We start from the raw sequence: 60,948 nt of genomic DNA on the forward strand, positions 1-60,948 counted from the left end.
TTGATCTTTGGGTATTTGTATATTAAATACATCATGGGCTCTTCTAGTGGGACTTCTTCAAGGTCCACTTTGCTTCAGAAATCTGGTTCTGAAGAAGACCTTCAACTTGTAATAGATCAGAGGAAACAGAAGAGAATGTTATCAAACAGAGAATCAGCTAGAAGATCAAGGATGAGAAAACAGAAGCAGTTAGATGATTTGATGGCCCAAGTTGCTCAGCTCAGGAAGGAAAATAATCAGATCCTTACAAGCATGAACATCACTACACAGCACTACTTGAATATTGAGTCTGAAAATTCAATCTTGAGGGCTCAAATGGGAGAGTTGAATCAAAGACTAGAGTCTCTCAATGAGATCATTCAGTATTTAAATGCAAATAATATTGGTGGTATTGAGACTGAAGATACTTATTTCAGTACTGATACCTTCATGAACCCATGGAATTCTCTTTATGTGAATCAACCCATCATGGCTTCTGCAGACGTGTTTCAGTACTCATGAACCCAATGTTTTGATCTGGAAGTTTGTCTTGGTGGTGTGGGTGATGGTGTTTGTTCTGTTTGTCAATTAGTACTTAGTAGTTGATGGGGGAGGAAAAGAAAATAGATGTTCTAGTTCTTGGACTTAAAAGATAAAAATAACTATGAAGGGGTGTATTAGGGGATAATTATGTAGTAGAGGGCTTTGTATCTCTATTTATTTTGATGATTATAAAAATAAGAATAATCTCCATTATTGTATTTTTTTTTTCATTTAAAAATCCTGGATGGATCATCTTGTAGCAATATTCATGGTTTTAAAACTCGTTGTGATGGCGAGATGTCTAATTTATTTGAGTTGTCTCAGATGAAATTTAAAACAATGCTTTAGAATCATAACAAATCATGTCTTTGAAATGATTTCTCAATTCAAGATGAATCAAATGAGACGTCTCGATCCCGGACAAGTTTTAAAACTATGGGAAGGGAGCCGGTAATGGATCTATTACAATAATCAAAATATTTTTAGTGGTTAGCATTTAATTGAATAGTAATTTTGAACTTAGGTTGTGATATTAATACTCGCAAATTGGAACCAACTTCGGTGGCACCTTTAGTAATGCATCCAAAATAATTTACTTATGATACAACATAAATAAAATGATTATATTATCTTTTTAAAGTTTCTTAATAAGTGAAAAAATGTACAATGATAAAAGCCCCCAATTTTGATGAAAGTTTACACTACTAGCCTTTGTATTTTTGAGAGAATTAAAAAAAATACATATTTTATATTATATATTATTATAAATAAATTATTTAAGATGTATTAATGAATCTAAAAGTGCTTTTATAATTTAAAAAATAAATTATTTAATACAAATAAGCATCAATAATACTTACCTTTTTTTTTCTTCTTCGATCTTCTCATTGTCTCTGTATATGAAAATTAATAATACCATATATTTTTGTCCTTAGTAGTAACCTTTCATTATGTGGTTGGACATACGTATTTGGTGGCAACTAAAGTGTTCGTGACTGTCATCTCAAGGTCAAGAGTTTCAAACAATTAGATTCGCTTGGGATTCAAATGGAGTGCATCTCAAGGAGAATCCTATGGCATTCAATTTTGAGATGACTCTTTGTAGTGCTGAAAGGCGACGTTGCTCTTGTATTAAATGCTTTCTTGTGAGTTTTGTTCTTATTTGATATCTTCATCTAACTGAGGTAGGTGAGGAAAGAAATAACCTTTCTGTCTATAAAAACTATTTTTATATTAATTCCATGGAGAATTTTAACATTATGAATTTTCTTTTAATTTTTTTTTTATGAGCCATTTTCCTTACTAACTTAATAAAGATTTTAAGCCTTACCAAAAGTTGTTTTGCTCAAAAGAATTACTGCATTAGCAAAATCCAACACCATAACCCTCGGATTTCCGGGAAAAAAAAAAATCCTTTAGGCTTGATCTTGGATTTTTAAAATAGACGACGACCAAACTTTCACGTAATTTTCAAATTTAAAATTAAAAGTCAATGATGAAAAATAACCCTTTTTCAAAAAAATAATTCAAAATTCCTAGAATTTTGTCTTTTACAACCATGAAGCATCGGATCATAGTTTTGGATGTCACAAGTTGAACCCAACAACCCTTAGATGAGGGTGAAATTCTTACTAAATTAGAAAAGACTAGTAGGACTTTTATTTATTTATTTTTGACTAGGCAAACAATGTGGTAATTTGTTGTCATATAAAGTGGTTCAATGGGATTTGAACGTGAGTGATCATACTCTCCACACGCCTTTACCAACTTAAAAGTTGGCACTATCATTTCTTTAAAGTATGCAAGAATATGTTGTTACTTTTTGGATTAAATCCTTTTGTTCCTTTTTTGATGATAGGGTTTCGGATTCGTAGGCCCAACTAGAAGGGTCTCAAGACAATTGGCCTCTTAGAGCACCATAGCTCACTCAAATCCCTCGGTACAGTATCATTGGCCTTTTGTTCTTAGATGCTCGACAAGATTGCATTATTATATCAAATCAAACAAAAGTCATGTGTGTCTAGTTCAAATGGTTTGATTCAAGTCCAGCTTACCCTTCAAAAAATAAATAAAAAACCTTGTGTGTGTAAATCTATTTTTTTAGGGAATCAATAATGGAATTGACCATGGTATCGTGTGATCTTCCAATTTACCTTAGTAGATTCAAAATATACTTTAAGAATATAAGATTTTGGGAAAGATATCATGATTTCAAAATTGGGGAAGAATCTTAATTATCAAACCTTAATAGAGTATATTATAGTAACTTTTTTTAAAAATAATTAAATGTTCATTTTAACAAGTGTGATCACATGAGATGACCCTATCTATTGAAAAAATTAGAAAATTTTCTTTACTCGAAAATTAAGGAAAAAAAAACCCCCCAAAAAATCATAAGATCAAATGCTAGGTGGTTTTACCAAAGCGTCGTGATTTCTGACTCCCCTCCTCTGACATACTCCTCCATACTCTCATGATGTGGCATGTGCTAGAATCATAGATTTTTTTTCACGATACAGATAAACTAGCTACATAGGCACAATACTGAACCCAAGCCCAATCAATCTCAAGATTCTATTTCGTCCAACCATCAAACCTGAAGAATAGATAAGATGAAAACGGTTGAATTTTTGGCAAGAACTTGAAGATTCATTTATTTTGACAATAAAACATTGAAAGAAAGGTCATTGCAAAAATCAACCAAGCACAGAAAATAATTTTGCATGAGATTTTCCGTCAGTCACCAAGCAACATTAAGTTTTGTAAGAAAAGTATTTGTAGAAAATTATGTAGAAGAAAATGAAATATGACCAGTTCTCACGTGGACTAAGGGGACATACGAAATGGGTTTAGGTGAGTTAGCATGAAATTTAAGCTTGTTTTTCTTGAGGTTTTAAACACGTGTAGTTGTGTATTTCTCAATTAAATAAATTCACAAATTAAAGAACTAAAGATTCTATGTAAATTTCCCTCACACATTAGTCCATTGATGCCCCATTTCTCCTCTTCCATTAAATACAAATGTTTCCTCCAGACAAATCTGTTACGTTTCTGTCACTATCTAATATTTATTAGTTTCCTAAGTATTCATCTTATTTATTTTCTTTCCTTTCTAGATGAGAAAAAAAGCAGTCAATTATCAGAAAAGAAAAGTTTGTATAATATATGAGTTGTGATAATATGATTCAGCCAGGTGGCATACTCAATTGACTCCTGACGTGGACAAGTTTGGGAACCGTAGATCTGTACGCCATAAAAAGTGTATCCCGGACGTACATATCTATGGTTCTCAAACTTGTCCACGTCAGGGAGTCAATTGAGTCTGCCACCTATCCAGTCATATTATTATGACTCATAATATATGCAGTAATATTTTTAAAACTCGTATAGATGCAAATGACTATCGAGTCTGGTTGATATGACCAAGTTTTGAGTCAATTTGACGAGTTTAACAACTATCTCTTAAAAGATAGATCACCTCGAAATCGAGTCAAGTTGAATACATGTTGTGAGATGTCCTAGTATTCTTATTATGCTTGGACTTCAAGAGGTTATGTAGTATTAAAAGGGACTTTTCTTTAAGCGAAGTGGACTTGGCCTGTGTTTTTTAGTTAGAGTTCTTTTTTATGTTTTTTTTTTTTTTTTTCCTGTGAGGTTCCGTGCGACTGTGAGTTGCGAGTTCTGTAATCTTATGTCGATATTGGATTTTTCTCCTTCTTCGCTGTGGACGTAAGTAATTTGCTGAATCACGTAAATTTTCTGTTCCTTTCTTCTTTGATTTTACTTTTGTTATGCTTCCGCACAACAATACTAGATAAGGGTACTAGTTAGAATGGGCATGGTTCAAATGATTCAAAATTTTCAATGTATTTGTGAAGGATTTTTTGACAATTCTAATATTTTATAATCACAATTTATCTCTTCATGAATAAATACGAAACAAGATTTTAATCAGCTCTAGCAAATCACATGATATAAATAAATATTTTTTATTTATCAGTTCATGAATTTTCAACTCACAAAATGGTAATTTACCCTATTTTTTATTTGTTGTTTGGGAATATTTGTTAATGGAAAATGTCAAAATGCAGTGAAGAAAACTATAATGAGCAAAAATTAAGGGAGGCAAATCAAATGGGTCAGTGTGTTAATTAAGGTGTAGTAAATCATCATTTAGAAAAAGGAAACAAAGGATGACGAAATCAGTTGTCATTCCTTTCTTCGTTTGTTGATTACATGTTAGGGAAAGACTTAAGGTAATTAATATTGAATTAGAGATGATGAAAGCATGTGGCCAGCCATTTATGAAAAGGACCATTTGAATTAGAGAGAAGAAAGTCTTTTTCTTGGTTTAGTTTAGTTTAGTTTAGGTGGGGAGTGTGTAATTTAAAATGGGTTTGTCATTAAGGTCTTGATGATGATGTCAGAGAGAGTGATTTGGGTCTTGTTGTCACTTTATGAGTAGATTACTAAACAAAAACAGCCAACGTGAGTGTGTTTTGCACTATAAATTAAATATTAATGGTGGGTGGGAAGAACTCGAAGTTATTTGTAATTGAATATTAAGCATCATTTATAGAAAGATTGAGAGGGATCACGGATGGTTGAGTTCTTGGTCAAGACAAAAATGCATTTGAAATTTAGGGTCTTTGATTAATTTTCTTTTTCAAGGAAGAGTGTATGATATGTTCATCGCTTCTAATATCTAGATGATGTATGCTTTTAATGGCACTAGAAACCTATCACATTTTGTGATTAATGAACTTTTCTAACTCTCCATCAAATAAAAGATTGGGTTCTATTTTGATTGAGAATCTATATGAATATTATGCCATCTCAGCCAACCTCAGCTTTTATAATCCTTGTCAATTGATGCAGCTGTGGTAGCGGTCTCGAGAAGGTGATGTACAAATGGAACTATTAAAACCATTTCCAATGGTTACTTAAAACCATAGTAGTGGTGGGTTTCGACTCATAACTCAGTTGAGATAATGTAATGCAACTTTGAGGTTGTGGGTTCAAATCCAATCTATAAGTAATGAAAATTTAATAACCATCAACACCATGTCTCAATTATAGCAAACGTCAACATGAGTCATGTTTTACCCTTTAATTTTATTATCGGAAATCATATCTTCAACCAATGCATGATACTGAATATTCATGTTTTCTATGTCACGATACCTTGAGACAATAGGGTCCGACAACAATACTTCCCCTAAAATTTTTATAAAATTAAAGCCTGAATTTTTAAGTAGGTTGGCTCTATGTCATGATCACAGTTTTCCAAGTTGGGACTCTATGACTGATTGATTACCTGTGAAACATGTTAAGTGGAAATTATATTTTTTAACTTTCCACTTTCTATTTGTGAGATTGGCCTAATACATTCCTTACATGGCTATGAAGTAAGCCATTATGGGTTTATTGGATTTTAAAAGTATGAATTATTGAAGGTTATGGGTATCAAGTTGTAGGGTGTGGAGTTTACAGGTCTTAGTGTTTTTTCCCATGTTAGTGGTACAACTCTTTAAAGAAACATTTCTAATTAAAAATACAAATTTCTGTTCTAATCTCTCTTTTAAGTTTTAACTTTTTTATAATTTAAGGTTATCACAGTGTTGTGCCCCCTTTTGCTTTAGAATTTAAAGTTTGTGTGACGTAAGAGATGCTCAAGTAGGGCATTAGTTAAGTGGTGAAACATTTTTTTTTATTTATTTAAATTTTTTAATAATGTGCAAGAGAATCTCAAAATATTCTCTTTAAAGTTACTATTAGATATAGAAATGCGCACTATTGTATAAGTGATAAGTAGTTGTGCTTTTTATTGCACTTTTGTAATTTTAGCAAAAATACTTTGTTGAAAATAAATTTTACAGTATTACTTATTAATAATATAAATTTGATTAGTTATTCAATTATATAAATAATTAACTAATCAAAAGTACTTCAAACTGAACAATATACAATTAATAAAATAATTTTATGAGATTAATTATTCATAATTTGCATTTCAATGAGACGAGATATTAGACACCATTGAGGACCCAATCTGATAAAATATCATAATCAATTCTTGATCAACATTTCCTTACCATTGCATCATTAGATCAACTAGAGAATTTAAATTCTACTCTCCCCTCGGCAAAATGGGTCCTTGACCAAAACTCAATGTTAAAATTTTAGCATGGAATTAATGGTGAATTTTTTTTATTCAAAATATCCTCTCATGACTCAATTTACTAAAATGCAATTACACCCATTAATTAAAAAGAAGAAGAAAAAAAAACCAAATAAATTGTGGAAGAATTTACGTCGTTCAATCAGATCAAGCTCATCTTCTTCATCAAAGTTTAGGAATTTTTCCATCATATTGTGTTCAACAAAGTGTAATATTACAATAAAAAATAATTAAACATAAGAATTTAAATGAACGGGATTTTAAAGTAGACCTACTTGTATTAAAAGATTTGTAGGCCCGTTCATTCATTTTCCTAAGGAAAATACATCCTCTCTATACATTGATGAGAAGTTGATGGATGTCTGTCGACGGGATTCAACAGTCTAAATTGAAATAGAGAAACCAATGAATTAAATTCTAATTTTTGAGTCAAATGTACAATGTATTACCACCCTTTAATAATAATTGGAAAAAGAAGAACATAACGTTTTTGTGTTGCTATTGAAATTAAAATCGGAAAGCACTCTTCTATTTATAAATATATTGAGATCATACATTCTGATATGTCTTTTTTTTAAAGATTATCTGGGTTAAGATAGACCCAAACAAGCTACAATCTCACATAACGCATCCCCCTCCTATCTTGAACAAGTATAAGTAACAGAGCACTAGAGAACGAATTACAATCCAAAACAATGCAACCTAAACTATCGTTCATCAAAGCTAATGTATCAACAACCTTGTTAGCTTCTTTGAAAATATGGGTGAAGGAAGCCTTATGTCCATGTTTATTGATGGGTATCCTAATGTGCATAACATGAGTGTTTTTGTAGTTTTAAGATATCCTTCAATATACGTGTACCAATGAAAATATGTGATCTCCGAAATTGCAACTCCTTAAGAAGAGATTGATTACGAAAAGAACCATACCTTTTGGAAAAATGTTGGTTACAAAAAGATATATCCATTCTGAGAAACATAGAGGTTATAGGGTGCCTTTCAATCGATTGAAAAGTAAACTGAAAAAGATAAAAAAAATATTTCATAAAACCAAAGCCAATATGTGGACTCACGCTGACAACACTCGCATCTCGTGTACCCAATCTCGAGCTCGCGAAAGTAGGGTTGTTTAAAAATATTTATCCCATCAATTTTGGGCTGATCTAGGGCCTAACAATGTTTAAACCTTACCCAGCCCAGCCTGCACCGTACTTTATACAGTTGGACATATGATGTGTTGTAATAAATAAAATAAATACCAAGTTTATTATCAAATATTCGTTTTTCAACTAAGATAAAGATTGGACTCGTATTTCCATGAAAATTCGCATCAAAATTGATGCCCCTAAACGATTTCGAAATATGGATAAATTTTTATTTTTATAAAATAAAAAATCAACCAAACCTGACTCGTCACCATTAGGTCCATTTGGTTTAACTGATTTGGGCCCAATGGAGGATTAGGGCTGGTTTAGGGAACCCGCCCATTGACAGCCCAAAGCCCTAGAAAACAAGTAGTTGTTCGTTTCGTTCGTGTTTAATTTTAGCGGGAGAGCTGGAGAGGAGAGAATAAAACCTCTGAAGAAAATGTCTGCCCTCCCAAACCCTAGAAAATGGCGATACACATGGGAAGCCCTAGCTAACATCCCAACTTTTCGATTATTCCTCTTCACTCCTGACATGAAACCTGCAATTCAATGCAAGAAACTCGATGTCTCTTTAAAATCTGAACAATCTCTGCTTCTAGTGAGCTGGATTGAAGAAATCGAACATGGAAGCAATGATTCTGTTGATTTCATACTTAGGGTTCCCGTTCCTAGGGTTTTAATTGATCTTGGCTCTCCCGTAAATTTCAGTGCGATGGAGGATCACATTGAAGTGAAGCTGGTTCTGCTTCTTCCGGTTGATCATCCACTCGTCATGAATTTTGATTCGGTTTTGGATTTGTCTTATCAGGGTTCAGGCCGAGAAAATGAGTCATCGGATCGGTTGAGATCCCTTTCGGTCGATTCTGGTAAGTTGAACCTACATGTCCATTTTTCCAGGATCTTTTAATTTCTAGCTTCAAGGGTTTGTTTAGTCCAGAAATTACATGAATTGGTTGGTTACAATCATTCGGAATTTACTCATTAAGGTGGGTTTTGGCTTTGCTGATGATTTTGTAAATCATGCTTAGTTTAATTGTTTTAATTGTTTATACTGAATTAGCTGACAGTTGTTGTTAAATTGATTATATATGAGTTTCGGACTTCCTGTTAATTTGCAGATTAAAATTTTGGATTATTTCTCAGTAATTTGGTAAATTATGAGTGCTAATACCATGGATATGGGTTCAATAGGGGCATATATAGCGGAAAGGTCTAAATGCTTTTGAACCCTATGAATCTAAATTGTTCAGACCAAGTTTCAACACCTTTTTGCAGACATTTACATTGCTAAATGGGTATAATCTTAAGCTGATTTCGATGTATTGGTGATATTGGAACTTGATGGACTTGATATTTGGAGTGGAAGGGGCTTTTTGATCAGGTGCAGTTTATATGTTGGGCAGAAACTTTAGCCTTCTAGGAGTTAGAATATGTTTAGGTGTAGTGGCATTTTATGGACAAATGTTACGTATACTTATATTATTAATTGGAATGGGAAAGATGCAAACAGAGAGAAGGTACTTATCACTAGCATGATATGCTGAATCAATATTCTGAGTTTCCAGATGATGTTCCACTAACCTCTCTTGATTGCATTTATTCTAATAATCGGAGATCTACCGTTAGCTTTTCTTTATTGAATTGCCATGTTCAAATCGTGTACAGGGAAAAGACCTAAGTCCATATTTAGTGTAAAGTAGTAATCTCTTGGTTTTCATCTTTTGGGGAGAAGGTCTTTTAGGCTGCCACTGCAGATCCCATACCCAGCTAAGATATGCTTCTCTTGCTACATGAAATGCTGACATGGTGAATTTGAACGGTCCATGTGGTTCTGGATTGTACCCATAATACAATGCCCTTATCTACGTCCAACTTTGCACTTTCCCCCTATTAATAGCAACCCTTGTTTTTTTTTTTTTGTTAATTCTAAATATATCATGTTGCATAAAGGAAATGAGCTGCAACTCGCCACATGGTCAGGGGTCCTACTGGTGGGACCCCTATGATACTCCACGTCAGCTGCCACGTGTGAAAAGCATGTCCTTGTGAGCGATGGATTCTGTTTGGTCACCTCAGAGTTCCAGTCTCCTCTTTTTTTCCCAATAAGAAAGATGGAGAAGGCTTTTCTTCTAGACCACCTCCATGCATTGCGAGGAAGGTTCTCCCGATTTTTTTTTCTCCATATTTATGTGAAAATTTTAATATGGTTCAATTTTCTCAAATTTGGTTTGTTGTGCATGGTCCAAGATGGTGTCTTCTGCAAGTGGAAACCCTTGTGAAGTTTGGTCATGTACCATGTTTTTATTGTTTCTATCCTTTCGTGGCTTTATCAGACCCTTAGAAATCTTGCTGATAGATTTGATTAACATATTTAATATAAATTGAACCAACGCCCATGGATAAACACGAAAATTAAAGCTTCTATAAATACGGATACACCCAATACATCGAAACTCATCGCCCATGGATAAAGAAAAACTGTTTCAACACCAAAAACAACAAAAACTAGAGTAAATATAACTAACCAACCAAAATAAAGTTTAATAAAATCTGATTAGAAAGGTAGAACCATAGAAAAAGAAGCCTATTGTGGGGGCTCCCAACTTATTCTAAGTGACAAATGCGACCTAGGGTTTACATGGCAGTGGTCATGTTACAACTGTTATACTCTGCCATTAATTTTTCATAAGACAAGCTACCCATTTCTCGAATTTAGATAACGTAACTGTTGCTGTCCTGAGATGATTTGATTCTTTGAAATGGCTGTCGGAGTCATCCCTTCCATTATCTCATATTTAGGGATATCTTGTTTCATTTATCTTCCTTGAGCAAGCCTTATTAACGATACTAGAGCTCTGAAAGAGGGATACTTTTGTATTGATTTTATCTTCAAGCATTATTGCCTATTTCATCTCTTCGTTCATCTCTTAGTCTTCAACATCTCCGCATGGGATCTCCTGTGCTCTCTACCCTAACAATGTTCTAATATTAAATATTGTTGCCTTCATCAAATATAGACCACTAAACAGATTTTGTTAAATATAGTTCAATTTGTTTCTCCTTATCAATGGATTTTCTGCCGTTTAAGGTCTTTATAGTTTTGAAGAATCAAGACAAAAATGATGTCCATTCATGTGAACTTGTTCGGTTTGTCCTATACTCCTAGTTTATCATTTTTCTATGGTTTTATTACTGATGATGCTGTTACAATTTGCTCCTGCTTTGTTATCTTATCTTGTATGTTATCATGATTAACTGGTACAGATATAAAGTGCTTATCTTCCCAAGATGAGGTGCATTTTTATTGCAAGAGTTGCTCGATTAAGTTGACAAGAAAGCCTCTCAGGTAGCAGTCAATGCTTTATGTTTAATTCAAATATGCTTAGGAGCTATCTCTCTCTCTCTCTCTCTCTCTCTCTCTCTCTTTAAAAACTTCTGGTTACTCAGTTCCATTTATGGATCACTGTGATGACTAATGATATGAAAGGAACGTTCTGAATCGTTTGAGGCGTCCGCCCCCAAGGCAGGATGCAGGATCATAGCCTTAATAGGTCATATCGAGGCTTACGCCTTAGCCTGCTGAGGCAGATGCCTCTTGGCTATAGCTGGAGGCGCCTCAAGACTATAGCTTTATAACAGGGTAATGGGTCACTTGATCTCTCAAACCTCCATTTAGAAAGAAAAAAAAATCCCCTCTTTTCCCTAATGTCTCTATTACAATTATAATAAGGCAAAAGCAACCTCGAGGGTCTATGTTTCACACTTCATTTGTTTTTTAGAGAAATCTCAAACCTAACCATTCAAGTGATTACGATGAGGAACCGGGAGGGGGGGGGGGGGTGGAGATTCTGATTGATATGGAAAATGAACGACATGGTACATAAAATTAGTATTTATAGGATATATACCGTGTAAAATATTTGTACGTTTTATGCTTGTGCAAAATTTTCTGCTACTACTTTGGGGTTTGTTCAGTGTTTTAGGGGTTTTGTGCTTCTTGTGTTAGTCTCATAGTGGAGCAGTCTAGACAGCTTGGTCTCAGTCTAGGCCAATCCTGGGACTTTGAGCCATGGGTTCAAATATGTGCTTCTTCTAGTGAGCTTCTTACTCTTTCTGCTAAACACTATTAAGATAGTATTATTCAACTTTGATGTGGTTTAGTGAGCTGCCACTACTGTTAATGCATGCTAATGTAGGAATGTTTTCATGAGAATTTAATCTCACTTACAATTTTCAATGTGTTTATTTAGAAAGCATTGAAAACTTTTTCATGAGAATTTTGAGGCTCTTTTCTGCACAGATCTTTTGTGGAAATGCCATCAGCCAACTGGCGAGAAGTAGCTGATAATTGGTTTGGAGCCTGCTGTTGTTCGTTCGGAGGTATAAGCGAGAAATTGGTATCTAAGTATGCGAGTTCCTATATTTGTGAAGAGGGCACATGTTTAGTAGATGCCACATCAGTTATTGTTAGCAAGGATGACCTTGCAGCAGATGCATTTCCAGATTGCTTTAATGGTAGCCAAAAAATTGACAGATGCGATCTAGTTGGTGAAGATAATTTAATTGAATCTGTGATAGGTTCTGGATGTAATGGTAGACAAAGCTTATGTTGTGGGAATCACAGCGATAGTACATCTTATGCTTATGAGAAATGTAGCGGTATGCCTCTTAAGAAGGAAAGATTTGCTGCAGACCTGGAAAACAAAATTCTCGAAACACAAAATAATGTTGGTTCTTCATTTTGTATTTCTGATGAGACAAATCATCATGTTCCAACTCATGACCATGAAGGTTGCTCACATGATGGCTCTGTCACATTTATGAAGGACCAAGAGCCTAGAAAAAGTATCAGGAACCTAAAAAATCAGGAGTCAATTCTTAATGGCTCTCTTGGAAATGGTTTCATGGTTAGAACCTCCAACCTTTCAAAAGATGTGGAGTGGATTGAATATCGATGCACTCAGTGTTCATCTGTTCTTGGAGATTATCCTTCTGCTAGTGATGAGCATGCACCACTAGATGGTGGTGTTCGATTTTTCAAGTGCTACACTTCCACTGGTTTACCCATTGGCGGGTCTGGTGACATATTCAGGTGAGAAAATAGTACTTAATACTTGCATGTTTTGTTCTAAATTATCATTTTGAGCCACCCTACTAGAAGAATTTGTACTATCTGGCTGTTATTTTAGTGTGGCATCATTTATTCAAGTGAATTGTTGTGTTTAATTATGTTACAGTCAGTTGTTTTGAGTTTAGAGAGTGGTGCTTGTGCGTGAAGACCTACATGGTTCTTCAATTTTGCAAATTATGTCACCTTTTCTTTCCGAATCAATTAATCAAACCATCTCAGGATTCTTACACTTCGACTTGCATTAGGTGAGAGCATTTCAAATACATTTCCATGATATGTGTATATTTTGCTTTGGCGGGCCGCACGTACCAACCACCCTAGTACGTGTTTAGCAGTTAAATATAGCCACTTTTAAGTGGAGGGGCATATAGGATTCGAAGGTGTGACCTGGGGAGCACACCCAGTCATGCTTACCATCCCAGCTAGCCCCTGATGGTCATTTCCATGATAGATATTATTGCTGCAAAATATGTAGAAGTTGAACTAATGTGCCCTCATGTTCTTAGAGTTTAACTTTTATCATTGCTGCAAGAAAGGCCTCAAACTGTTCAGTTGCATTCTCAGAAGTTGGTTCTTATGCAGATCCTTTGTTGCATTAATGAAATATCTGAAGACTCCCTAGTTTTTACCGTAATGATATCATTAATGTCGTGAGTTTTCTCGTGGGGATTTAAAAGCTTGCCACCAGTTTCTCAGAATTGATGCCATCTCATGTGGGAGGTTTGAGACTTGATCAAACCTACAAGGTTGAACTTTGGTCTCCATGTTTAGGATGTATTCTCCAGGCTTAACCCCTAGATGACTTGGCCTCTTGATTTTGACTTTTTAACCATTTTCTACTTCAGGAATAGAACAAGTTTACATTTTTATGATCTTCTAAATCAATTTATAAATGTAAAAGAAAAGAACTTACATGCCTCTTTCGTTTGATCAAAGAACGAGTCCTTTTCTCATCATCGCTACTTATTCAAACCAATTTATAAATGTTTGCTTAGTTTCAAAAAGAAAGTTCTTTTTGTTTCTTCATTGACTTGTAGTTTCATGTGTGGTTCTTTTGTTGAGTTTCTTGATTATTTATAGGCTAGGGTTTATTCGTATGATGTCTCCCTGTTTTAAAATATTATGTTCAATGAAAAAGCAAGAAGTTTCTTTTCTAGTATACAGAAAAGAGGTGAGCTGCCTTGACTGGGTCTAGTTGTGATACCGAGTTTTATAGTCCTCATTTTTAATTGTCCTTGTGGTTTTGAATTCTTTCTTGGCATGTGTCAACTATGTAATGTGAAGCAGTGGATCCCATTTTAATTCATTGCAAATTATCTTATTTGGTTTGGTCAAATATCTTTGGTCTTTTCAACATCCCTTGGGTCATTCCAATCTCGCTTTACTCTCTTTTTCAGAGTTGGGATATCTCTCTGTTTTGGGGAAAAGGGAAAATTCTATGGGTTCTCCTTCCTTTTGCCACTACTTGGGGTTTATGGCTAGAGAGAAACAGGAGGATCTTCAAAGGCTTGGAACCACCTCTCAAGAGCTTATTTTAAATATCTTAGGCCTTTTATTCTTTTGATGTAAATTGTGGCCAGATTTCAAGATTGTGTTCTTTGAGGATTTTGTTTTTAGATGGGACACTTACGTGATAGTTGGTCTTTGTTGTTGTTGGTTGGCCATCTTGACCGCCTTTGTTCTTTTCTATGTAATTTTTCTCCTCTTAATAAATTTATACTTATAAAAAAAAAAAAATGTAATGTGAAGGTAATTTGGTTGACACTTCATCGGTGCAGTTATAGGCTTTCCAACTTCCAAGAGCAAGTAAGAACAGTCTAATTTGAAGTGTAGAATTCTTCTATTTGTTGATTGTTTGTTAGATGCTAACTGATTAGGATAATCATTTACACATCAAGAATAGAAAATCTCCCATTTGCACATGAACATTCTAAGGCACATATGTTAACTGTTCATGTGGTAAATAGAAAGTTTGATCTACAAACTTTGTCTAATAATCTTGAACAGGAGTCATACCTTGCAAAGAATATTTGTAAATCAACTGATGAAAAGTGCAAATGATGAATTATCGTTCCGAACATTGGTGAGGGATCTTCAAACTAGATCCTCAATACTGCAAATTGTTCTCCTAAATTCAAATGTCTGGTGCTGTACTGGCTATTGCTTGGAAAGAGAGGATACAGCAGGTCCTGTTTCAAAGCTAGATCTGCACCCTGTTGTCAAGGTTCTATTTTCAGATTGTAATAATGCTTCTGAAGTTCAATTAAGGTTCGTTGTTCAACTTTGTTTTTATATTGTTTCAGCTTTTTTTGCACTTCCATTTTTTATTTATATGTGAAATGAAAAATATTGTTTCCGAAGATGGGAAAAAATATTTCTGATCTGAAACCTCAGGAGAGCCAGATTAATATTCATGTACTCAATTTTCATTGTGTAGGAGTTGGGCACATTTTTGGTTATCCTTGATGAAATTTAAAATATTTCAGTTTTATCAATTTGTAATCTGCCTTTTTTTTTTATCTTTGCAGCAACTTAACAAGCTATTAGTCTTCTGCAGGATGATAGATGAATGGGCAACCAATATTCAAGCGGATGAGGTCTACATGTTGAGACATCAAGTTGAAGAATTGATTGAATCCCTTAAGTTCGCACAGGACAAACTTCCATTTTCGTGTTCTTACATGCAAGGATTGTCTCTGTCATCCATGGAAAGGTGATATATCTTTAGTTTGGATCCCAATGTGAAGAACAGCCTTCCTATTACCAGTAGTCACTGCAAGAGCAGTCCCCGTTCTTGAAGTGGTGGAATCTGATCCGATCCCTGATCACTATCTCCCTCTAGTACTTGTTTGAAATGAGTTTCATCACTGAGTGACAATCCTCACAAGATCGTAAATTCTTCATGATTCTGATTTTGGTCCCCCACACTCGTGTTTATAAGCCCAAAAGCAACAGCAAGCTCACTGTGGTGGTGCAATTGGAAAGCTTTTTCCTCATCATCAGTGTCTAGCAAAACCTCTGAAATTTTTGGATGGTACTCTTCAACTCTTAATTACTCTGCAATATCAATCAATTTTATGTATATTTTTTTCAGCTTGTCACCCACTGCAAATTCATGTATAAAACCGATCTTTTACTAGTTCCTTTTGGCTTTGTGGGGCCTTTCTGGCTCATCAGCTCTCTCATCTTTGCTTTCTCACACCATTTCCCAGCTGAGGCATATATAAATTTAAGAAAAAAAATGTAACTCCTACTATGACTAGAATCCATCTGTAGAAGCTTTTGGTGGTTCATCAGACACTCGCTTCTTTTAGTATCTCCATGAACCTTACATGCCCAGATCAGGGTTTCGCCATAGAACTGCATCAGGTTCAATGGGCATCCTTTTAATGAACTTTTCTGCATTGTTAAATGCCCAGCTCGAGCAAGTAGATCGACCATGCATCTATAGTTGAATTGTGGGTGTTATTTCATAATTATTATTTTTCTTTCCATTTTGTTGAAATAATAAGAATCACCCTCCCTAACCCAACCTGCATTTCTGCAAGCAGACAAAATGGCTGTTATTGTCCTCTCATCCAGTCTTATGTCGAATACCCCCGAGTCTCACTGTTTGATTCTCCGCAAGAGAAGTACATGTTGATAAGGTAATTTTTGGATGAACCGATTGGATTGGAGGGCGGTCTTGTAGGTGAGTGCGTGAAGTTGTTTTCCTTAATGGTTCCTTCTCAAGCGGCCACAAGCTTTGAGAAGGAAAGGGTAGGTGAAGTTGTTTGGTTTAGGGGCATGATCTTGCTGTTGCACTGAGAGGAAATGGAGGAGAGCTTGGCTTGGATCGGTGCTTAATGCGTAGGCTCTGATCTTGGTGTTACAGAAATATGAATTTGGGTTTGGGAGAGACTTGAAATTTGGCGGGTTTAGGTGAGATTTGCAGATATGGAGAGGGTGGAGAAGGTGAGTTTCTTGCTTAGAGAGAGGGTTATTTTCTTCCTTACCCATTTTGATTATTTGGGCATGGGGCATGCTGATGATAGAGAGAGAAAGAGAGGTCCTACACTCGCAACTGCCAACCTGTGGAGATGGTTTTAAATCTCATCCAATTCGTCTTGGTTCGTCCACCTGCAAGATGGGTAGACAAGTCATCTCAACCCTGGTGTTTCTCAAGAGTAAGTAGATCTTTTTTTTATGTTTAAGGAGGCGATTCAAATAAATTGGACGACTCCTTTGAGACACCTTGATCCAGTTCATGGACGTAACGAGATGTCAAAACAAGTTTTGAAACTGTGACTGTGGATGGCATCGTTAGTGAGTTTGTGAAGAGTAATGATTTTCACTCCCCACGGGGATGTTCTGTTGTGTATTCCGAGGCAAAATATCTATGGTTATGGCACATGCCACGTCAGGAGAGTATTTTGAGTATGCCACGTGGGGAGTCAGATTGTCACGTCTCTTTTATGAATGATGAGTTAGTTATGATATCTGCAATTGACTGCGGTCTTCTCTTATGAAGTAATGCTAAATGACTTTAATTGCCTTGATCTTCAACCACCAGAAAGTATAAACCCTTTGACTGTTATCCCTTATCCTCAAGCACTTAAAATAAGGGTGCAATTCGCTTTGGTTATATCAAATCAAGCCATCATAGGTTGATTCCACTGTATGAGAATCAAAATCAAACCGAAATGCCAATAGAATCAAATCAACCCAAACCAAATTAAAGTCGGTTTGATTCGATTCAGATCCATGGGATGTGAATATCCTATAAATTTAGTTGGAAACGACATATTTTTAATAAAATAATAAATATTAGATTTTGTATAATAAATTATTAATCTATTCATTAAAAAATAATTAATTTATGCATAAAGAAGTCGTTAATCTATATCCTAACGCCTAAAATAATCCATAATATATATGAATATGTTTATTTATGTATTATATAAGTTTCAGTTTGGCTTGGTTCTATATAAGTCTTGAATTGAGACTTAAACTAAATAATTGATCCGTTCTCCATTTTTCAAATTCAAAATTGAACCGCAACTTATTCCAAATTAATCCAAAGCTATCGATTTGAATCAGATCAAGTAAGTTGCACCCCTATCTTAAACGTTACCTTAAACCTTGTAGAAGTATTTTTACTTTTTAATCTAAAATTATATCATTTTCTACCTTTTCAAAAATCCTATTTTGTCTTTATATGTGAGGGTTGAAGTGGATAAAATCACAAGAAAATTTTCGAATAATTATCGGGCATGATCGTGAAATACCAAAGGTATTGCAAGTGTTGAAAGCATAAGGAAATTTTGTACACACTTACAAAGTGATTTGTCAACACTTAATTAAAATTTATTGTATTTATGAAAAATTCGATAATTATTTGGGAACTTTTCAAAAAATAATATGGGTCATTAAAATTGAAATATTGACTCAACTCAAAGACGAGACACCAATGACTATAGGGTGAAGTGAAAAAGAAAAAAAAAAACACCCCATGAGTTGATTGAAAGATCAACTACGGTGGGCCAATGTTAAAAGGAATCCAGTGTACTACTACGTACTACCACCACTTTTAACGACATCGAACCACCCCATGAGTTGCCGGCCAAGTTGGCAAACTCGCCTCCTATTTTAATTTTAGTTTTGATAAGGTACAGTTGTTATGTGCGAACCGGTGAAACAGTGCACTCGAAAAAATATAGAGTTTCCTTACATCTTTTTGGGAAATCCATAAAAAAATTTCCATCTACACAGAAACTCTCTTATTAAGAGTTAGAGATCATCTTTTACTTTTATTTTTGTTTTTGTAAGGGATTTACAGAGAGATCTAGCTTCTGGATCCTCTTATCTGTGTATGTCACTCTTCCCACTCTCTAATATCTCCAATTTTTTATTTGAATGTTTTTCACATTAACAGTTTAGACCATCTTTGTTCCTTTGTAAGTTTAGAATGTAGGGTTCTTGTCTTTCCCTTGTTACTAAACTGCTCTTCAACTTTATTCTAAACATCTATCAATGTTCATGAATCGTGATTGCTTATTTGTTTGGTTTTTTTATTTTATTTTATTTATTTTTATTAATTTATTGTCTGTTTGATATGGGTTTCTTCTAAAGTTCCAAAATTGACTGAATTTTTACCTGATTTGCATGTCTGGAGTGTTGGGTTCAATAGATCAAATGGTTGCTGTAGCAACAATTTGAATGTATTTTAAGGGGGTTATTAAATTTGTTTCTAGTTTTGGTGAAATAAAATTCCATGTTCCTCACCTCAATATTTGGGATTAAAGGCATAGATAATCAATGACAATAATGATATTGCTGATAGTGAACTTCAGAATTTTGGGGTTTCTTTGCAGTTTCCATTGGATTTTACTTCTATTTTATTTTTTGTTAAATTATTTTTTTTTTCTTTTTCTTTCTCTGGTGATTAATTTACAATCTGACTGTGGGAATTTCACTTTCCTAGCTTGATTTGTTGTCATGGTGAAGGATACTGAGTATTATGAGATCTTGGGTGTGAGTGTGAATGCATCTCCAGCTGAGATCAAGAAGGCTTACTACATCAAAGTAAGTTATCAACCTCAGCAACTAATGCAAAAACAGCCAATTTGAAAGCAATAATCTTGCTTCTAATACTCCAAGCTACCAACAAATTAGCTAAACCATTTTATCCCTCTCTCAACCAAACTCCAATGCGTTTATCTTTAAGATAGGATGGTTTCAGAGATTCCTTGGGTCCTAATTATTTGGTGTAATAAGGTTTAGCTTATTTGTTTGGCCCAATAGATTTCTTATAATCAATTGTAAACTTTTGCTTGTTATAAACTTGAAATGAAGAACATGTAATGCTGAGAACTTTATCCCTTTCTTTTTAGATTTGTTAAATATTTTTTAGATAAACTACTAAATTATAGAGAAAATAATTGTTGGTTAACGAGCATTCTTCAATCTTAGTTGTTTCCTCTTATTGTTCCAATTACTGTTTTTTGTGAAACCGAGGACCAAAGCCAAAGCATAAGAAAACTTGTTATCTTACTTGAACCCTGTTTTCACACTAGAAACAGCAGTGGGAAACCCCTTTATCCATAGTTTTCTTGCTCACAATCGTTATTCCCAGCATAGGAGAACAGTATTTTTACCTCTTAGTTAATACATCTCTACCTTTCGAAAGAACATTTTCATTATTGCTATCCCTGGAAACAGGAATAATAGCTAAATTAGAAAAAAATAAAAATAACTAATGTAGGATGATTTTGAAGTCTTCTGATTATGTTGTTTTTTCTTTGTGTCTTTTATAGGCAAGGGTGGTGCACCCAGATAAAAATCCTGGAGATCCCAAAGCTGCCCAAAATTTTCAGGTGGTGTCTTCGTTTAATTTTTATATCAATCAGTTCATTTTACAAAATAGAGAGTCCTATTCAGGTGTTATTTGGTCATAAGCTGGAGTAACTATTATGCCATTCTCTTCCAGCTCTGAATTAAGAAGCTTTTGTAATTTTAGCAGATATTGAACCAATAAAATTGCCTTTTTGAATTTCCCGAAGACATCAAATTGTTCACAAGTTTACATTTATTAGTTGGTGCACTACTATATACTGTTATCTTGCTTATTTATGTTATATATACAAAAAGATACTTGGGGAGGCTTATCAAGTTCTAAGTGATCCTGCAAAGCGTGAAGCCTATGACCAGCATGGAAAAGAAGGTTTATCCCAGTAAGTCAACACAACTCACTTTAGGGTGTCCTAACAACAAGTATGATATCCTTTTCTCGTCTTTGGGCTGATTGTGTAAAAGTGTCTAGGAATATCTGTCTTTTATTAGTTTATATGCAATGAGAAGCAAGAGTTAATATTTATGAATTAGCTTATTTCCCAATATCAGGGATTCAATGATGGATCCTGCTGCACTCTTTGGGATGCTTTTTGGGAGTGAGTTCTTCGAAGACTATGTCGGGCAGCTTGGCTTGGCTTCTTTGGCAACTGTGGAAACTGAGGAAGACTCACAGGTCTCAGAAGTCCGGAAGCAAAAAGTTCAAGAGAAGATGAGGGTATCAGTCATCTACTATTGTTCTCAAAAATGATTAACCACCGCCTTTCGTTTTAGGTAACTGTCAACTCTTTTTGAAGCACAGGAGATACAGAAGGAGAGAGAAGAAAAGCTTGTAAAACATTTGATAGATCGCCTTCAACCATTTGTTGAAGGTCGAAAAGATGATTTTGTAAAGTGGGCTAACTCAGAAGCCTGTCGTCTTTCACAAGCTGGTAAATCGTCCTTTTTCTTAATATTTCTAGTATTTTTCCACTTGAGAGCTTTTACTAACTAAAAGATAAAAGAATTAAAAAAAAAAAAAAATCATGGCCAAAGAATTGGTCCCATTATAATTAACTACCACGATGTATCTGGGAACAAATAGTTTTTCATGCCTAGAAGATCATCTCTTGAGACAATTAATGAAAAAGTTTTTAGAAAAAAATGGAAATATTTTTTATGTTATTTTTTTATTGATCTAGGAAAGCGTAGAGTTAATTTAGTGGGTATTAAACAAAAGAGGGAAACCTTGTAAGAGATGCATCATGTTATGATGCATGAGATACATTGTATCATTGTCAATGTATCTCATAATAGAAGGAAGGTTGAGGTGGTGATTGAGAATAATTTTTTTAGTAATATCTATTAAAATATTCTAAATTAGGAATTATAGATAATTAATATATCTATATTACGTTAGTTTCTAATATCTTGGTTGATGTAATCTCTATAAATACCCTAATAGGGTTCGTGTAATATTCATCCAAGAATTCTCAGTAAAATCATTCTCTACATGGTATCAGAGCCTAAGCTCTCTTGAGAGCTCGATCTTGGTGTGTCTTTCTTCGGCAATGGCACTACCGACATTATTGCCCCATCACCGGACTTAGATATCTTTTATTTTTTTCTTTGCTATTATTTTAGGTTTTTTGTTTTTCTAATAAAAATCACAACTCCTATATCTTTACAAATCTCCCAATTTCACACATTCATGTTACACAATTTTTTTTTTTTTTTTTTTTTTCTATCTAAAATCTCTCCAACGAGAGTTCTTTCATTTAAATCGCACAATCCTACTTTTTATGTATTTGGGAGAGATCATGAAAGATTTGGTCTAAAAAGAGCGGGATGCAACAGTGATGGACTACATAGACAGATGATGACCACCAGCAAGCACGATTGACAATTCGACGATCAATTAACATATCCGTTAATGAGATCAAGCAATTATTCAACAAAACCAATTGCATGTTTCTTCTTTTAAGGACCATGCAATTGCGGGGGGATGTTAGAGAATTAGATGCATAGGATACACTGTATCATGGTAGTGTATCTCATCACAAATGGAAGGTTGTGATGGAGGATATTCTAGAATATATATTGATATTTAGAATATATCAATTAGGATATTCTAGAATATTTATATTAGGTAGTTTTCATATATTTTGGTTGATGTAATGTCTATACATACCCTATTGGGGCTTTTGTAATATTCATCCAAGAATTCTCAATAAACTCAGATCTTCTACATGGTATCAGAGCTCAAGCTCCATTGAGCACATTGATCTTGGTGAGCCTGTTCTTCAGCGATGGCGTCACCGCCATCTTGACGTCATCGTTGGCAGTGACGCCATCGTCGGACCTAAATCTTTTTTTTTCCCCTTTACTATTGTTCTAGTTCTATTAATAAAAATCAAACCTCCTTTTATATCTCTATGAATCTCCTATATCGAAACATTCATCTCTTACAATCTCATTTCTTTTTTCTTATCTAAAATCTCTCCAACGAGAGTTATTTTATTTAAATTGCATCCTTCTTTGTATGCTCTTGGGAGAGATCATGACGGAACTGGTCTCATAAGCCACCGGCTCTGACAGACTAAAAAAATGAGCGGGATGCGATAGTGATGGATTTTACAGACAGGAGGAGACCACCAACAAGTAGGATTGGATTTTTGGGCGATCTAATAGCACTTCAATTGATGAAATCGAGAGCATTCATTCAAAGAAACCAACAGCATGCTCTTTCTTTAAAAGACCATGCAATTGCGGGAGGATGCAAGAGTTGCATCATATTATGATGCATGAGATACATTGTATCATTGTCAATGTATCTCATAATAAAATGAAGGTTGAGGTAGTGATTGAGAATAAAATATTTAGTAATATCTATTAAGATATTCTAAATTAGGAATTATAGATAATTAGTATATCTATAGTAGGTTAGTTTCTAATTTCTTGGTTGATGTAATCTCTATAAATACCCTAATAGGGTTCATGTAATATTCATCCAAGAATTCTCAATAAAACCATTCTCTGCAAACCTTACCTTGAACTTCGTTACAACTTCTTCTCTTCAAGATACTTTATAGCAAGAAAGTGTAGAAGTTCAATTTTTAACTTCATTAATATTATATTATGATAAATAAATGTTTTTCTTCTTTTTTAATCTGATTCAGTTAAGGGAACTATTAATTTGAGTAGTTATGGGATCAGAAATTCTAGAAATTGATTTGTACTTGCCTTATATATATTTTAACTTTTAAGATGGGGAAGAAACTAGGGTTCATACTCTCTTTTCCTACCTCTAATTGGGCTTCTTATAAAACTATGTTTGCTGCGAATTTTAGCTTTTGGTGAGGCCATGCTACACACCATTGGTTATATTTATACGAGGCAAGCTGCAAGAGAACTTGGGAAGAACATACTGTTTATGGGTGTGCCATTCCTAGCGGAATGGGTTCGAGACAAAGGTCACCTTGTAAAATCACAAGTAACAGCAGCTGCAGGTGAGATTGCTTTCACAACTGGGGAGCTTCGTTGGATGAGAAATGGAGTTTTGGTTTTTTTTAAATTCAGTTTGTAATTTAATCCAACAAACATTTTCACCTTTTGGATCATTTAGGAGCTGTGTCTTTAATGCAAATATCTGAGGAAGGACTGAAGCAGTTAGAACGTGGTGAGAACAAAGAACAGAACTTGCTAAAGCTCATTGAAGAAAAGAAAGATGTAATGGTTAATTCTCTTTGGAAGATCAATGTTGTTGACATCGAGTCGACTCTTTCACATGTCTGCCAAGCGGTGAGATTTGGTTATTTCTTTTACTGCTATGAGAGAACTACATTTTTTTTTTTAATATTATGTGTGATCTGTCAATGATGGGTCCACAATCCTCAGGCATCTATAACGTCCTTTTGGATGGTCGGAAACAAAATTATGACAAATGGCCGCTGAGAAAACTCAAATCTTTCCCAGCTTTTCATGTGTCTGGCATTACAATCTTTCAAAGCCATTACTTACATACTTACATACCAAGGAAATTAATGATAGATGTTTTTATGCTCATTCTTCAGGTTCTCAAAGATACTAGTGTTTCGAAGGATGTGATCAAGCTACGAGCCCAAGCATTGAAAAAGCTTGGAAAAATCTTTCAAGTAAGTTGGTTTCAATCTTTTGTGTGCATGGTTCTCCGTCATTTCTTTGTGATATTCTAAAGATACCCTATAGGATTCTTTTTAGTAATGATCTTAAAGAGAGACGCTTTTATTTTTATTTTGCTTAAAAGGTGGCTTATCTGTCATTTGAATTCTTATAAACAATGAGATTCAAACCGAATTGATTAAGCAAGGAAAAGACCCTTTTATGGAGCCCAAATCCTTAATTTGTCAATTTCACAGTATCTTCTATCTCCTAGGGAGTGTCGAGGCTTTCATAAAGAATTCAGACAAATGCAGTTTCTGACCAAAATTGGTTAAGCAGAGGAAAAGACAGAGAGCTCGATACATTTAAGCTTAGGTTGACTTCAATTTTATTTTCTCTAGCCAAAGACATCCCAACCCCCTTTTCATGGATCCCCAAACCATTAATTTGTTTAGTTTATACTATCCTCTTTTTCCAAAGGAATCGTAGAGAAGTCAGCTCAAATTTGAGAAATGATGGATTTCTGACCAAATTGATTAAGCATGGGAAAAGATGGGGATCTTCACATATTTGATCTTAGGCTTTAAAAAAGAAAAATCAATATAAGACACACCTCTCTTCAACTAGAGACATCCCAACCCGCCTTTTTTAGAGCTCCAAACCCTTGATGTGCTCATCTCATGGTCTTCCATTTCCAAGAATGTTTATGTGCTTCCATACGGCCATAGAGAAGTCTGATGATATTCAAGAGACAATACAGTTTCTGCCTAGGAACCCATGTCAATGGTATGAGTTCAATACCATGTATCATACCAACCAAGGATTCCTCTGCCCATTTGTCATTTACAACCTCCTCTTCCCCCAACAAAACAGATAACCAGCTATTCTCAAGTTCTTTTTTTTTCTTGGTTGGACCAACTTGTCCAGAAGTTGGGACATGTTAAGATTAAGAAACCTACGAGTTGGGCTCTTTAGACTTGACCTGTTTCTTGGCATGGATGTAGCCATGCAAGTAAGTCTGAACTTGAGACCAGGTTTTAACTCAGCTTGAACACCGAATGTAGTGTAGCTTGAATTGAGTTTTGATTTTTAACTATGGTCTATCTGACACATTAGACATAATTTTCTTGGCAAATAGGCTGGGACATTGTCGACCAAGTAAAATCCGCAAAACAGTTTTGTATGCTTTCCATGTATAAAAAAGATTGATAGGTCGATGACGTCAACTTTGTTTCTGCTTCTACTGTTTTACCAGCTTTCTAGAAATAATTCCTGTCTTCTTATTTGATCCCATGAAAAAAGGGACATTCACTAGAAACACAGACCTCATAGGGACATCATCATTCTTCAACACATTTTTTTCCAATAATACCCCTACCCAATTTGTTGTTTAGAAAAAAATATAGGGATATGTTGGTCTTTTACATAATAAATGCTTGTTTGCATTGATTGGCAAAACATTTATTACAAGCAAGAGATTTAAATCTAATGGACTATTTGTGCTAAATGAAGCTTAAATTGTTTTCTTCTAATTCTCAGGGTGCCAAGGTTGTTTATAGAAGAGAAAGCAGTCTGCGCCATGAGAGTGACACTAAGGTAGATGCTGAATCATCATCCTCAAAGACATCATGATACGTCTTAGGTACTTGAATTCATCTTAGGAGACAATGTATATGTATTCGTATTGGTTTTGGTTTGTTAGTCACCATTTGTTGAACTTCTTGAATGTTGTTTTCACTATCAGTTGTATTTTGTTATTAGTTGTGTTGATTGACTACCTACCTCAAGCACATTCAGATCAACTGTATCAATGTGTTTTCAGAACAGTAATCATTTGATTTACTTTGTAGTATAAAAAACTTATTCGGATCAATTTTGAAGAAGATGAATTCATTTTTTGAATTGAGGATTATTATGTAGGACGCGCTTATCTAAAGCTCGATTGATGTTACTAGAATACAAGTACATGGATCGAGAGAATTGTAATTTTCTTCAACTTAACTGTATTGTTATGGTTGTAAACCCTACTCTTTTCTGTTAGTAGGTTGGTAACCCTAATTCATTAGGGGTATTTATAGTAGTCGTTTTGTGGGAGAAACAATTGTAATTTTCTCTTTGATCTTTGAGCATAGTGGGATCGGTGTGGCTCTGTGATTTTTTTTTCCTGATTTATGATTTACCATGTAAACCCTATGTTGTGATTGATTTTCTTGATTATTGCTTGTTTTTTCTGTTCAAGTATATCTCATCTTAGGTTGAAAGTTAGAATATTTCCCAATATGTATGTCTTTGCTATTATAATGAGTGAAGACAGTACAAAGTTGTCCACACCAAATTCTTTAATTCCAAAAATGCTCTCATATTACATCTAAACTTACTAATTGTTAGGGTCTTCTTTTGTCAAAACTAATACAATTACAAAGTCACCACTCGGCTCATGTTAAGGGTGCCTAATATTTAGCCGAAGCACCCATTTTCACTAGGGCACGCACGGACGCTTTATTTCCAACTTATTGAGTTTAACAGGGGCACCCACATTCACACGAGCACCATTGATCAGAAAGTTTTTTTAGGCAGCCTAAGGTGCCTAGAGGACAGGCCAGATGCAGGCGGCAGTCGAACATTCTTTTATCTCGGATGGGGAACTTTCTACCTTCGGATAGGAATGTTGGTTAGGTACACGACCAGATCCTATCAACACTAGCCAAATTTTTGGAAAAAACATGTGGGTGCCAAATCTGGTCCCAACTAAAGCAAAAAAATTCGATTTTTCAAAACTACGTGGATGCCCAAGCTAAATTGTTGGGCGCCTTTAACACTGGCCCTTGCATAGCTGTATGGCCAGATTTCTTAATTTTTTACAATTACAATAATAATTTGTTAAAATTATAGAGTTGTGGTATTGTTATACATGTGCTTGTGCACACACCACCTACTAGTGTGTGTGGTAACCATGGTCAAAATTATCATTCCGTTTCGTATGATACGTTCTGATTTTTTAGCAATTGGAGACGAAACATACTGGAATATGAAATATAGAATGTTTCGGTGTATTTTTTTATTTTGGAAAAATGAAAAAGAAGAAGGAATGGGAGAGGGAGGAAGAAGGAAGAGAGAGTGATGTGCACTATCATCCATACACCATCCTTGATACTCATATCATACATCAAATCCTATCTTCCATACATCTAATTTACACCACATACCTTCCTAAATGCATATTCTAATCAGATCCCACTTTCCTTATGAAGGAACCATGCCAATTACTCATTAAAATCAGAATAATTCATTCTTTAATTGATCCTATCTTTATGCCAATCCCTTAAACCTATCCTTAAAAGATCTTATCTTCAATCCATTATTCCAACCACCTCGAATTGGCTCTTTCTCTCTCTATATTTCTCTGTTTTTCCTTTATTCATGTTTTTATAGCATTACGATCATAAGAATTGTAAGAGAGAGAGAGAGTTATCAGTGAGATCTCGAGATTTACGCCGGCTTGTATTGACATTTGAGTAGGAGTAGGTAGTGGCAGCTGCTGCATCTTCCTCACCTCCATTTTTTGAAGAAGCCAGGGATTTTGATCGAAGATATGCATTTGACCTTGGTCTTCTATAAAAGACTGGACTATTTTAATAATAAATAAAAAAAAACCCTCCAGATTGGATTATTTAAATAAAAACTCCTCATTTTAATAAATATTTCAGACACCCAATAGTTTTAAAATTATTACATGCCCTTTGACCACAGGTTTTTTTTTTTTTTTTTTTTTAATTTTAAAAGGCTTTTTTTAAAACTAAAAATAAATGTATCGTATATTTTGGGAATGTTTTGATTTTTGAAAAAAACGAAACATAGATTGAAATGAGATTTTAAACCATGGATTGAACAAAACCTATAAATTGACCTTGCTTGGGTTATCACGAGTTCTAGAAGACCCCATCGTGGCAAACATTGGGTCAACCTTGTTCCAATATTAATTTTCATAATTTGGTGGACCTCTTTAACCCAATGTCATTATATACACTGGTCGTCCAACTTAAGACTGTTTCACCATCGTGGCAAACATGACTCATTACATTTTAATCATGATAATTTATTTATTTCAATATCTCAATTATGCATCATATATTTACTATATACAAGTCATGATAACATTTTTTTTTTCCGTTTTGAATTAATGTCTCAATTATGTATCACCATTAATTCAATCTTTGACAAGGATAGCTTATTTTTGTATCCAAACACTATTTGTGGTGTTGTCATTTCTCGAGTGTATTAGCCATGTTTTAAAATTCACCTTTACAATCATGATTCTAAATAATTTTTGCATAATTATATGTTGAAAAGGGAAATAAGATAGAAATATACTAACAAAATGTGTTATTAGGTTGATGTCTAATACACCTACATTCCTGAACTTATTGGATATCAGATTGACTTTCCATCCAATTGAGGTATCTAATAATGAGCTTTACAAAATAAAATAATAAAATAAAGTTAAAATTATGAGTTTGGATCCTAATAGATACTGATTATAAATTAAACTATATTCCTTATTTTTTGTGTGGTGTTGTTAACTTAGGGCATAAGTTGAGATGCATTAAATGCACCTTCAAAATTTATTTTACTACCTAAAATGCCCTAAAAAATGTTTTTTACCAATTGTAACCGGCCTTTGTTTAGTATATTCAAATCATCTCGGTGACTTTAAAATCGCTGAATTTGTTATTATTCTGATTTTTTTTTTAACAAAAACATGATTATTCAAATTTTGATATTATTAAAATGAACAGTTAGCCAGAATTGTAAATAAGTCATTTTCAGCTCACAAAATGGTAGTTCACACTTTTCTCTTTAATTATTCTTGACCCACATGTATTTGGGCTTATTATGGTGTGATCCGGGCTGCAAATTTCGTATATAAATATATAATTATATTAAAAATACATATAGGCCACCTGATGAGCTAGCTCCCAAGTCTGAGCCCAGTCTTGAACATGAATTAGTCCCGGCCCAATACCGACACGGTTCAAGAACATTACCCAAACCTGGTCCATTATTTAGAAGCTTGAAAATGGAAAAGCGTGTAAAACTTGTTTAAGAAGTCCGATTAGCCTTACTAAGTTAGTAAGGATTTCCCCGTCACTAAAGGGTCTTGGGCTCAACTTGTGGCATAAAAAACATGATCCAATGCTTAGAGGATAAAATTATATGAAATTTGAAAAAAGAATTATTTTTTACTATTAAATTTCAATTTTAAATTTGAAAATTACGTGGAATTTGTTTTTCGTTTTTTTTTTATTATCGTAATTTTTCGAAGCAACTTAAAGGTTGGTGGTGTTGGATGCTGAGATGGTAATCCATTTGAGCAAAACTAATTTTGGTTAGGCTTAAATCTTTACTAAGTTAGTTAGGAAAATGTTTCTCTTTAAAAAAATAAATGTGATTTTTGTCTAGTGGATCCCACCCGCTTACGTGTAAGCATCATTAATATAGTGATGCGTACATTTTGGTCAGCGTAAAATCCATCTTTAATTACTAATAATAATAATAACTCTGCCACCACCTTAACCTGCTCCGGTGCGCATCGTTTCAGTTTTTTATTTTTTTATTTTTTACAGCATTACGTGCGACCATAATAAAAGCAAGGAATGCGTAGTACGCACTCCACGTGGTACAGAAGAAACCAATGACTTACTGTTTTTTAATTCTTTCTAACACGGATCCGCAATCAGCGAGAAACTGACTACTATTACTAATGGGAATACATGAGGTCCACGACTACTGTGACGTGGACTTCTTCAGATCTATTCTAACACGACTCCAAATAGATAAATAAATAAAAATAGGACACGTTGAGCTAAACTGACGCCACTCTCAATCTCAATCACGCAAGGATGCAAGTTCTCTTCTTAGACCATCGTCACGCCATTTTCGTTGAAACCAGAGAGAAATTCGAAACACATTTGTTTTATTTGTTAAATAACGGTGGATTTCTAATTCTGAACAGTTGTTATTTACTTTCCTATTCAACGAATTATGGTGTTTTGGACTCATTAATGGTTTTAATTTTTCTTATTTTAGGGGTTTTGATTAAAGATTCATGAAGGAGCAGATGAGATTCGATTCTAGGTATGGTTTCTTGATTTTTGTTTTTTCTTGTTTTCAAGTGTTTTGATCATTGATGCAAGTGTAATTTGTGTTGGAAGGAATTTAATTTTGATTGAATGATTATCTATTTCTTTATTGAACTCTTCAATCGAATTCGCGAGCTAATTTTATTGGACATTGATGGCGAATTTAATTGTCATTATTGTTTTTGACCTTTTTTTTAATAAGTTTTTGTGTATTTAGTTTTGGTAGACTTCCGTTGATCTTAGAAGTCTCAAATCGAGTGGATGGAGTTGAACCTTGTGTGCAAGTTCTGATTTTTTTGGTTTTTATTTGTCCCCCTTCGGCAGCTGATTTGAATTGTAAACTTTCATTATTTTACAATCGAGTTTGTTCTGTTTTGGTTTCTGTTCTAAAATTTTTATCTTTTTTTACTGGTTTTTTTCTTCTTCTTCTGAATTGCAATTTGAAGATTCCAACCTGTTCTCTCTTATAATTTTGAAGTTAGTAGCAAGTAAATTCTTATAATTTTCTCCTCCTTACACTGTGATACTTGACACTTTTAGCTGTGGACTGAGATCCTTTTATTATTTCTATGAGCAATGTTGCATTTTTTCATGTCATATGGCACTCTAGGATTTCTTTAAATGAATGATCAATTAGTTGCTTTAACTCATATTTTCTTTTAATTTTTCTCAGGAACCATTGAAATTGGAATTTTCTTTAAAGAACTTGGGTCAAGGATACTAATTGAGTCCAGATATTGAGGATGTGAAATTCTATTTCCTGGAGATTCTATGGGTTTCTTGATATCTGCTCGTTTTTGTTGCTGCGTATGAATGAGAATGGGGTCTGCCTGTTGTGTCATTGCAAGGGACAGGACTCTGCCAAACAGAATCAGTAGCGAAGCTTTGCATAGTAATATAGGGTACTCACCCTTATGGAGCTGCCAGTGGGATAATCAAGGTCATGTAGCTGGTGAAGTTGAGAATCACCCTAGTCGCTATTCTCATGGAAGCATTGGGAATGCTGGCTTGGAGGCAAAGGACGGAATAGATGTAGAATGTGAAGATATTTCGTATGGAGGAAGTCAATTGGAGAATTTTCAAACACCGATGCCACAAAAAACCCTGATTCATGGAGCTACTGGAAATTTGACTACTCTTGCTTCAGGTAAATATTTTGGAATTGAAACTTTTTTTTTTTTGTCTGTAATTTCTTGGTCCATAAAGATTGTGTAAACTGAGTGGGTGTCCTTTTCCTTGCCTGTTTTTGTGTTTTATTTGAGATCAATCTATGTTGTTTTGTCGTACAAAGCCGGTCTGCTTCAGTCCTTTTATGTAAGAATGGCTAGTCCAAAAAACAAAAAGAACTTTGGCTAAGAAATTTGTTCTATCAATCTCTTTTGTATCATCACTACATTCATTAAAGCCTCGTTTTAGGAGTATGAGGTCAGGTGAACAAATTTTGTTCCTCAATTCACTTCTGTATTAACTGATACAAGGTTCAATTCATGTTAGGATGTGCAAAAATTTTCACATTGGTTGCCAGCCTGATGTAATCCTCTCCTCAGTTATCCTGGCTTGGAACTGAAAATTAATGCAAAGAACTCTAAAAGGCGCAGTTGTCAATCTCTTGTGTATTAATGACCAAAGATGTTGCCATGTTATTTACTACTAGAGTTTGTTTTGGGGTTGAAGGGTAAAAGAGGAAAGATAATAAAGTTAGAGGAGCATTACTGAAAAAAGGGGAGAAGAGGAAAGACAATAAAGTGGGGTTGTGTGGACTCCACTCCTTTGTCTCGATCTTTATACCCTATAAAACTATAGTTTTGTAGGATCCACCTTTTGTGTTTTATCATATAGACTAGAGTTTGTATGGTAAAAGATAGATAGTAAAGTTAGAAGGGTATTATCGAAAATGGGGGAGGAGAGGAAAAATAATAAAGTTGAAGGGGGAAGAAGAGGAATTGCAATAAAGTGGGATTGTGTGGACCCCACTCTTTTGTCTCAATCTTTATATCCCACAAAATTGTTGCAGAGTGGGGTCCATCGTTGTGTTTTATTATATAGATTTTTTAAATTGAATTTTACAATTTGGGATTGTTAGGGACTAGGGTAGTATTTGGGATTGCATGTTTCAGATAATGAGGTCCATAGTTATTTGCATAGATTTGGCGTTCTAGAATTTTCTAGTAGTGTTGTAATCACCCGGCCAATTGAAGTGTTAAACATATTGGAAAACAAGTTTGAGCTGGAACGAGGTTGTGTAAATATTTTCTTTAAGGAAGGTTGCACATAATTCATTTACACTCCACCATTATCATTTTCCACTACCTTATCAAATTAGGATATGGAAACGTCAAAGACCTCCTCCTCAACTCTTAAAACTATCTTTCCCACATTTTTGTCCAAATTGCTGTAATCTTTCTCTCTTGTACCTTCAGATCTGTAGCTGCCAGAGCCGTCTACTATTTTCTTATTGACAGGATCAATCCGAGTGCATATTGTGCAGAGATTCAGTTTAAGCTCATTATTTGGATTAGCTTCTAGTGAGACCCTACCTCAGTAAACGCAAGTACACCCATAGCTCTTATATTGCCAATGGGGAAATGTCTGGTATTTTATGATATCTAACATTAAACATTTGCACTATATAGGTCTGGTACTTGCACTTCACCATTGTATAGCTGCAAACTTTTAGAGCTCTGCTTTGATATAGAAACCTTTGTGACTTCTTTAATGTCCATGATTGTATCTTGAAGGACTTCTGTTGGAGGCCCGCTACTCGTATGTACAGCTTCAGAGTTTCTTGGGACAGACAGAACGTAATTGAGATGGTTTGTGAATGTAAAACAAGATAAATGAAGACAAAGTGCGTAGTAGTTTGGTGCATGTGGTAAGAAAAGATTTATGTTGGGTCGAGGTGGTGAGAAAAGATCAGAAGACACATGCTCTAGCAAAAGATGTAGCTTTAGATAGAGTTTAGAGGCAAAATAGGATTCATGCCGCCAACCTAAGTAGTAGAGACAAGGTGTGAACTAATGATGATGTCGGTGATATTGATGGTGAATTGGTTCTATAAGTTTTACTCTTTTGCTTGCTTGTGTTCTAGGGTTTGTATAAATGCCTGAGCTTTCTTATGGATGCGTTTTGTGGACCCTACAAGCCTTCGAGAAGCTTACATTTTCCTAGCCATCCTTTTCTTTGATATTGCATTTCCATTTTTTTGGTGCTTTAAAATTTTGAAGTTCACAATGGATTGTGTAGTGTTGATTTGTTTTGTATGGTTATATCATGGTACTAAACTCTGAATTTGCCCTAAACTTTGATCACTTAAAATTCAGAGTTTATTTGATTTGGTATGAATAAGTTTTGTAGAAATCTCCATTTTCAATATGTTTGGTGTAGTATTGCTAAAACTTTGGGAAAAGAAACGATAGGACAAGCATGATAACAACACACATAACTTATTATATTGAAAAAAAGATACTTACTTTGCAAAATGTATACAAGATGAATAGAGCCACACACATTTACGCATATATGTCAAAGACTGGGAATTTGCGACGGAAAATTTACAAATTTTTTTTTTTTTTGGAAGGAAAAAAATCAATGACATCAGATACTAGTCAATTTGACCTACGATCCTAAACGTGCTTGTATAGGGTAAAAAGGAAGGAATTTGTTGTTGAAACCTTTGGATCCAAATTGTCAAAAGTCAATAAGCCTTGTATAAATGCATCATACATTCGAAGATCTGCTGAATTAACACATTTGTAATACTAATGTAGCTTGAATGAAAGAAAACCTAAATCACAGTAGAAAATAATTTTCACCTTGGAACAACATCAAAGTATAGAACTTGAGGTACATTTGGCCTTGATTCGCCCCAACTTCCTTGAATAATAAAGCACATCTTCAAATTAAAAAAAGAAGTTACCTTCTTGGACCTTTGTCCTCAACCTAGTCAAAGTTTCAATGTTGAAATAGTCCAAGTCTATTTTGCTGACAACCTGGTGCACCTTTTTGTGTCCTCTATCCATGTTTGTTGGCCCACCCCTCGATAGACCTACACAAAAAATCAACCAGATTAGTGATTTCTAGGCATTGGATGAGTATTTTTTTCATCATGGGAAGCCCATGATGAAGAAAAAAAAAAGCTCAAAATCAATGGCTAGACATTACCAATCTTATAATTTTGATGTGTAGGTCTACGAAGAAATGGGCCAAACATTCATGTGTTTGTGAACCCTTGAGAGTTTCCCACATCGCATGAGAAGGAAAGATAGCTACAATGCAGTCATGTTCAATATGCCTTGTTATCTCAACTGCTAAGTTTTTGTAACTTTCCATATGGGTTGTGTCTGATATCTTCTATATCTTTGGAGCAGATCTATCCTTTGGAAGCAATTTCTCTAGTGAGGTGAGTTTGAACCAGTTGGGGCAAGATCTCAGGAAGACGACTTCTTGTGGGTTATATGTTTCTCCTTAGTTTGACATGTTTGCATCTTTATGATTATTCTATAGGTGAAGGATATACAATCATCAGCAATTGCAGATCCGTTGGTGTTGAAGCCTTCATTATCAATACCTTCAACTTCCTCCTTGTCAATATCCAAAGCAGACCCTTTGTCTTCTCAAAGCCATGTTGTTCCTGCTGACTCAACCCCATCAAGGTGGACCCACCATTCACCTGGACGCAAACTCTTTAGACAGGTTTCTGATAATGGAATCCTGGATTTGAAGTCACCAAATAACTTTGTACCCAAAGGAAGACAATCTTTTGCTACAGATGGTGGGTCTAATAAGCTCATGGCCTCTTCTCAAAGAGAAAGGTGGTCTTTTGATAGCGATGCTTTGGACTCATGCTGTGGTAAGTTACCCAAATCTAATACCGGACTCTTAGCTGCTCCCATAATTGATATGCAAACATGTGGGGTGTGCTCAAAGCTTTTGACAGAGAAATCTTCATGGAGCAGCCACAAAATTATAGCCAGTAATGAGCTCTCAGTGGTTGCCGTCCTGGTTTGTGGGCATGTATACCATGCAGAGTGCTTAGAGAACATGACTTCTCAAACTAACAGATACGACCCCCCTTGCTTGGTTTGTGCTCTCGGAGAGAAGCATGCCTTAAAAATGTCTGGAAAAGCATTAAGAACGGAAACAGAATTGAAGATGTTGAACAGGATATCCAGAAACCGTGTTCTTGCAAGCAAACTCGACGGTGGCTGTGTTGTGTCTGATAGCTTGAAATGCACTGAAAGAGAGGGGAAAAGTCTTAATATGGGGTCCAGTTCCAGCATGAGGAACGTGATTACTAGGCCTTTCTTGAGCCGGCATTTTTCTTTTGGTCAGAAATCTGCTAAGACAATATTGGAGAATGAGTCTGTAAGAATGACAAAAAGGAATGGAATCTTTGCAAGATATCGCTAGGAGCGAACTTGTTCGTAGGTTGTAAAATGTGAGTTGTTCCATCATGTATGCCTATGTGTGCTGCTTTGATGGTGGTGATGGTGAGCTGCTAAAAAAATCCAGTATTCTTCTCAAACCATTTAAATCACCTGTTGAATTGCTGGGTTTTATTTAATACTTAACTGAGCTTGGATCTTACTTCTTGTTTGGAGCCTGGCATCTTTCATAATTCAGATTCCGTTTATGGTTCGCGACTGCAATCTCAGTTAGCAGATTCCGTGATTGGGTCTGGTTAAGAAACAATTGCTTTCATTCAGTATCTGTAAACAAACTCCTGTTAGTTTTGTGAAGGTCTTGTTGTAAATGAACCATTAACATTGAAAAAGAAAAAGTGATTCAATAAAAAATCACCAAAAGTATGGCCATTGTCTTCTTATTTGTTGCTTTTAAATTCATTTCTGACAAACTTGGTAAAGGACCAAGATTCAATTTCATTATTTCAAATTGAGAAGCTTTACACGGTATCATACTGGGTGAAAATTTTCAGAATGGAGAAGGGAAGATGATTCATTCGAAAAGTTTCAATTTTTTAGAAAAAGTTTTGGTTACGATGATAATGCATATGAACATCATACTCATTACATGCAAAGCATGATGTCTAATTTAATTATTAGTAATCAAAGTGAGGTTGATGATCTCATACTCAATACAATTTCCTAATAATGCTCCACTCTGCCCTGTCTCTGGTTGTTGCATTGCATTATAAATGTATATCCTTAAGTTTCACGGGTAGTGGGATGAGGTAAACATACAGTTGAGCATCACTTTGAGGCTGTAGTGTCCGTGACTGACCTCACACACAACTGTGCTTCATGAAATATTGCATTAAAAACTCCCACTCCCACGTCTATAACAAGTCTTGGTGGTACACTTCACATTCAATCTATCACACTAAACTCAAGAACATGATCCTTTGGTGTAGACCCAAGATGGTTGTACTCCTTCGGAGGACTCTTATCACTGAGCCTTTTAGTATTGGTTGACTTCGCTCCATTTTATCATAAAAGATGTTTGTGTCAGGACTAAGAGTGTCGTCGATGGGTACCCAATTACCCGATTATCCAATGTACTTGAAATGGATTAGTCGATTTTGGTTTTAACATCATGAACTCGATACAATAGGGTCTACTTTGCGTACCCTACTAATAAATTTATTTTATTTATAACATTTATAATAAAATTAGTAATCTAAATTAAATACTGACCAAAAGATATCTTGCTGTAAATATATTTTAACTAAAATTAAAACATAAATAATGTGAAGTCTTTAATTTTTACCTTCTTTTTTACTTGACCATCCATTCATTTTTCGCATTCTTATTCATACCATATTTTTCAAAGACTTTATATTCTCAAAAGTTTGAATTGCTTGATTAATTCATTGTTGATCATAACTCTTAATTGAGGCATTTAAATACATTATCTATCTAATGGGTATCCAACGGGTACCTAATGGATATCAGGTATTTGTAGGGTCAATTCTAGTTTCACAGATTTGATACTTAGAATCAAAATCGATAAGAATTGAAACTAAGGTTTTATTTAGATTGCAATTCTAAATATATGTGGAACCTACTCAATACCAACTTATTGATAGCTTTAATTACGAACCAACGAGATGAGTTTTACTTTCCACACCACTCAAACTTAAATATTTTTGTTGTCTTGGTTAGGTTTGTGCATTTGGCATCAAATCCAACACGATGTCTTGGATTCAGACTTCGAGAGGACTTGGGAAAGGGATGCCTTTGGATTGAAAAAAAAAAGGGGAAGGGGGAGGGGGAGGGGGGAAGATACCAAAGTGGAAGTCCATGGACTACATAACATAATTGTGAGTTATAATTTCAAAGAGAGATGAATTTAACTTTTCACACCGCTAACACTTAATAGGAAAATTATAAAAATATGATTAAATATTTGAATATTTATAAATAAAAAAAATCTATTTTTTCAAAAATTATAAAAAAATAAATTAAGTCCTGAATAGTACATTATTTTAGTAACTCACTGGACTGTCCAGAGTTTTAAATGGAGGCAAAATTGTTGGAGGTGTTAAAGCAAGCTATTAAAACATTGGATAATCCAGCATTTTAATCATTTAGAGGGCATTTTTGTTAAATCAATTTGTTTTTTAACACATCAAAACGTTGGACAGGCTAGTGAATTACTAAAATGCTGGATTGTCGATTTAATTCGTTTTTGATTATTTTGAAAAAATAAATATACTTTTAAATATTAAAATATTTAAACTTTTTTTTATAGTAATTTTCCCTTAGATAATTTTGGTGTTAGTCGCATCAATTTGTTGCCCCATTGGACACGTAGTGGAACGCATCTGTTACGAACGCACCCAATTTTTTTTGTCATCAATGATCAAATCTGAGCTTGATTGATCACTGGGGTTTCATCCGTCGATTCATGACCGTAGATTATGTTTTAGTAATTAACGGCCAAAGCAAGCAATCACTGTAGAGGGGTTTCTTTCACATAGTGATATATATAGTGTAAGATGCCATGACATGGCCAGCTTAAACATCTGTCGGGTAAAATACGCCAAATATAAGCGCGAGCGGTGCTCACCACGTCAATACCCACTCTTCCGACACTACTCTCTCTCTCTTTCTCTCTCGCTCTCTCTTTTCCCGCCTATTTAAAACCCTGATCTTTGCTCCAATGCTCTCTCAGTCTCATTTCCTCGTTCAAAACCCTACATTTCTCCCATTCGATTCGAGTTCTCTCTGCAAAAATCGAAAACTTCAATTTTCAACTAATCTTTCGAGCTCTGCCCTAGATTTTACAGTCTCTCGGCGGAGCAGATCTACTTCAAGAATGAGTTTGAATCCGAACTTCTCCAATCGAATCGAAACTGTAACATTAGGTTTTGAAGATGAACTGGATCGATTCGTTGGAGTCGGGAATAAAGTTGCAGATGCAGCCGGAGAAGTGATTCGGAAATATTTTCGCAAAAGCTTCGAGATTCTCGATAAAGAGGATTTAAGTGAGTAGTTTAATTAGCAGAATTAGGGTTTATTTTGGCTGATTGAACTTTCGATTAGAACTTTGGTCGTTTTGTTGATAAAGTAATAAGCTTTTTCTTGTTGAGACTTCTTCTGGACTGATCTTAAGGTTTTTTTTTCTTCTATTGAAATTGTTATAGGTCCTGTAACTATCGCAGATCGAGCTGCCGAAGAATCTATGGTTTCGATAATACTAGAAAATTTTCCTTCCCATGCAATGTAAGTTTTTTTCTTGATTAGGAAATTGCGTATCATCGTAAATTTGTATTTATTTAAAGAAATAGAGTTGCAGTTATGGAGAGGAGAATGGTTGGAAGTGTAAAGAAGGAAGTGCTGAATATGTTTGGGTTTTAGATCCAATTGATGGGACAAAGAGTTTCATCACAGGTAATTCTCTTCAATTTTATTCATTAAATTGTAGGTTTTGAAAATTTTCAAATAAGTGACTTTGTAAATCTGTTTATTTCCAGGCAAGCCCTTGTTTGGTACTCTCATTGCTCTTCTACACAAGGGGAAGCCGGTAGGATTCTTGATCACTTTTTGTGTGTGTGTGTGTGTGTGTATTTTGACTAAGGCATACCCCTTATGAGGGTGTATTTTGATCACTTTTTTTATGTGTGTGTTTAAATATTATTATATAAAAGTCCCTATATTTATGAAGTTATCTGTTATAACATTTAATTTACATAAAGGTCTTTAGTATGAAAATTGCATGTTTTCTTTTGGCCTTAATCTTTATAAACCATAGAAGATTTGCAACTTCAGCAATCCCCGAGTCTTTTTCTTTTTTCCTTCCTTTTTTTCCCATTATTTTCTATTTTGTTTTTATTTCTCAATAATGCTTATTCTACTTCTATGCTTCTTATAATCCTGTAGTGGTGTAGCACTTGTTTTATTGGAATAGTTGTTACTTTCTACATGTTGCTTTGTTGTTCGAGTGATTTAAACTTGGAAAGTTAGAAGTATTATGAATTTTCAATTTCAAATTTTTTTTTTTGAGAATTCGCTCGATTTCTATAGTTTTTGGCTTGTGAAACACTTCGACTCATGTCTTAGTGGGCAAAAACATTGCTTTTGTCCAAGGTTTAAAATCTTGTCTGGAGGCAATGTTTCGTTTTGGAGAAAAACTTGAACAGTCTTTGCTAGAACATTTTGATACAATCTGAAGCATTCCTGAAACATTGAATGTTTAGGGTTATTGTTTTGTTCCAATTCAGTTGAAACTAGAATGTTCTACCGAAACATTCTGAAATGGAGCCAAACTTTGAAACATGATTCATGTGTGTTCATATCCACTCTCACTACCTTAGGAAAATATAGCTGTTGCGATATTTTTGAAATGGAAAATACCTTATTTCTGTTGATTTGTGACTTTATGAAGGGCATGATCAAAGGCCTAATGGTATAAAATAATGTCTCCATAAGACATAACCATGTTCTGTTACGTTTGATGGGAGTTTTAGGAACGAATCTTTATTTAAAAAGAGGAAGTAGTGTTGTTCGAGTTGGAAAAAAACAACAATTCCATACAAGGGCACTTCAGTAATTCAAACTAATTGTTGAACAAAGAGTGAGTAGATCTGTTTACACTCTCTACCAACATTGCGTTCCTCAAATAAGAACACCCCTGTTATGATTCAACCGTTCTTACCAAAAACACCAAGCATTCAGGTGACACATCTCAGATTCAAAAGCTATGGGAATGTGGTTTATTAAAAACACTAAGCATTCTTATTTACAGGTGACACATCTCATGTTCAAGAGCTATGGGGATGTGGTTTATTAAGTTTGGAAGAATCATAGTGTAAATGGGAAGAGGCATGGTTTTGATATGAATCTCCTTTATTTGAATAAAGGGTCTTGATATTGTTTTAATTTGTAGGATTATCTTCACTTTGGTGCCACTTTTCTTGTTGTAGTTAAACTTCTAATGACTCACACATGAAGCAAAAGAAATCCAGTGGGCCTTTTTCTTTGGTGAAGTTAACCTTCTGTTTCTTTTTCATGAACATTTTGAGTAAGAAATACTTAGCTTCCTCCTCCATACTGAATTATTTGAATTTTTCTTACTGATAGTGATAATTATATCTTTCAGATTGTTGGCATTATTGATCAGCCTGTTTTAAGAGAAAGATGGATTGGGATGAGTGGAAGGAAAACTACACTGAATGGACAAGAAGTGTCCACTCGTCTCTGTGAAAAACTTTCCCAAGCTTATTTGTATGCTTTCCTTCACTTTGTACTGTTATTGTTAGGGAAAAATTGTGGTTTAGAAATCAATACTATCTTATTCTTGTATGTTTAGGTCATACTAAATCTTGTAGTCGTTACCCAGTATTCATGAGTGTTCATGTTTGGAGTTTTTCTTTTTCAGGTACACTACCAGCCCACACCTGTTCAGTGGAGATGCCGAAGAGGCTTTTGCTCGTGTTAGAAGTAAGGTAAATGCATATCAATTAAAATGAGGTTTGAAATGCAGATGTTAAAAATAGTGTCTTGGTGAAATTTGAATCCTTATGCTTGTTTTCTCTTATGGAGTAAAGGTTAAAGTGCCACTATATGGTTGTGACTGTTATGCTTATGCACTTTTGGCTTCTGGGTTCGTAGATCTTGTCGTTGAATCTGGTCTCAAGGTGAGATCTCCATTCCCTCATCTGCTTTGTGTATATGGACTGTGGGAATGTATTTTTTAGGTTTCTTGGTAAATCAAGCAGTTTTCTAGCTAATCCAAGATTGTAATGTCTTTGTCAGCCTTATGATTTCCTGTCACTTATACCGGTGATAGAAGGGGCTGGGGGAGTGATTACTGATTGGAAGGGACATCAACTTTACTGGGAGGCTTCTTCAGATTCACATGCAACAAGTATGTTTTTTTTTTCTTTCTATCAGGCCAGTTTTTATAGCAATATTTCTGAATTGTCTTATGCCAGTCTTATTTCTTGAACATTCTGGATGCTTTCATTTTCATCATATCTTCATTAATATTTCAGAGTTCAACGCAGTCGTTTGAACATGCCTTACATGGTTTGTTAAGTACAAAAAAATGATGCAAACTATTTCCCATGATATTCAAATTGAATTTTTTACTAATCAAATCATTGGTCTTGGGATTTTTTTCCCCTTATATTTTAATTTTCAGGTTTTAACGTAGCGGCAGCTGGAGACAAACAGCTTCACCAGCAAGCTTTGGATTCACTAGAGTGGCAGTAAAGCTACTTGTTCAGCAATCTGATTGGATTCTAACAAAGGTGTATCCATCAATCTGATCTTTAATTATGAGAAGAAATAATGAAAAATTTGGTTGTAAACTGATGTATTTCTTGCATCCAATTGGTAGTTCTACATTTTCTCATATCCTTAAATAGAAGCAAAATGTAAATTAAGGGTTATGCTCTTGGAAATATGACATTCTCTTTCAAAGCTTTTTTATTGTAATTTGTTTTGTTTATAATTATCCAGTAGATGCTGATTGCTTGAATGCTGTCATCTATTACATTTTTATTAGTCTAAACTGAAAATGGCATTTGTGATGGATGGGGTTTGACCCATAGAAACTTGATAATGCTCTGTTCCTTCACCTATTTTCTTTATATTAATTGGTTCATTAATCTGCTAGTTTACAATGCGGAAGAGATTACAAACTAACTCTGTTTATCATTTCTCCTTCAGTGCCAGTTTACTTTGTTGTTCTTCTCTCTGTTTCAATCAGGTCTTTACGAATTCTTTGTAACAAAATACACCCATCAATGTAGTGTATCTAATACAAGCGTTCTAGTACATAAGCGGGGCAAGAAAGGATAATGAAAGAAGATAGAATGCACTGCCCCAGCATCCATGGCCTTGAAGTATTAGAACATATATAGATTTGTCAATTTTCGGACTGTCTGAGAGCAGAGACATTAAATTGGTGAAGGATGGGAAAAAAAAAAGTCTTAACTGGTCAACTTTCAAGACTAGTTGGGTGGAGATCATGGCAGCGTAACTTAAACAAACACACAATCCTGATAACTTGTGTGGAAGCTTAGGAAGAAGACTACCAAACATTTGGGAATTAATGAGACCGAAGAGTATTTAGCCCTTGGGCATGTCATGGGTGGATCCACAGCTCAACGAAGGATAAGGAATCACCTTAAATTTTGGGGCTGGTCAACACATGAACATTTGGCCTAATTCTTGGTGGGGAGCACCTTAAAAATTAGCTTGTTCAATGGCGTGATCATTCGGTAAACTAAGAGAATGGTGAATAAGATGGTTTGAGTATGTTAGGCTTTAAAAATATTCAAGTTGAAGTTTCTGAAAGAATGGCTACAAATAGTTTTTTGAGAATGGAGGAATCTAAGCACACTGCAAGTCTTTTTTTTTTTTTTTTTTGTGGGGTGGGGGATGATTATGATGAGATTTTGAACAATATTTTTTTTTTTCAAGAATGTTTTTGAAAGGTATTTAATCAAATAATATTTCAAAAAATTTAAGAATATCATTCTAAAAGTGATCTTTAAACGGTCTATATTCTCTGTTACAATACACTTTGGTAAAAAAAAATTCAAAAATACAATTCATACGTTTATTTTTTCAAATACCAAAATCAATTTGTATTCTAAAAGAGATTTTCAAACGGTCTATATTCTCTATTAAAAGATACTTGGGTAATTTGTTTCAAAATACTATTCATTCTTCCATTTTTTTCAAGAATAATGCTGAAGTGACCTTAAGATTGGGCCTCACATTCCACACCCTGACGTGAAAGTGTATGAGAATCATAAATGCTTTCTTCGAGATACTAATGAAAAAGCATGTATGGTTCCTATCCACTTTTGTGTCATGATGTTTGTTATGAGGTAACTTCAGCACAACTCTTTTTTCAAACATCAAAATTAATAGAATCTTGATTTTCTAACAACCCCTCTACTCTCTCAATGTGGAGTGTAATAAAATCATAAATTTTCTTCCTAGAGATACACAATTGCACATGTTTATGGGGATGCGCAGTTGTGTATCTCAAGGGAAGAAAATCTATGATTCTATCACACATCACGTTGGGAGAGTAGAGGAGGAGTCAAAAAATCATGACTCAAATAAATGTGTATTAGTCGATTAACTGTCATGATTTCGTTATGTGTCATTGGCTATCACGAAAAGGGATACGAAAATCAAGGAGTCGTCACGTGACAAGGACGTGAGAACGTTCACATCTTGGTCTATAAGGACAAATCAAATCTTACGTAGTACCACATGTTTTCAAGTTAAGCGGATTTCAACCCAAAATAGATAATATTGTACTATTGTGGGCCTGGGGTGTTACACTAACTGATTAAAAAATTTGTATTAATCGACTCGGGTAGATTTTCAAAAATTGATCGAAATTTATAGTATCTCTGACAAGATGACTTGGATATCATACGAATCATTTTAGATGACCGGTGACATTGAGAATCTCCTTGGAAAACCTTGAAGACTGAGATGGCTCACTGGAATCATTAGGGTCTTATGAGATTTAAAATCATGATGAGAAACTGAGTTGAATTTTTATTTTTCTTCTGGGGGAGAGCATTTTTTATGATGACATGTAAAGGATAGCGTAAGAGGTACTCAATAATCTAACATTTCAGAAAACATAAATCTAAATAATTATACTTACAAACATAAGGTAGCAGACTCTTCATGGTCATGATGAATTATGAGGGTAACCCTAAACAATCATGCCTTGTCCCATGCACGCGCAATAATCCAAAGTAGAAGAGGACTATATATATATGCTATATAGTCAAAAAAGTAGAATTAATTAATTAATTAATAATTTCATCTCACATTCTATACTTTGAATCATCTTTAACAAATTAGAGGAGTAGCTCTACTTATTTCTAGTGGGGGCAGCTCTCCAACCCCCTACCTATTTCTACATAATCCATCTTCTCTTCTCACCTAATATCCCCTTTTAGATTGAAGACACACACTCCAACAGACTAAAATATTAGAAATAATGATGATAAGGGAAGTCAATCACAATATCCAATAATGTTCAACTGAGATGAGAAGATAATTAAGGGGTTTCTCAGAAAACCTATACATATTTCTAATAATCTACGTTGCATGTTGTCGATCAAAATATCTTCGAAGATTAGAAAAGTCCTAACAATAATGGTTAAGACGATAGGCATTGTTGTCACTCAATTGGAGTTCAATGCAGATTGAATTAACATCATAAATATAGTTAATATATCTTAAGAACCAGTGTTGCATCCTAAGTGATTAATCTCTTCCATTGGGGATATTTTATTCATTTGAATTCTCAAACTAACTATCGTACTTGAAGCGAGGATAATTCAACTTTGACTTGATGGAATTTTGAGGAAATTAGGTAAACAAACTTGAATAAGGTCATTTACCAAGTTGATTAAGAAAATTTTTAAGTCAGATTAAAAATTCGGTTTAGGTATATGTACTTTAAGTATTTAAAAACATGTTATTTAAAATATAATAAATGTTTCCTTCTATTAATTCTTTTTAAAAGGTTCCAGGGGGTCAACAAGAGTCATCAAATCGACTCGACTCATTCGACATCTAGGAGTCAAAAGTTCTAAAACATTGATTTGAAGCAAAAGGACCCACTCTCTCTAACTAATATGGATCTGTTAGTTCCCCTCACTTAATAAAATAAAGGTTATGATACTTTACTAAATGTATATAATTAGTAGGCATAAGTTGTAAAACTATCAACTCCATATACTCTCTCTCTTGAAATTTACCCTATAAATAATCAAAACCCATATCAGCATTCATCACAAAGTAGTATACCTTAAGGTTCCTTCAGTATAGCATTTGGTCTTATAGGAGGAAAAGGAGGATTAACAGGAAAAAAAATGGCTCTCTATATGAGCTTTCTCATGGTTCTTTCTCTCTTTGCCTTTGCCCCAATTTGCTTCTCCCAAAAGAGCAATGGTGGTTACCTCTTCCCACAGTTCTACTACCATTCATGCCCAAGAGCACAAGAGATTGTAAAATCTTTTGTCGCAAAAGCTGTCGCTAAAGAAGCTCGAATGGCTGCTTCATTGCTCAGGCTCCATTTCCATGACTGTTTTGTTAAGGTTTGTTTAAATTTCCCCCATACTACCCATACCACAAAAAAATCCACAAAATAGCAAGGGTATTTTGGTAATTTAATGGTATTCATACATTGATATTTGCTGAATGGGCATTCAAATATGGGGCCAATCTTTCTTGAATGACTAAAATACCCTCACCACCTGTTATGTTTGTGATCTTTCTTTCTAAGTTCTCAATTTTGAATTACAGGGCTGTGATGCATCTATCCTGTTAGACAGCACTGGGACCATAATCAGTGAGAAGCGATCAAACCCGAACAGGAACTCACTCCGAGGGTTTGAAGTGATCGACGAGATAAAAACTGCACTCGAGAAAGAATGCCCACATATCGTGTCTTGCTCTGATATCCTAGCTCTTGCTGCTAGAGATTCTACTGTTCTGGTACAAACCTATATATTTCTGTTCTTTAATTCTCACCAAAGAGGTGCATTGTATAAACTATAAAGGTGCTTGAAATACACCAAATTCTTTAATATTTATAATATATATATCTTATGACACCACAATGTCACATGAATTGTGACAATATACACTAGTAGTGATTCTTTGTATCTCATATGTACATTTTTCTCTTATAGAATATATCTCTACATGGAGATATTCAAACAATAATATTATATTTGTGTGTAGGCTGGTGGTCCAAGCTGGGAGGTTCCATTGGGAAGGAGAGACTCCAAGGGTGCAAGCTTAAGTGGTTCCAACAACAACATTCCTGCACCAAACAACACTTTCCAGACCATCCTCACAAAGTTCAAGCTACAAGGGCTGAACATAGTTGATCTTGTTGCGCTCTCTGGTAAATATACTCAACTTCCAAGTCCTTCACTGTCTTTGGAATGCTACTAATTAACAAGTCCTTGGTTTGAAATTCTATCAACTTAAAATGACCAAAATTTCTGTAGTGCCCAGACACCATTTCCATGTTGGTTTGAAATTCTCTTTTCAAGATGAGATTTTCGGAAAGATATGGAAACCCTTACAATGCATAATGTACATCTTGAGTTTGTAAATGGACAATGCTAGCACATGAAATTGGTGGGTATTCCTAGGGATTCTAAAAAAATGAATATAAAACCTGCACTCATCTCAATTGTGCATTTGATGGAGAGCATATACTAATCCAATAATCCAATTACCAATTAATACACCAAAAATACCTGTGTTAGTGGTGCAAAAAGTTAAGTCCACGTCTCTTTTGGGATGTAACGAGGTTAGAAAATCAGTAAAAATCACACATTTTTAAAATTCTATAATAAACCTAAATTGGTCCTATAAATTGAACCAGGGTCCAACCATGGTCCTGACAGGTTCTCTAAAGATTTATGCAGTTAAACATCATAATTTGGTCATGCAGGGAGCCACACGATCGGTAATGCTAGATGCACCAGCTTCAGGCAAAGGCTGTACAATCAGTCCGGCAATGGGCAACCCGATTACTCGCTTGACCGGTCATATGCTGCACAATTGCTGGCCAGCTGCCCAAAATCTGGTGGTGACCAGAATCTATTTTTCTTGGATTTCATTAGCCCTACAAAATTCGATAACGTCTACTTCAAGAACATTTTAGCTTCTAATGGGTTGTTGAGTTCCGATCAAATCCTTCTAACAAAAAGTGAAGAATCAATGGAATTAGTGAAGAAATACGCTGATAATGATGAGATTTTTTTCGAGCAATTTGCTAAATCAATGGTTAAGATGGGAAATATCTTTCCATTGACGGGTTCAAGAGGGGAAATTAGGAAGAATTGCAGGAGAATTAACTATTTCTAGGTAATAAACCGTTGCAAATTGTGTGGCACGGATAAAATAATTATGTATCATGTGCGTGTGTGTGTGTGTGTTAACCAATTTGAGGTGCCTGGCATGTTGGAGTGTTGTTGTAATTTGCAGCTATTAATGAATGTTTTCCTTTTCATTTGTGGAAATTTGAGTACTTATATTTGTGTTTCTTTTGAGGAAAGAAAATTCTTATGTATATGTTTGTGTGCCAATGAGAGATCGCAAGTGCTCACATGCCATGCTACTTTTGGCTAGGGTCCCTAATGATCTATTGTTTTACATACAAATTATTATTTTTTGTTTGAAAAGTTTTTATATTATTTTGAGGCTGCTTAAGAGGCAAAAGGGACTCTATTCTATTGAATTGTTATAATTATTTTTACTGTTCAAGGGGGGAGCTAGGGATCTCCCATATGCAAAGATTACCTAAAACCATTTAAAATTGTCTTCTAATTGTTTAATGTTTTAGAAACTTTCATCTAAACACACCTCTGTCATTTGTGTTGTGGGCAAAAGAAACCTTGAGTTTGGTAACTTTAACTCCCTTGAATACGGAATTCATACTAAAGTGACAATAGTCCTAATAATCTGATTCACTTTTTTGTACGTTCCCTTCACATAACTAAACAAAATCATAAAGATCTACAAATGTAAGCCAATCACTTATCCAACATGATTTTAAAACTTGTTTGAGATCGAGGCATATCGTCCGAGTTTACTTGGTATCGAAGCTGACCGAGACCAACTCACAAAGTCACTTTTTTTACCAAGATTTAGGACTCACGTTCAATTTTTTGATTTTTTGAACGAGATGTCTCAAACGTATCAGAAAACTCGTTCGAGATGACTTGGTATTGGGCCTGAACAAGACGAGACGTGAAACCGAGTTTTAAAACCATGTTATCCAATGATGATCAATAGTTAATGATAATCATCAATTGAAATTAATTTTTGGCTTTGAAGGTCTACTTTTAAAACCCATCAAATGTTGAATATATTCTGCATATCAGCCACGTGTAAGATATAAATAGTAGAACATGATGCCTTCATTATTCACTACTAACAAAAACATATATATTTTAAAAAAAGGGATACTTTTTTTAATAACTTAATTAGATTTTAAGCCTTACTAAAGGTCCTTTTGCTAAAAATGAATTATCACATTGGAAATCCAACACCAGAGCTCTCTAAATTGATCCAAAAATAATAATAATACTAAATTTTTTTTGTTTAGGAGTGGGGGGGCTTCATCCATGGCTTTGAAAATGGACGGTTATTGAACTTCCACAAAACTCCTAAATTTAAAATTATGGTGAATTATCATTTCGTGAGTTGAAAATGAGTTATTTACTATTTTGCTTAATTGTTCATTCTAATTACCAAAACGTGCATAATCACACTTTGTTAAAAAAGATAATTTAAAACGGTAATGAATTTGACAATTTTAAAGTGACTATTTCCAATTAGTCCTTTTGCGAATTGTCATTTTAAATCTACAAAATATTCATTTTAAAACCTCTGAATCTATGATCGTTCACGTTTTGGTAATTAAAATGAATAGTGTGCCAAAATCCTAACTTCATCAAAAGTTGATCACTTTTTCATAAATATCCCTTAAAATTAAAAGTTAATGTTGAAAAATGATTATTTTTAAAAGTTTATAGAATTTTATCCTCTACAGCTCTAAAGCATCAACAACAAAAAAAAAAAAAGTGAGCCCAAGCACCTTTAGTAAAGGAGGAATCCTTAATAACTTAGTAAAACAAGTCATACTAAAACATCTATAGAAAATGATAGGTGGGCCCCCTAAGAGATGTGTACCATCCAAACACGTAAATTAAGTTGTATAGATAAGCAGTAGGAGGGAGCTTTACAGGTTCCAAACGAATTCACTTTTATCGAACCCAACCAAAACTCTATCCATGACGTGTGAGTACTTATCCTTGCACCCGAGAGATTACAATCTCGATCGACCTGACTGATTCCCATGCGAATCTAATTATGTCTATATATATATAGATAAGATATACACACGACACACCCATGTTTCACTCCTATTCTACCTTGTCTCCTCTCTTTTTCTTTTTTCTCTCCCTATTTATCCACGAATAATGGCTGATACATTAATTAGTATGGGCCGCACAAGTCCGACCAAGGAAATGGAGGAGGTGACAACCTTCAACATGAGTGCACTAAGGTTCAATCTTCCTAAAAAGTAAGAATTTGGATTATTGTTATTTGAACGAACTCAATAGAATTATAAATAATTTAATTTAATTGGTTATTTTTTCAGCAAAAAAAGAGGGCTATCGGAGTACTACTTGGGGAAGTCTCGATCGTTCACATGCATGACCAACGCCCATTGTGTTGAAGATCTAAAGAAGCAAGAAATTCCTCAGGCCAAGAAGAGGAAGAAGTACTATTTGGGTAGGCAAGGATTGCCCACTCCTATCTCTCCCATCCCAAGTCAAAGAGTGTCAAGTAGTACCACTCAATCTCAATGTGTTGCACCCTACATACATAGGGTTGTAAATGCCTTCTACGAAGGCGATGAATATATATGATTAAAAACTGCACAAACTATCATCACTTGAATTAAGAATGAGCGATTTTTTTATTATTATTTATTTATTTATTATTTATTATTTTTATTTTTTTCACTTTTTCCAATACATCCAAAGCAAGATTCCCCTTGTCAAGAGCTTCAATTCGATTAATAAAATATATTTTGTCTGATTGTTTCTTTTTAATTCATGGGCATAGACCCTAATGAATACTCATGTTTTTTTCACATGAGAATTTTTTTGTGGTGCACAAACCACCTTTATTTATTTATTTATTTATATATTATTTTCAAAAACGTGGATAAACTTGTTGTATCTTTACAATATATTTTTGTTCCATCACTACGGCGTAGGAATTCTCATGGGCTGTTATATTACCACTCCAATCCCCCCCACCCACACACAACACTTTTTTTTTCTTTTTTTTTTTTTTTTTAAGAGGGGGGAAATTATAAAAACACACAAGGAAAGCTTAAAGGTAATTTTGAGGTACCACTCCGGATTTTAATAAAAATTATAGATAATTCTATATATTTTCAAACAGATAACATCCCTCAGCTTTGATCTTACATGATAGACTTAATTTAAATGACCAAAACAATCTCATCTTCAGCCTCTCATGAAAAAGACCCTTGAGTTTTTTATCCAATAATTCATTGTCTTAACCATCCAAGGCATTATTTTAACTTACTGAGCCTCTTGAAGCTTGATTTCAACCCATCATCTTCAACCTTTTGGCAAAAACTCTTGATTTGTCTTCCAAAGAACCTATTATGTCATCAAATTCCCCCAAAAAATTTCTTGTCCTCGATGTTTAATGGTTGAAGGAGATGGAATTTTTATGTTGAAGAGATGGGGTAAATTAAAATTTTTAACTCATAAGTTGAAGAAGGTGGTCGGTATAAATTAAGTAATTTCCATCAAAACTTGGTGGGATTATTCAACATTAACCTAATTGTGGTTGTATAACCTTTAAAATAATAATTCCAGTAGAAAAATGTGTAGTTACAAGTTTGGGGGTATGATGAATTAAGTAATTTAACTAGGAAATTACCCCACCATTATATGTTGAAGAATGCGGTCAGGATAAATTAAGCAATCTTCATCAAAACTTGGTGGGCAAATTAACTAAAATGTGGTTATATAACCTTTAAATATAATAATTTTACTTATTGTGTGATTTTATAGGAAAATGACATGTATTATTGAAAAAATTGGAAAAGAAAAAATACAATAAAGTTGGAGGGATATTCTTGAAAAATGATAATAGAAGAGGAAAGTGAATAAATGTAAAAATGATACTCTTAGAGAGGAAAAAAGAAAATGAAATAAAGTTAATAGTTGTCCTCAAGATTCATGGAAAGATTAAACCCAAACACCCTACTTAAAGGGGATAAATATTAGGAAGTGGACCGTACGATTTAATTATATAGAGTAGACTCTAGAGTTTGTTTGTGCAAACAATTTTCTCTTTGAAGTTAATGAGGTAAAAGAGGAAAGACAATAAAGTTGAAAGAATATTATTGAAAAGAAGTAGAAAAAGAAATGTGATAATAAAGTTAAAAGAGTATTCTTATAAAGGAATAGTTGAGGAATGACAATAAAATAAAAAATTATCATCGAGATTCATATGGAAATTAAATCCCAACTCTTACTGATGTAAGGGATAAAAGAAGTGGGTCCATCGTTACGTTTTATAGTTTTGTATAACATACAAAACTAAGGTAAATTCAATTAAATTGATGGAAACAAATATTTAAAATGAACTTAAACCTTGTTTGATAAATATTTTAAAATGTGTTTGAATTAGTAATTTTAAAACCATACATGCCCATTTTTACATGATGGCCTATTTTTTTCAAGAAAAAATTTGAAAATGATGATATTCTACTGTTTTCTACCAATCTTTCATGAAAGATCAAAATCAAAGATATGTCATGGACTCTCGAATATCTTGATGTAAGTTCACATTTTGTGTTCATATTCTTAGTAGTGCAAAACATTGAACAGGATGAATGTCAAACCAAGTTCAACCGATCGAACAAATCGGGCCTAATCTATCTCGCATATACACAACAAAACAAAATCTAACTATATAATAAAACACAATGGTGTACCCCCACTCCTGTGTCTCAAGATTTATATCCTAAGCAATGTATCTCGATGATGGTTGTCCCTTTATTTTTTGTTTTCTCTCTTCTTCCCCTTCCTAAAATACCCTTAACTTTATTATCTCTTCTCTTCTACTTCTTTCCAAAAATTGTCCTACAATTTTTTTTGTAGAGTCACTATCTAGAACAATGTTCTGTTCTAGTAGCAACAAAATGATATCTGTATGACACTTTTTGATTGGAGATTAAACACATTGGATTGCGCACCATGTAGAAACGACTTGTTTAAGAGTCCGATGTGTTTTAAAGTCCAACCAAGCGGGCCATATAGACAGTTAGACACCATTCCTATTTTATAAAAATATGACATCATTTTGGATACTAATCCTTTTTTACATTACTCTTCCTCTTTTCAAGTAACACCCTTCTAAATTTATTATTTTTCCTCTTTCACCCATTTAAATCTCGTGGCGTAGTGTTATAGTCATGTACATATAGTTTCAAGTCCCATGTGTAAGGTTACGTGTCAATGTAAATGTGTGTGCCAAGAGTCCTTATACATATATTATAGTAAGAATTCTTTGTAAATTGACCACTTTGTCAGGCTTTGGAATGATAATGGACCTCAATAAAGTTCATCATGACTCGCATGAAAAATTGATGTTTCTTTTTGGTAATTTTATACGAGGGATCATGTCCAAGCTTAGCCTTCGAGCACGTCGAGAGCATGCATCCAAGCCAGCCAACGATGTGTCCATAATGGATGAGTCACCTAAATCAAGTCTTTGTACTCCGTGTTGCATCCGCTTCGCACATGTGTGTGTTTGGGCTCTAACATAAGCACGTCGAGAGCATGCATCCGAGCCAGCCAACGATGTGTCCCTAATGGACGAGTCGCCTATATCAAGTCTTTGTACTCCGTGTTGCATCCGCTTCGCACATGTGTGCGTTTGGGCTCTAATATGACCCTAAAGTTACATGATAACATAATTAACTTGGGGAGATGCAAAGGATTCTTAACGGATCGGGTTCTAATTAGATCCAAAAAGTTCGATCCGTACCCTAAATTTCCAAGGTTTAGAGCCTTTTCTCTCTGCAACAATTCCAGTTTTCCGCCCCCATGGTTTCTAGGGTTTTAAGAAAACCGAAACCATGAGATACTTTCGCCATATTTCCTCATTTCGAAACCCTAGCTTTCACTCGCAAACACCCAAAGACCCTCATGTGTTAGGGTTCCTACGATCGAAGTCTGTAAACTTCTCAACTTGTGATCTCTTCCGGAAACCCAATCTTGTGATTCCAAGTGAACGATCATGGAGTCATTCAAGTTTTGCGCGGGAATCTACTTCAACTTCAGGTGGACAAGAAACAAAGCTAATGCCAACTGAGAGGGTTTCAGCCATTGCCGATGAGATCTCTGGCCTTACTTTACTTGAAGTCTCGGATCTTACAGAAGTTTTGAGGAAGAAATTAGATGTAAATGAAATGCCGATCATGACTATGATGATGCCAGGGATGGGTTTTGGTGGTAAAGGCGCGACGAAGGGAGGCGGAGCTTCTAAGGTGGAGGAGAAGGTGGCGGAGAAGACTGCTTTTGATTTGAAGTTGGAGGGATTCGACGCCGCTTCGAAAATTAAGGTTATTAAGGAGGTTAGGACTTTTACCGATTTGGGTCTCAAGGAAGCTAAGGATTTGGTGGAGAAATCTCCGACTTTGTTGAAGAAAGGAGTTTCGAAGGAAGAAGCGGAGAAGATTATTGAGAAGATGAAGGAGATTGGCGCGAAAGTTGTAATGGAATAAGGTAGATCCTTCTTTTTGTAAATTTTGGTTATTTTCTGTTACTTTGAAACTTGTCAATTTTGAAATTTAAACTTCAAAGGAAGTGAGTGATTGTTGTTTCAATCATGAATCATGATGGGGTTGCTTGAATTTATTTTATGAGTAAAGCTCAAACACAACTCTACGTGTATGATGTGTTCAAATCTAAGTACAAAATATTTGAATTTGTGGTGGATTGCTAATAATCGAGAAAATTATTCGAACACTTCAAGAGACTCTTCAATCTAGTTGTAAGTTTGCAATAACAAGAGCAACAATTCGCAATTTACCAGTGCCTTAACATAGGAAACATATGTTTGGAATTATCTTTCCTATTGAGTAATGCTGTACATGTAAGCAATGCTCTCTTTGAAGGTAATTGCATTCTCCCATTGAATGGGAGAGAGTTTGGGATGCTACAAGAACTTTGATGTAAAGTGACCTTAATGTGAACACACCACTAAAAACGTCATCTCACACCCTTATGTACTCCTCATCTCTTCACGGAAGCTTAGAAACATATTTCTTTCTTCAAAATTCTACTGCTTCAAAAATTCTAAAATAGTAGAAATTTCTTTTCAAGGAATTATTTCTTGGTAAGATTTTTGCAAGGAATTGTTTAAAGCCCACTGAGCTGAGTCCAGAAGCAAGCGTAAGCTACATATCCTGGAGCCAGTGGGGCCAAGGTCCTCACATAACACTCTGATGAGATGGCTGTGACAGTTTGGGAGGAGAACAACCAGTACGTGCAGGGGAGGGAACAACCAGACCAGATATAGCAGCCTAGACATGGTGACAAATAGTAGATGTTAAATTTTTAGAGATAGGATTCTCTATGCATTGGATCTTTCCAAAACTTCACTCTAATTACCCTTTTCCACTTCAAAATATACTTCTTAGAACTTACTAGTTATCTTGGAAATACTTCCAGACCCCAATTGATCATAGGAAAAGAGGGCTGATTACTCTTTCAAACACATCTCTGACTACCAAACTTGTATTGATTACTCTTATCCACATTGCGTCGGTTGCTCTTCTAAATATATGAAGCCATTTCCTCAACGAAGTTCTTTTAACTTCTTTATATCACCTCATATCAACCTCTCGTCTTTGGAATGATGCTTCCAATCCATTGTATTGTATGTGACTGCCTCCCAGGGGCAGAGCCAGGATTTTCTTCTTGGGGGAAAGCTACAGTTAATGATAAGGTTGAAGAGCTTGACCACGACTGGTTTGGGATAGAAAATTTAAGGATATTTGGTTAGAGGTTGAACAAAAGGGCATTTAAGTCATTTCTCATTATTCTATGAGAGAAGGCCCAAGTCAAGGGGCAATGTAATCAATTTGAAAACCGAGGATATCTCAAATATTCACCAAACCGCCTACATGCTACCTTGACCTCGGTTGTTTTCAATAGACTTAATGTAAAATGATCTCATTACCCTCCTCTTCGACCTAAAACTAAACACAATTTGAATTTCTCTTCCCAAAACTTGTCATCTTCAACCTTCTTGGTACATTCACCCTAGTTTTCAAACTTAAGTTTAAACTACTTTAACCTTTAAATCTAAAGAACATGATAGGATTTTTGAAGTAGAAGATGATGTGATTTTTTGATAAGAAATCTCGGATTTTATACAAGGGATTGAGGCAATGTACAAATCAATGAATTGAAGATGAACTTAAAGATAATAAAATTAATATTTTTTAGAGCTTGAAGTACTTTAAGATGACTGATTTTAGGAAGAAAAAATAAGATATTTGGGTTACAAGTTGAAAATGAGGGTACTTTGATTATTTTTTATTAGTCTAGATAAGAAGAAAAAGTTCAAAGGGGGCATGTCATCAGCTTCAAAACACTTGGATATTTCAAATATTTACCAATTTGGTAGAGGGGTGTCTAAATCATCCAAAAAATAGAGGGGTGGAGGAAGCAACAAGGTGAAAGGGGGCTTGTTATCAATTTGAGAACAAAGGTGGGGTGGCTCAAATATTCACCCTAGTATAGAGGAGTGTCTAATCATCCAAAAATTGGGGAGGGGGGCAACACGGTCCAGGGGCGGCATGCCATCAGTTGAAAATACAGGGTATTTCAAACTTTGACAAAATAGTAGAGGTATATAAAATTACTCAAAAAAATGAGGAGAGGGGGGCAACTGCCCCCCTGGACTCCTTCCTGGTTCCACCCCTGATGTCTCCTTATCCCTACATAAGAGTAACTAGCCTAATCTATTAGATATATCAATTGGCATTCTGAAAAGGGTAGGAAGTACAGTGGAGGCTTGAGAGAGTGCTTTTGACCAAGTTTAACTTCTGGTTAATAGATGGATATTCTCTTTCCCATGATGCTAGCTTTATTTTAAACTTCTCTACAACCTTATTCAATATTGCACTGTCTTGTAAGAACTACTTTTAAAAATGTATAAATGTGGAACAAGGTGTTTCAGTGTTCTAAAGTGTTAAGCTTCAAGGTCTTAGGGCAAAGCCTCATGAGAGTGCCATCTCAAATAAACACAAGAAATAACTATAAACAAATAATAAGAGGATATTCTAATTTCTAAGGAAGAACAATTTAGGAAAAATATTGTTAGATTTCATATGGAAAGAAATGTTAATTGTTATTTAATCTAGAATAGATTATCCTGCTTGTGTTAGAAGTCAAGGGCGCATCAATCACCTCGTGACATGAATATATGCATATGCAGTTCGCCTTCTCCTTTGAAGCCCTTGCAGGCTGCCTTTCTCATGCAACATAGTATGGTACTATAAGAGAGGTCACTCACCACCTCCTTGTATAACTGTCTATTTTATGACCCTTCTTGCCCTCTATTTGAATTCAGGTGTAAGCCTTCTTCACATGGTCATCTGATAAGATACGCCATTGATGTGGCATGAAGTGGTCAACGTAATGAGTTTTTGGTGATCATCTAAGAGAGACCACTCAAAAATGCACGTTGTCTTGTCTTTGTTATTATGTATGGTTGATTGTCTCCTACTGGTTTAGGTAGCATGTAGTACAATTATGGAATGATGCCCTACGGTTTGGATTGATTGGCCTCTTTTACTGGGGAAAGAGGCTGAAAAAGATTCACTTGTCAGAAGTCATCCGAATTTTCATGACCAATTATCGAACTAATAAGAGATAATTGATTGCTCTGGCTGAGATATAGAACCTTTATACCAATACTTCTGACATGGCTTTTGGAGAGAACACTTTCACCATCAAAGATGCATTCATGCTCGGAAGATTACCTTTTGGGTTGAGTCTGCCCATTGTGATGTTCATGTGATAATGCCTCCCTAAAACTATGACAACGCCATGATGTGATGGCATCGTTGCTAGTGCATCTATAGGTACTGCACATGATTAATAACCCTCTTATTTGTTTAGTAAGTGCAAGGCAACATTATGCCTACTATTGCAATGAAATCACCTCTAACTTATAACAAAGTTGTGGTGATGCTGTTGTCCACCTCCAACAGTGTTAATGCATACCACAACTTATCATTATGAGCCATGCAATTTATTTTTTATTTTTTGCTAAGCTTATAAGGGATGCTATATTTTAGTAACAAGTGAAATGCCATTGTCAGCAATTTTCCTCTGCTTATCATCATCATCATCATGTTCTTCTTTTTGTGATAAATTACAATGTCATCTATAGGTCTAGGAGCTGATAAAATATTAGCCGGCAACATCTGTAAGGTATTTGGTATTGATTTAATTTCTTAACAGGGAAGAAGGAGAAGAAGAAGAAAGCTCAATACTGAAGGTTATTCCTGGAAACTGAAGAAACAAAATAAATGATTGTGGCAGCGAGTTTATGAATCAGGAGAGTTGATGAGTTAAATTTGTCTGTAATCTGGATGGTTTCATGTATGCGTGTTGACCACATACACGTAGTTCATTTCTTTATCTGACCACTTCCAGTTTTTGGAATGAAAGGGAATGGAAAGTATACTCCTTTTGATGATCTCTCTCTCTCTTCTAAAAATTGCGTGGTTAGTTACACCCATTTCAAAAGTCAGGATAATCTGACTCTCTTTTTCGTACGCTCCCTTCACAGAACCGTAGATCCTTTGCTTCAGGATACACAAGGACAAAGATTTATGGTTCTGTGAACTGCCAGGTCAGAGAGCGTACAAAAAAGAGCATCAGAATATCACAATCCATTTCAAAATGATGTATGGTGGTAATTCAATAATATGAATAATTCTATGAATCCGCTTAGAACTCAAGGGGCTACCCAGACAAATCACCTTCATAAGCAAATAATTTTCCAGCTCTGTGATATTTTCTTTGCAATCAATCAGGCGCTTTCAATTTAGGTTTGATCCTCAAACATGATGTTCATATATTTCCTACATGTAGGAAATACACACATTAATGTAGAATTTGGGGCAGTATTGTTGGTGCAAGTCCACATTAATTAATAGAGTCAGTGCTAGAGTGACCTCTGCTTGGAATCTCATATTGCACCTCTTGACATAGTTCCATACACTTTAATGTCAAGATGTGTGATATGAGGATCCAGCCTCCGGTCTCACTTCAGCATTATTCTAATTAATATTTTAAAATTATAACAATACCCTTGGATGTGTGAGTAATGTTGACCAAGCTTCAAATTATTAATATTTTTTTTAAATTATAAAATTCCCCTCGTAGATTGTTCAGTCAACCCACCTCCTCTATTTATTGTAATGAATCTCTCACACAAGTATTAGGATTGCGCTTTGAGTCGTGCTGAGTGACCTCAAGTTGGAACCTCACATCACACTTCCTGACGTGAAAGTGGATAGGAGCCATAGATGCTTTTTCACTTGTATCTCAATGAAAAGCATCTATGATTCCCATCCACTTTCACGTCAAGAAGTGCAATGTGAGGTTCCAGCCTGAGGTCACTTCAACATTATTCTTTCTCTTTTGCTCTACGGTGACCTTTTTCTTTATCTTTTTCTCTTTGGTCTCCGGTTTTTTTTTTTTTTTTTCAATAATTACTCTAAAGAAAGATTAGGCATTTTCTTTTTCTATTTGATTATTTTAAGAGAGATTTACTAGGCAGACCTATCTGTTGCAATTTTATTAAAAAACTCCCTTTATTTACAAACAAACCTTATTTTATGAATCTGGTTAGTGTGACTAATTTAATAAGATTTCAAATCTTACTAACAGTCGTTGGGCCCACATGGATTATCAAATTGGCAATCCAACACCACAACTTTCTAGATTTCATGGAAAATTTTAGATTGAAAAGATTAAAATTCAAAAAAAAAAAAAATCATTTTTAAGTTTGAGTGTTGAAAGTTGATGGCCACCAAACTCACAAATTTAAAACTAAAATTTAATGGTAAAAATTAACTATTTTTTCAAAATCCTTAGAAGTTTACCCTTTATAACTATAGATCATGTTTTTGAATGTCACAAATTGATGCGGTTAGTTTCACTCCAAAGTTTGTTGTGTAACCAATTAACCCTATCAATTTGAATTTTATGACGTGGATCCCCATTCCAAGTCCAAGATTTGCTGGCTGACGAACTTGATAAAAGTAGGCTTGGTGGTTAACAAACTTCATAAAGTGAGGTTCCTTGGGAGTTGTTAGAACTCCAAGGGATTTTTTTTAAATAAAAATGCAACAATTGGGTCTGTGGGTAAATCTCTCTGATTTCCAACATTTTTATCTGTGTCACTCATTTTCTAACCTCAATCGTAAGCCTTTTCCCTAATCATTTTCTATTTCCTTTATTTATGATTGGTTTATCAAATTTAAGGTTTAGTTTACGACCATTTTCTTGAAATGTTTAGTCTTTATTTCTCATTATAGTGTCTAAATTAATTACAACATTAGAATGTTGTAGTCGCATTTCAGGTTTTATCTGTTGTTAATTTTTGGCACTCCATTGGATTTTAAAGTAATTCAATTGCTTTTTCTATCAATTTGCTTATGTTGATGAAAAATTATGTAATACTAACCTTAAAACCCTAATAATCGTAAGAAGATAAATTAGCTAAATCGTATTATTCTAATAATCACCCTAATCATTTTAAAATTGGATCTCCACTTTCCCTCTCACTCAAATTTTTTTTATAGTATTTGCAACATTATCATATTAGTGAATTATATTACTCTTGGTTGTATGTATATATGGAATATAGCTGACTCTAAAAGATTCCTTGAAATTGAATAAAAATACATTATTCGATGTCCCTTCTACAAGTCTTTATCGTAAAATGTGTTTATCTCATTTTTTTTCTTTTATCGATAAACCTATTTTTAATGAGTTCAATAATTTGAGTTGACAAGATTTGAAACTAGGTCTTTGGTATCATCATTCAAAGACTTTACCAACAAAACTAGTTGATTATCATTCTCACTAGCCTCATTGTTACATCCATCGATCTTAAACCATATTTTATTATTGAGAGATGGATTTGAAGAAAGAGAATATAAAAATATGACAAATATGTAGATTGAAGTTATAATATAGTGATAAAATACCAAAAATTATGTATACTTGTGAGAGTGAGAAGGGTGGGT

General features: G+C 34.6%; 7 protein-coding genes and 1 long non-coding RNA gene across 12 annotated transcripts in view; all 8 read left to right on the top strand.

Moving 5' to 3' along the window:
- The window catches only part of GBF6 (G-box binding factor 6), a 1,565-nt gene extending 825 nt beyond the window's left edge, over positions 1-740 (top strand). Inside the window, exon 1 of the mRNA XM_086435940.1 lies at positions 1-740. This exon is cut by the window's left edge and continues 825 nt beyond it. Within this exon, the coding sequence (XP_086292066.1) occupies positions 34-501 (468 nt within the window). The 5' untranslated portion in view covers positions 1-33 and the 3' untranslated portion in view covers positions 502-740.
- Positions 741-8,235: 7,495 nt separating this feature from the next.
- LOC147407395 (HECT-like ubiquitin-conjugating enzyme (E2)-binding protein) lies at positions 8,236-16,167 on the top strand. Of its 2 annotated transcripts, XM_086435941.1 has the most exons (5): positions 8,238-8,717; positions 11,116-11,197; positions 12,152-12,943; positions 14,990-15,250; positions 15,540-16,167. In XM_086435941.1, exons 1-5 carry the CDS (start codon positions 8,291-8,293, stop codon positions 15,697-15,699), a joined length of 1,722 nt encoding a protein of 573 aa, XP_086292067.1. In that variant the 5' UTR covers positions 8,238-8,290; the 3' UTR covers positions 15,700-16,167. The 2 variants fall into 2 exon arrangements, with proteins under 2 accessions (XP_086292068.1, XP_086292067.1); XM_086435942.1 differs by lacking the exons at positions 14,990-15,250; positions 15,540-16,167 and adding an exon at positions 14,380-14,977 and having other exon boundaries at positions 8,236-8,717.
- A 2,469-nt stretch (positions 16,168-18,636) lies between these two features.
- LOC147407396 (DNAJ heat shock N-terminal domain-containing protein) lies at positions 18,637-26,656 on the top strand. 2 transcript variants are annotated; one of them, XR_015176782.1, is made up of 11 exons: positions 18,637-18,831; positions 19,446-19,546; positions 20,278-20,337; positions 20,612-20,694; positions 20,864-21,029; positions 21,114-21,243; positions 23,641-23,799; positions 23,916-24,091; positions 24,364-24,444; positions 25,970-26,160; positions 26,471-26,656. XR_015176782.1 is itself a non-coding variant. In XM_086435943.1 (10 exons), exons 2-10 carry the CDS (start codon positions 19,460-19,462, stop codon positions 26,060-26,062), a joined length of 1,035 nt encoding a protein of 344 aa, XP_086292069.1. In that variant the 5' UTR covers positions 18,637-18,831; positions 19,446-19,459; the 3' UTR covers positions 26,063-26,332. The 2 variants fall into 2 exon arrangements, 1 of the variants encoding a protein (XP_086292069.1); XM_086435943.1 differs by lacking the exon at positions 26,471-26,656 and having other exon boundaries at positions 25,970-26,332.
- Positions 26,657-30,278: 3,622 nt separating this feature from the next.
- Positions 30,279-36,394, top strand: LOC147407397 (uncharacterized). 2 transcript variants are annotated; one of them, XM_086435944.1, is made up of 5 exons: positions 30,279-30,421; positions 30,518-30,565; positions 31,244-31,717; positions 34,938-34,969; positions 35,074-36,394. In XM_086435944.1, exons 3-5 carry the CDS (start codon positions 31,384-31,386, stop codon positions 35,977-35,979), a joined length of 1,272 nt encoding a protein of 423 aa, XP_086292070.1. In that variant the 5' UTR covers positions 30,279-30,421; positions 30,518-30,565; positions 31,244-31,383; the 3' UTR covers positions 35,980-36,394. The 2 variants fall into 2 exon arrangements, with proteins under 2 accessions (XP_086292070.1, XP_086292071.1); XM_086435945.1 differs by lacking the exon at positions 30,279-30,421 and having other exon boundaries at positions 30,428-30,565.
- A 2,165-nt stretch (positions 36,395-38,559) lies between these two features.
- Positions 38,560-42,602, top strand: IMPL2 (inositol monophosphatase family protein). Its single transcript, XM_086435946.1, has 9 exons — positions 38,560-39,016; positions 39,176-39,254; positions 39,328-39,422; positions 39,506-39,555; positions 41,131-41,255; positions 41,410-41,476; positions 41,579-41,668; positions 41,787-41,898; positions 42,175-42,602. Exons 1-9 carry the CDS (start codon positions 38,692-38,694, stop codon positions 42,243-42,245), a joined length of 1,014 nt encoding a protein of 337 aa, XP_086292072.1. The 5' UTR covers positions 38,560-38,691; the 3' UTR covers positions 42,246-42,602.
- Positions 42,603-45,831: 3,229 nt separating this feature from the next.
- LOC147407399 (Peroxidase superfamily protein) lies at positions 45,832-48,060 on the top strand. Its single transcript, XM_086435947.1, has 4 exons — positions 45,832-46,120; positions 46,329-46,520; positions 46,770-46,935; positions 47,494-48,060. Exons 1-4 carry the CDS (start codon positions 45,896-45,898, stop codon positions 47,907-47,909), a joined length of 999 nt encoding a protein of 332 aa, XP_086292073.1. The 5' UTR covers positions 45,832-45,895; the 3' UTR covers positions 47,910-48,060.
- A 1,756-nt stretch (positions 48,061-49,816) lies between these two features.
- LOC147407400 (uncharacterized) lies at positions 49,817-50,654 on the top strand. Its single transcript, XR_015176783.1, has 2 exons — positions 49,817-50,133; positions 50,212-50,654. It is a non-coding gene; the product is annotated as an uncharacterized LOC147407400 (long non-coding RNA).
- A 2,890-nt stretch (positions 50,655-53,544) lies between these two features.
- On the top strand, positions 53,545-58,385 carry LOC147407401 (Ribosomal protein L12 family protein). 2 transcript variants are annotated; one of them, XM_086435950.1, is made up of 2 exons: positions 53,545-54,394; positions 58,077-58,385. In XM_086435950.1, exon 1 carries the CDS (start codon positions 53,746-53,748, stop codon positions 54,391-54,393), a length of 648 nt encoding a protein of 215 aa, XP_086292076.1. In that variant the 5' UTR covers positions 53,545-53,745; the 3' UTR covers position 54,394; positions 58,077-58,385. The 2 variants fall into 2 exon arrangements, with proteins under 2 accessions (XP_086292076.1, XP_086292075.1); XM_086435949.1 differs by having other exon boundaries at positions 53,555-54,394; positions 58,148-58,385.
- Positions 58,386-60,948: the final 2,563 nt, after the last annotated feature.

Source organism: Akebia trifoliata, chromosome 3, assembly GCF_017979445.1.
Source record: "Akebia trifoliata isolate Shusen 1 chromosome 3, ASM1797944v1, whole genome shotgun sequence".
NCBI lineage: Eukaryota > Viridiplantae > Streptophyta > Magnoliopsida > Ranunculales > Lardizabalaceae > Akebia > Akebia trifoliata.

Bases quoted from the DNA above. Each gene is read 5' to 3' on its own strand.
- LOC147407399 (XM_086435947.1), top strand. From the start codon at position 45,896: ATGGCTCTCTATATGAGCTTTCTCATGGTTCTTTCTCTCTTTGCCTTT. The intron at 46,121-46,328 runs GTTTGTTTAAAT...TTTGAATTACAG, and splicing joins TCCATGACTGTTTTGTTAAG to GGCTGTGATGCATCTATCCT. The intron at 46,521-46,769 runs GTACAAACCTAT...ATTTGTGTGTAG, and splicing joins CTAGAGATTCTACTGTTCTG to GCTGGTGGTCCAAGCTGGGA.
- IMPL2 (XM_086435946.1), top strand. From the start codon at position 38,692: ATGCTCTCTCAGTCTCATTTCCTCGTTCAAAACCCTACATTTCTCCCA. The intron at 39,423-39,505 runs GTAATTCTCTTC...GTTTATTTCCAG, and splicing joins GACAAAGAGTTTCATCACAG to GCAAGCCCTTGTTTGGTACT. The intron at 39,556-41,130 runs GTAGGATTCTTG...TATATCTTTCAG, and splicing joins TTCTACACAAGGGGAAGCCG to ATTGTTGGCATTATTGATCA.
- LOC147407397 (XM_086435944.1), top strand. From the start codon at position 31,384: ATGAGAATGGGGTCTGCCTGTTGTGTCATTGCAAGGGACAGGACTCTG. The intron at 31,718-34,937 runs GTAAATATTTTG...TCTTTGGAGCAG, and splicing joins TTTGACTACTCTTGCTTCAG to ATCTATCCTTTGGAAGCAAT. The intron at 34,970-35,073 runs GTGAGTTTGAAC...ATTATTCTATAG, and splicing joins GAAGCAATTTCTCTAGTGAG to GTGAAGGATATACAATCATC.
- LOC147407401 (XM_086435950.1), top strand. From the start codon at position 53,746: ATGAGATACTTTCGCCATATTTCCTCATTTCGAAACCCTAGCTTTCAC.
- LOC147407395 (XM_086435941.1), top strand. From the start codon at position 8,291: ATGTCTGCCCTCCCAAACCCTAGAAAATGGCGATACACATGGGAAGCC. The intron at 8,718-11,115 runs GTAAGTTGAACC...TAACTGGTACAG, and splicing joins ATCCCTTTCGGTCGATTCTG to ATATAAAGTGCTTATCTTCC. The intron at 15,251-15,539 runs GTTCGTTGTTCA...AGTCTTCTGCAG, and splicing joins GCTTCTGAAGTTCAATTAAG to GATGATAGATGAATGGGCAA.
- LOC147407396 (XM_086435943.1), top strand. From the start codon at position 19,460: ATGGTGAAGGATACTGAGTATTATGAGATCTTGGGTGTGAGTGTGAAT. The intron at 21,244-23,640 runs GTAAATCGTCCT...TGCGAATTTTAG, and splicing joins CTGTCGTCTTTCACAAGCTG to CTTTTGGTGAGGCCATGCTA. The intron at 24,092-24,363 runs GTGAGATTTGGT...CTCATTCTTCAG, and splicing joins TTTCACATGTCTGCCAAGCG to GTTCTCAAAGATACTAGTGT.